Genomic DNA, 67802 nt, shown 5'->3' on the forward strand with positions numbered 1-67802 from the left:
GATATAATGACTATATCATCTTCTCTCTTTTCGCCAAACGTCTCGCACTGTTGCGGAAAGTTCATGGACTTTACAGCAATGAAATCAGTAAAAATAAAGTGGACGTGTCTTTCTGACTTTGCTTTAAGTTATAAGGGTAATGCAGACACATTCTGGCGAGTGGGCTCAAGAGAGAAAAGTTAAAGAGACTATTTCTTTCAAACGATACTTCCACATCTTTGGTAGCTAGCAGAATTTTCAGCGTCCGATATCGTATACTTGAATTAATTGCCCACAACTTTCTTGATGAAATACAGATGTGGTGATAGTACGTCTGATTCATATACCATTTTTCCTTACATGGTTGCCTTCCGGTATTATTTCTCCGCCCTTCAATATTATTAGCATTTGCATATTTATGATTCAGGGTCAACATGGTCCCATCCATGTGATAATCGCATTCTGAATGGGGTTAGAAGCCGAATTCATCCTGAATTTAATCTGATAAAAGTGAGTTAGCAGCGAAGCGGGTATTTCTTCTGTATAGTGCCAATGTGGTCAAATATTGTCACTCTGCTTCTCTCTTTAGGAGCTATTAGGGGTGCAATGTAAACCCTGCCCCTTCGCGGCAGGTGCATTGATTGTTTTCGGTGAGTGTGTGCCAAGTGTGTTTGACAACTCCATATTACTGTCTTGACTTTCGAATGAGTCGATAGACGCTGGCTTCAGGCGCTAATTGAGTTCACAATTGCCGTTCAAAAATATCTTCCTGGAGTAAAAACAGTACAATATCAATGATATGACGAAAAGTAATACAAATCTAGCTAGGAAAGTGGGAAGCTCAGACACATTTAAAACCAAAGCTTTCAGAAGAGCGATAACAGTAATCATGTTTAAAGTGTCTGCGAAAGAGAGACTAGTTAATCCGAACGTTCTCCGCCTTCAATTTAAAAAATTTACACCTTTACTCAAGACGTTATTGTTCTCTCCTTAACCGCTAGGTCTTCTACGAAACGGTCTCTATTTGAAGAAGACGTGATTATGGACATGACCATGGCTTTAATTCCCTATTTTTCGTGTGTATCCCAACGACTATAATGGGAACAAAACATGACAATGCACTTTCTCTTTCAACACAACAGATTCTAGAGGTTTGTTGCTCGGCTTAGCCTGATCACGGTGCGTTTTCTTTCAAGAACAAGCCAGCTTCGTGTAGAAAGTTTACGCGAAGCTAGAAAACATAATTTTATTTTCGATTGTGGTGTACGGGTCCTCGTGCAGGGAAGTTAGCACTCACTTCAGGAACTCAATTGTCCCACGGAGTGTTTGACAACAAGAGAAAATTTGCAATTCTTGTTAACAGCAACCCGTAAGCCGCTTTGCATGACGATATCCACGCTCAAAAGTCTTGAGCGTGGATATTCTATTTACTTCTGAGAATGGCATACCGACCCGTTTACTGCATGCATGGTAGTTCTGTGTATCGAACGTGTTCCGTATGTGTCTGTCTGTCGGTCTGTCTGTATGTATGTATATGTATGTATGTATGTATGTATGTATGTATGTATGTATGTATGTATGTATGTATGTATGTGTGTGTCCCTGTGCATGTGTGTGTGCCCTGTTGTGTGTTTGGAATGAGAAAGTTTGAATCTTTAGGGAAGAGTTGTCTGCGTGTGCACGTAATATTTATTACGTGTATTTGTACGTCTGCATGGATTTGTGCGAATTTGTATAATTTAGGTATTTTACGTTTTATTTTGTCCATGTATTGTGTCTGTCTGTGTGTGGGTGTGTGTGTGTTTGTTTATGTGCTACACAGCTGTATAACAATTTTTTTTTTCTCTCTACAATAGTTTCCTGTTTTCACATCCGCAAGCCTGGTAGGCCATCTACTTATATCCTCATTCCATTTATGTATAATGGTCTTTCACTCGTATACGTTCAACTCATTGTTATGTGGTAGCGCATAATCACAAAGCATACGCAGAGACTCCAACTCTCCCGCCGAAAACTCATTTTTGCAAAATCTCCCGTTCTCCCGCTTGAGATTTAATTTCTCCCGCCCTGGCTCTGTGTCTCCCGTCGGAAAGGATTCCTTACTTATTGCTATTGTATGTTGAAAAATAAACCTTAGATAGCACCAGAGAGCATCTGGAACCCTAGGAACTTGGCGCTTCGCACACATCAACTTGGAGTCTCCCGTTTGCTATAGGGGTTTCAGGCGGGAGAATCTCCAGATCAGAAGGTGCTTTGGGTTGGAGTCTCTGCATACGAAACATGACGATGATTAAAATGGACTGTATGTATAAATCATACATGTATGTATACCTTAAATTGCACCTTTGGTAATTCAAATATAGGCATTTACAAATCGAATATACTGCTCTCTATTAATGCGTGCAGTTTGATTGCGTCATAACGAAAATTTTGAATGAGATTTATACAGTGGTATAATAAAAGCAAGTCGAGCTCTGAAATTCCCCACAAAAACAAACATAATAAGAAGCAAACAAACCACAGAGCAATGACAGAATAAAATGACCGAAGTCTTTATTGACTAGAACTTTTGTTGTGGTGAACAAGGAAGTCTGAATGTAAGCCGAGAGTGAAAACATGTGAAAGTTGTATACTGACTGCACGTGTGGTTATCCACAGAGCCAACTACATCAATATTGATAAGCCGTAAGAAACGCTTTCAAGACTTGGATGAGCAAAGGCATACAGGAGAGCCCAGTTCGCATGTTAAAATAAAACGTCCAACCAGCCGCATGTCAACGAAATGATAGAAACCTACAATCCGATGTTCTCCGGCAGAAGCTTAATCTTCCATTGTTTTTATGAGAATGTTAGATACTTCATTTGAAAAAAAAAAATGATTACAATTAGAGATATCACAGAGGTTTGCATAATTATCTACATGTATACGGCGCACAATTCAGCCTTTGGGCTGTTGTGGATACCATTAATGTCTGACCACAATAAACCAATGTATATCTATCTTTCGCGTTTTATCTATCTTTTTATAGTCTACATGCCTCTCGGCTATTGGTCTAAAAACTCGCAGAGTGCGAAGGGCATTGTGTCAAGGTACATTTCCTCGAATTCGGATTTAATCATCACCTCGGATATTTTGAGTGTTCCATCGTGCTGATGTGGAACAAGAGTTAGGAGACGTAACCATCTTACAATGGCCATTCAATCGGTGAAAATAAAGCGTGACGTTGAAAAATGAAATAATACCACACCACGAATATTTTCGCCGAGTGACAAGCTCGAGTTTGAACTTTTAAGCGAAGTAAAATGTAAGTTAGATTTTAAATCTGAATCGCCTCCTCCCCCTTCTTCTTCAACCCCCCCCCCCCCTCCCTCTCTCTTCTTTTTCGTACTCGTCGCATCTACGGATCATCATAATAATGACCCTTCAATTAAAAGTCAAAAGTTAAAGGGATATTCTTTTCTTCCCGAAGTGGTCTTGCTCTCCCGTCTGTGTCAACACTGAACACCTGAGCTACCGAACGCGGCTGAAAAGGAGGAAGACTAATAGCCAAACCACCGTACAGGTGAAAAGCAAATTAAACGCTTGAAAAGGAAGGGAGTCAAAACGCAGCAGAGAACAAAGGCGCGACACATTCCAGACAGGACCCCCTCCTCCCCAAGTCCTTGTCAGAAAAATAAAAGGATGAACAACGAAAAGGTAGAAGAAGAAGAAGAAGAAGAAACTCAGGGGGACCTGGATTTATTCTCCTCCTTCTATACGTTGACTTAACAGAGGCTTAAGTCACTGCTCTTTTCTTGATACCATGTTTGCCCGGGTCAAACAGACCCTTCGCCAAAAACTTCCGCTCCCGATTTGCAGAATGATATGCGGAGTGATTGGGTCTACTACATAGCTCTGCAAGACTTTTTAAAACTTCAAAGATGGTTGACCGTTCGATCCGATTGTTTTGACCATTGCATGACAGATTGATTGCAATATTTAAAATGTTACTCATACATAGGCCAACTCTTTTTTTTTTCTCCTGTTTAAGGATTCAACCGGATGACAAATTGCCCACGCTTGCACAACAACAGTAAATGTGCGGTATCACCAAACATTTTCAGTTCATTGATTTTTTTAGCCCAATCTCGACAGCCTCACTTACGACCACATTTCAGATTCATGCAATAGCAGTCAACGGTGATAGGGAGGGTTTTGAATTTCTGATCGATCATGATTATGATGATTATAATTATTATAATCATTATTATCAATAATAATAATAATAATACATACAATTTCTATAGCGCCTATGATTATGATTATTATGATTATTATGATTATGATTATTATTATTATTATTATTATTATTATTATTATTATTATTATTATTATTATGATTATTATCATTATCATTTTCATTATTATTATTAACAATGATGGAAAAAAATCTCTTGAGGCCAGACAATGTGTGGAAAATTCTGTTTGTTTAAGGAATGAAACAACACGAAATACACGTATATTAGAATTTGAAACTGCAAAGTCAGCCAGCATGTCCTAAAAGGCATCTCATTGGGACTAACAGGAGATGATTATGCTAAACGATATCTTGATTTTGAAACGCCCCTCCCCAACAACAGCAACAGCAACAACAACAACAACAACAGCAACAACAACAACAACAACAACAACAACAACAACAACAACAACAACAACTAAGAGCAAGCAACATTTACTTCGTCTGGGAATTTGTATTATTGTCCTAATTTGACCGTCTAGGATCTATAATATGGGATCAAAGTATGGACAGTTAGTTGGCGCGCGACGACCGCCGCGCCGTGCTATACCAAAGCTCTCTAACGGCGACGCCACTGAATGACGGTATTAAAAACATGAATAGCATTCGCGAATGAATACGCGCACTAATCACCGGGCTTTACCTACAATAGGTGTGTGCGTGCAAGTGTGTGTCCTTGTATGCATAATCTGTCCATCACACACCTGCTGCGCCTTTTGATATGTTTTCTTGTTTATACGGACAGACGTCAATCTCGGATTTATCTTATCTGTATACGCATTTACACGTTACACTGTTCAAGTTCTTGATGCTTGAGGGGATGTAAATGTATGCACGTTTGCAAACCTTTAGTTATGAACGAGCGCATTCCTTTTATCAAAAAGGAATGAAATATCACCCATACATCGTTGAAATGATGCACGTTTATGGTAAGACATTTTCAATTAGAAATCTGTCCGCCAAATTTTCACTGTACGTTAATGAAACTCATTGTTCGCATTGGCTTTTCATCAAAGCGTTAGAGGCATTATTTAACATTATTTTACAGATAAAACAAAACCCACCTTTAGTGCTTCAAAATAGTTCTTCAATTAGAGTTAGGGATAGAAATAACCAATGTAAAAATGTTTATTATTATAATCAATTTGAAGTATTGTTAGATATACAAAATGTGAACAATAGCTGTAATAAGATTGTTTCTAGACTAAGCCGTATACAGTTATGGTTTAGTGTGAAAAATAGTGATTCTCCTTATATTTAAGGCTTTATTGCAAATTTTTTATATGGTAGGAGGTTTTGTGACACAACTGACCTGCACATACATATCATTATGCATCAAATGTGAAATCTCGAACGTTTTTTAAATCACTGCTCCCGATTGTAAACAGCACCGTTAATCAAAAACTAAATATAGCTCCGTTAGAAATTGAAATGAACGTGACATACAAAATAAGGTAAACTCACACGCACACGCACGTATATGAATATGTACGTATATATATATATATATATATATATATATATATATATATATATATATATATATATAGATAGATAGATATAGAAACGAAGAATCAAGAAATAAACTGGTAATGCATTTTTTTTTTTGCCAATAAAGAATGAGTTTATTCGGTGGCCTCCACCTTCTTCAGGAGTCTCGACAATGACGGGACGAAAATTCGAGTCGAATAAACTCATTCTTTATTGGCAAAAAAAAATGCATTACCAGTTTATTTCTTGATTCTTCGTTTCATAAACTGGTCGGTGATAGGTCAGAATGAAATCAAGTAACTAATGCAAAGAGGATCGAACTCGCTATATTGCAAGCAGTGACGCCACTCCAACTGATATAACTACCAACGGGGCTTAAATGAATTGATGTATACTTTGTAGACCATGACAACAGATATTGCCGTGTCTTCGGGACTTGTCTATCGCTGAAATATAGCACTTAACAGTGCCATAGAAGTTATATCTCTCCCTTGACACAATATTTTCTCTTAGCCCTGCGCGCTTCCTGAAAATGTAAATCCGTGGAGGGAGTTAATGTAACTCCCACGGAAATGTCAAGTGGTGTTAAATCATACCTCATTTATTTCATCATGTTATTTTAGATTCTTGGATACACACATTATATTAGAATAATGCTCATGTGGCATCTGCCTTTGTGATTTTACCTGAAGATTAATCTATTGCAATCTATCATGTTTGGAACGTATTTTTTATATGGTATGTGTGGTTGTCTGTTGTTTGCCAGTTTCTTCTCTGTTGTGAAGTTTGAACATGTATATATATATATGTATATATATAATGGTATTATTATCCGCGTGTTGGAATAAGAGCATGAAGACGATGAAGACAAACAAGTTGACATAATGCATTAGAATCCAACTTCATTTATTTGTAAACCAAATTTTCGACCCTTGCACGGATCTTCCTAGCTCAAACTCTAAGCTGACAACCAGGCGCGTTTCTTTGTTACTATTATTATTTATCTGTGCTGAGCTTCAAATACAAATATCACTGTTACCCTGAGGAACATCCGTGCAAGGGTCGAAAATTTGGTTTACAAATAAATGAAGTTGGATTCTAATGCATTATGTCAACTTGTTTGTCTTCATCGTCTTTATGTATATATATATATATATATATATCCAATTCATATATATTTTCAATATATATTTGCGCTATATAATATGGTATATAAAGTATGCCATATTATATATTATATATTATATAAAATATGTATAAAATTATATATTTTAATGTATATGAATTGGATATATATATATATATCCAATTCATATATATTTTCAATATAATACAAGATATTAGACTTGAAATTAGACTCTTGATCTTGTTCTCCCTTTAAATCGAGCTTTCGGCCTGTCATCAGGCCTTCATCAGGATCTACCAACAGAACACACATTACAATATTTGTCTAAATGGCATAATCATGTGCCATATCATATAGCGCAATGTCGTGTAATATAATAATGATCTTCTGAAGTATTACCTTTATATACACCAATCAATCATTTTCTTCAACACACTAAACATGTAAATAATCTCATCAACAGAAACATATCACGTATAAAAAAAATGAATAAATGAAAAAATGAAAACATAAATTCAATTCTTGTATCAAACTTCTGAAATGCTAAAATCATACTTTGCCTTCTTAGGCATAGTGCTTACATACAAAATGATTATATGTGTGTATACATACAATTATGTGTATCGAGTTATATTATTATATGTAATATTTCATATAACATTATGTCTATATGTCTCTCGCACTATATATACATATATATATATATATATATATATATATATATATATATATATCTTTATTTATGTATCTAGTAGATATATGAGATATATTCTATACTTACGTGTTCAAAAAAGCAATGTACCCAGAACTAACAAGGAAATAAAAAGTTTTTTTTTTTTTTTTTCGAGGAACAAAGTTCACTCGCAAGTTTTTAATGACATTTTCTACACGCGCTGCCGGGCAATTCAGACTCTCTCTCTTCAAATCGCCTAATTACGATTCCAACCCTTGTCCACCCTCATTGGCATATGTAAACTGAGGGAGTTAAACATTCAAAATGAGGCTTTTTGTTGACGTACATGGACGTGGAAGGTAAAACCTGCCATTCCAAAGAGAGCGTCGATTCGAGAGGAGAAAAGGTAAAAAGAGGAAGGGGTGGGGGAGAAGAAACAACATCTTTTGTGCGTGAGCGTCCGGGACGAACTAAATTTTCAGGAAATAAGTAAACGAAGTGCATGTGGAGTAAAGAAAAACGAAAAAATACCACCCACAAGTCGCCTTCCTATACTCCGCCATTCCCTACTAGTCTCTTTTGTGTCTTTAAAAAAAGATTTGACCCCCTCTGAATATTTTTTTTTCAAAGTGAGAATGGTTATTCTGTCTACTTGTGAGGTAAAATACAGAGCGCGAGGCCAATGAAGCAATTGAGAGCGTGGTGGAGTGAATGGGGTAAGAGTCGAAAGCCATTCTTCACTTTAATTGATGTTTTCACGATAAGCTTCGGTAGTTAGCGTCACAAAAGGATCACTTTAACTGTGATTGCCCCCCATGTAACAACTTTCCCCATTCAGCCTTTTCAAGTCCACTCCACTTATGCCTTTGCCGGTCCAGTAGACACTACAGCCCGCGGAGGTTTTTATTCCCCTCTTGTGTCCGAAGTGTGAACACCTTTAAACTCAAGCACGATTATGTATTAATTGCGATTATTAACAAGTCTGCCAAGGAGGTTTTGCTACAAATTTCAATATTTGTAAGAAATAGGCCATACACACAGAGACACGCACACACACACTCACACACACACACACACACACACACACACATACACAAAGAATCCTTGCAATGTAAATCATTCAGAGAGGATTATGCAGAACTAACAAATGGTGCTAGAGGTAAGGAAAAAAAGAGTCGTGTGGTGGTCAGAAATGAGCGTGTATTGGTTTCATTTCTGTCACGATCGCATTCATTTTAGGACGCCAAACAAGTTTCAGGTGGTTTAGTTGATAAACAAGTTGTCCTTTCTTTTCAGCAGAGGTGTTGATGCATTCATTATGACCTTTCGTGTCTCCTCCTCCCCCACCCCCTTCATTTTCCCCCCACCTCCACCATCCGACCCAATGAATTACCCCCTTTTTTGTCAGATAAAGGAAAGAGCTAAACAATTTCACATGTTTTGGTGTTAGTCTCTCACCTGGTCAACCTGGAAATTACCACCTCCCTGATCCCGTAACTCCAAAACATCTAATGTCTTTTGAATTGGTCGTCACGTGTCACCCAGTATGAAATAAGCCAGCTCACAGTTTGAAATTGTCTGTAATGACCCCTGAACTACAGACGTTTCAAAACAGGGATTTTATTATTATCATTATTATAAGTATTAGTATTAGTACTAGTATTAGTATTAATATTATCACCATCATTGTTGTATTATATTATATTACATTATATAATATAATACTATACTATATTATATTATATTATATTATATTATATTATATTATATTATATTATATTATATTGTATTATACTATATTATATTATATTATGTTATATTATATTGCTTTATATTATATTATATTATATATCTTAGATTATATCATAAATCTAATTATCAGTATTATTAGAGCAGTTAAAAAACAGTCAGGCAGAAATTGGAAATCTTCAAGCAAGTGCTACATAATTTGCTTTTGTTAATCTAATAAAAAAAATGATACACATGCCCCTGTAAATTTCGTTATTCACCTAGAAAAAACATGAATGTGATGATTAATAACATAGTTTTCATGAAAACTATCCAATTTTTCATATACCTCACTCACGAATTAATTGAAAAAGAAGGTCTACGAAGATCGATATCTGTACATACCTTACGCATATGCTCCTATTATCAATGAGTGAAATATACATACATCTTTGTCTTTTAAATAAGTAGGTAAAAAAAATACAATTCATCATTATTCTACCGGCTACTGTACACCAATCTTGAATCTTAAAGGGTTATGATTTTTAACCTGCAATCTCCATTCTCTTCACGTTATGCATCAGTACATTATGCATCAGTACACTTGTCAAAATGTCTCTGCTTTTGAGGAAATTATCAGTAATGATTTGACTTCTTGTACATTTGTATAATAGATTACAATGGTATATATAGTGAGAGTGCGTTATCTGCAAAGGTACAGGAAATGACGAAGGGATGAAGATCCCCCTTATCCCCCCCCCCCTCCCCCCCCCCCCCCTTTCGGCCACCGATGTCAGTAGGTCACCAAGCAGACAACGTCTTCAGATGATGCAGGGTTACGTATCGAATTCCAGTGCCCTTTTCTTTCTTTCATTGATTCCAACTTCGATTGTTACAACTCGCTATATACAAGTTAAAGGAAACGACTCTTCCCACACAATTGTATCGATAAAACTTTGAAGGCAAAAAAAAAAAAGAAGAAGAAGAAGAAGAAGAAGAAAGCAGAAAAAAGAAGGAATTGAAAGAAAAGAAGAGGAAAGACTAGGCAGTAAAAACGAGAGCGACTTATTAGTGCAGTGTTTAGCTAGAGTCAACATATACCAGCGTGAGATCGTGTGAAACACTGAGTAATTACGCAAAAGGGAAGGCGTTTCGGGTAAGTCAAAGCGTGGGACAATAATAAAAAAAAAAGAAGGTAAAAGGAGTGGACGCAGGTTGCTTATTGTAAAAGTGTTACAAAGTTTGAGTTAGTCATCGTGCAAATAGGTTGCAGGTGAGATGGTCAAATACAGAAAGAAAGAACAGGAGGCAGTGAAGAAGAAAAGAAGAGATGACCTCCCAGGAAGTAACTTGAAAGAAGAACGCCAGGCATCCAATGGATGATTAATTCTCGAATGAGTCGGTTTTGGTAAATAGATCACATGATAATGACTTATTTCAGATTCCAGGAGGTACGTGAAAAAAGAGAATTGAATTCAGTACTTATTGTCCTGACTCTCCTGATATTTTTGATGTGATATCTTTATGTTAAAGAAAAAATGACGTGGTTATTAAAGTACTACATTGTACTTTATGAATAAATGTGTAAGGAACGCATCGAAACACATCGATGTTAATTTGTGTCAGAGGTGTTTTCTTTTCTTTCTTTCTTTTTTCTTTTTCTTTTGCAGCATTGACCGGTTGGTTCTCTCTACCCCATGTATGTTAGTACAGAAATATAAATAGATGAAATTGTTAATATGTAAAGATGATTGCCGTAACTGTCTTTAAACAATACATGCATGCACACATACACGCATCAACACCTATATTTATAAGTTAATTATACTATAATGATATGCACACATACTCACATACAATGATGTCACGCAATGATGTATTTTGTGTTTGAGTCTATTTGTTATGTGGGTCTATCAATCATATTAATGAAAATAATATGATAATGATAATAGTAATAACAATAATAGTAATAATAATAATACTGATAATAATAACAATAATAATAAAAATACTCAGCATTATTATCATTATTATTATTATTATTATTATTATTATTATTATTGTTATTATTATTATTATCATTATTGTTATTATTATTATTATTATTATTATTATTATTATTATTATTATCATTATTATTATTGTTATTATTATTATTATCATTATTGTTATTATTATTATTATTATTATTATTATTATTATTATTATTATCATTATTGTTATTATTATTATTATTATTATTATTATTATTATTATTATTATTATCATTATTATTATTGTTATTATTATTATTATCATTATTGTTATTATTATTATTATTATTATTATTATTATTATTATTATCACCATCATTGACATTATATTGTGAAACTTATACCCCTCAAGGACGCATGAGAGTAAGACAAGACTCGACTATAACGACTCTGGTTAAGTTTCTGGTTCACATGAGTTCTCACATCATGAATGCATGCCGTCATGCAGGTGTGTGCATGCGTCATAATAGCCATAGAAAGTGCCACATTGTGCGTCACCGCTATATAGTGGCGGAGGAATAAGAGAAGTACATAATATGCGTCGATGCATTTAGGCTTATATGAACATTATCACTGTGCATCTTTAACTAACTGTCAAAGTTACATGATCACACACTGTAAATCATCGGTGTTAGATTTAACACCATGGGTGTTAAATCTAACACCGATCAAGTGTCAGTAAAGGACCACACCGACAGGTGTTGAAAGTGTTTTGTGATGGTGTTGAAAAGTGTTCACCTGGCACTTTGTGGTGTTAATTTGACACTAGCTGGTGATATATTCTGACACTGCGTTGGTGTTAATTCAATATTGACACCACATGGTGTTGAGTTGATATTACTGGTGTTAATTTCAATGGTATAACACCCGCCCAGATTCAATAAGGGACCACACCAACTGGTGTTACTGTGATGTAAATGTTTTCACACCTTTTTTTTCCCAAAATCAAGTACTTTATCGGAAAGTTCTTGATCGTTTTGTTAAAGTTCAAAATCAACAAGAAAAACAGTAACCAAGTAACCAGTCAAAAAGACATTTTCATACATTGAAGTGACACCAGGAGGTGTTAATTTAACACCAAAACTGAGCACCGAAAATTTAACACCAGCTCGGTGTTTCGTATTTAACACCGGACTTTTTGCAGTGCAGTAAGTTATACAGCAGTGTATCTTTGAAACATCAATATTAAATCAATGAATGTTGTTTTTAGACAAAGAAATAAAGAGATATGCAAATTATTCGGAGGCATTGGTATTATTTATCAGGATATTGTTTTCTTTATTTTGATCAACTTCATGCATGCATCACTGCGATTCTAATTTGCGATTCGTTCCTGTCTCTTTCACAAATATATTTAGACTCTATATACACAGAAGAACAAAATATATATACATTCGAATTGGTTTGGCTAAGATAAATACAATATTTATACAGAATAAACAATATGCCCTCATGAATAGCAAACGGAAAAGCTTTGAATTATCAACAATACCACCTAGTCGGCATTTTAAGGAAACGGAAAACAAAAAACTGGCACAGTATCTGTTCTTCATCCACAGCGCAATTACGATTGCATCTCCTTGCATTCCTATTGTTTACATTGGGTATAGGTATATCCACCTCATATAGGGTTCGGAGTGCTACACGTGGTATATAGTACGTAGTTCCTCAAAAAATACTCGCACTGTCTCACTTGTACACCGGATAATGAACCAAGTGGTTTGATTCAAAGATGTATAGAATAATGTCAACTTTTTAAGAGCAGACTGAAAAACGTGAATATCTATCTATCATGTGTGTGTCTGTGTGTGTGTCTGTGTGTGTCTACGCGCGGGCGTGCGTGTGTTTTCATGAATCGGCAGACGACTGACTTTATACCCGAGAAATGTATTCAACACTATTCGAAACAAATTCTTGCGGAGGAGAAAGAAAACACACGTTTTTCTTCGAGATGCAATATGTGTTACGAATGCGTTGATGATGCTTTATCACTTATATGCCGGTTCAATTCGGTTCCCCAAACTGCAAGGAGAGAATTGATTGTATCGTGTTACATCTGACACCTGCCAAACGTTTGTCATTAATGTTTGTTTGCTTGTTTGCTTTAAGTTGGCCTGTCCGTTACATGCCCTCAGTTTCACATGCCAATATCAAATGCTGTGGGGGAATCTTTGTCGGTTGCCCGTAATTTGTATAGCAGCCAGGAATCGGCATGCAGGGGCAGTTGTCCCTGAGTGTAGCAGAGAAAGTCTTGTGTATGAGATGAATCAGTTTTAGAAAATTGAGTAGATACTAGAGAGGTAACAAGGGGTTACCTCAAATGATCGCATAATAGCTTTGTATTGAAATATGAAATTGCAGAAATTTATGACACCAACGGTATTGGGAGTACAATATTGTCCACCTGCCCCCGAGAAACTTTCCCGTGAACAATCTTGTCAACCGTGCGAAAAATGAAGGCTGCTGCTGGTTGGACTTACAATATCGTCACTCTTCGGAGTGTACATTCGCACACACAAAACTCAACAAAAGAACGCAGAGCACATTTTCCCTAACTTAAGTACTGTACAAAGAAAACATTTACAACTTAGACTCACACTCATGTTAGAGATGTGAGTAAATACTTACAAGAACGAACGTGTATGGGACTATGCTTTCTCTTTGAAATGTCAGTCATGGTTTCCCCATGCAAGTATATGCGTGATAGCCCGCTACCACATGTCTAAATTGTTCAAACTTCGGTTTATACAAATACTAGGCCTACGTATTAAAGTTTTAAAAATCTGAATGTCATTCAACGTCCGTAGAGTGTTAGCCCAGTTCTCAACCGGATCAAAAATCAAGCCTCTTTAAACCACATCAAACCTAGAAAATGGTAGTATGTTATATAAGGTATCATTAATTATCTGACACTTGCTACTTAGAAAGGATGCAGCAGGCTTTGAAAACGTAGGTAAGTCACTACAAAATCTTAATTCACCTCTAAAATTACAATTGCAACACATTCACTTTGGAACGTTTTATTTTTTTTTTTCTTTACAGCGAGTCTACAATTAAGTGTTATATCAAATCCCATCTATTGTTCCAAATTAATCTTTGTGCGTGAGTTCTGCACATTAAGTAGCTTTCGGTTTTCACGAAGAAATACATCCAAAGCGAATCAACGACAATATAAAATAATTAGATAAGAGATTAGATCATTGAACTCAAGTACATTAGCGACGTTTATAAGACAACATCAGAGCAGAATGCATGAATGTTTGAAGAAGCATGTCCATGAAAATAAGTCATTCAACAAGCATTGCTAAATGATAACGAATACAAATCCAACTATGTAAAAATTGTATAGTCAGCGCCAAACCAAGATTTCTATGTTATAGAGTCATTCAGTACGACACCGCTCACATTTTTCATGTAGTAATGTTGTTTCTCTTTACTGCTTCTTTCCCTGTTTTTCCTTCTACACAGATGGTGGCGTTAAAGGGTTCCACGCAGAAGCACTTTTGCCAATGAGTTGATGAGAGGAGTTTTGATGATGGTGAGGCGTATTACAGCCACCATAGCCCGCCACATCCAAACCGACAGAGCTGTTTGTAATGTCCGTGGGGAAAGTGTCATGGTAGCTGGCTTGATGGCATTGCGCCGCGCTGGGCGAGGCGGTCAAGTCGTGTGCGTTACCTGCGCTAATTGGCGCCGATATCGGCGCCATGGCGGGATGGCTATCAGCGTTGGACACGGAGGCGGTCGTTATCGCAGCAGACGACATGCACGTAGCAACCGGCACGGCGCCACTAGAAGACGTAGTGGGGTTGTGATGGTGAGCGGCCGCGTGAGCGTTGCGGAAGAGACCAGACGACAGGTGCGATTGCGACGAGCTTACATGCGAGAAACCGCTGGTCGCTGCGGAGCTGGGCCACATACCCCCGTACTGGCTGCCGGCGGGCGACATGCCGTTAGCACCCGAAGTTGCGTTGGCCAAGGTTGACCAACCATCGGCGGCTAGTAGCGACAAACTACTGGAGAGACCGGGCGAGACATCCGTGCCGTAGCCCGTACCTATGAGAACAAGCAGCAGAGATTTCATCATTAACTTTGGAACAAACAAAAAAGGTGACAAAAAGTGTGACCTTTTTACTGAAGATATCGCAAACATTTTAGTGTCAATTTCATAGAAAATAATAGAAAAATGGGTTAATGGAACTCTATGCTCCATTAATTTGGAACACTCACAAAAGAATGGAGAGTTATCATTCATACAGTCATGACAAGTATAGGAGGGAAAAAGATTTATGTCGAAAAGTTGCAAAAAAAAATTACATGGTGCAATCAGTACATACTTTTGTCACGGCAGTTGTTACACTGAAAGTTGGTTACCGTTACACAAATTGAAAACACAGCACACACAAAGTAACTGACGAATATTTTGGTGGATTTCTGTTTACACAGTAATTGTTATGAACACGATTAATGTTTTTTTCTGTATTTCACTGTAGCAAGTTTTGAAGTTGTACATCTTTTTTTTAAGGGTGAATCTTTAATGGCAAGACATAATGAATAATAACTTCTTCAGATTCAAATCTAATGTGCATTACCTAAGACGACTGATCAGTTTCTGTAACAACCTACAGCTCAAGAGTACTGTCAGAAGGACTGCGTTACGTTATTATCTACATTGTATGTTCCTATAATGATCTTAGATACCAAAGCGATATTCTAAACGGAAAGGGCTGGAATCAGGTCTCAGCTGATGAGGATGATGACGCTACAAGGAATTCACTGCCTATCAATGTGGTTTTTCGGTCAGCCCAGTTGCGGCCTACGCCTGAACAGTCACAAACTATATGCAGTGAGACACTCGCAGATGGTCTCATTCGCGTGGTGGAAGGCTGAATAATGTTTGCCTTCCCTTCCAATATAAAACGTTTATAAACGAAGAGAAAGACCCACGCATTCCCACAAATTTGGAACTTGAAAACATACAGCTCCAAAACTGTGTCGTAAATCCTTTTTATTTGGTCGTGACTCACTCCCATTTGATCTCCGTGGAAGAGATCCCCCTTATATATTTTGTCTTTTCTTTTTGCGCCCGCGCTTTTGATGTCGTGCCGACCTATTGTTTGGTTGACAATGATTTTCGTTTTAATTGACCGGTGTAAAATAAACTTGAAAAGACTACGTCGCGTAATCGGGATTGGATTTTTTTCCTTCTCGCTTTTATTTTCACCTATCTCTTATCAAGCGGAATAGGAGGATAAAATGTATAGGGAGAAGCGAAGGACTCGACGCCTTTTCACGCGGTGTGGTATATTGAGCGCTGCCTCGAACACCCAGACGACACACCGAACTTTTATTTTATTAATTACGGCGGGGAAATCGTGAGATCAAAGGCTGCGGAGTGCGGAACTGCCTTGTTTTGGTCAGGTAATAGTGTCAACATAGCATCCCTGAAATCTATCCCTATTCTGCCGGGCGGAAATCGGGTGTATAATAAATTGCGGGCTCCAGATGGTTTACCTGTCTCTGTTTTCTTATCTTTTTCCCCGAATATCTCAATATGTCAAAGCTTAAAACGATTTGATTGTCCGTGCAATGCTAGATGGGACATACTTCTCCTATCATGGATGTTAAATCAATCGATATGACCCAATGCCGATGATACAATCGTATTACGAATCCCCGGGTACGAATCAAAACACGGACTGGCTTAAAATGGTGTCACCTTTAATGTATCTATAAAATGTGTGGACCGAAAGTTGGACGTAATATGATTGTAGTCAACGCTTGGTTGCATACTTTTGCCATTAGCAACCCAACGAAATGTTACGAAAAGCTGCTTTAACAGACCCGTTTTAAAATCACTGACAACCTAATCGTTGCTGTATAACAGTTTGGTTGGCATGTTTAGGTGTGACAAGACTATAGTTTAAACATGAACGGCGGTACATTACAGGCTTCTGTTCACTATTCGTATTTTTCGCCGAAAAGAAATTCATTACACCTCTGGAATGGTAACAAAAACGGACGCCGCACATAGACACAATGGGAAAAAGGCGATGCCAGCGGAATGACAATAATAAGACACACCTCATTCTGTTATCTTTGAAAGACACTTTAGCCAGCTTTTACACCACAAACAATCAAAGAAGAAGCTACACCGCAAACCACATTCTTTGCCTCCAGCCCCATACATAGCATTTACAGGCGAGAGTTCATCTTCAGTGTATTCTGATTAATTCCTACTTCGATTGATTGATAATTGGTTTTCGCTTCAGTTTGCTTTCTTTTCAACTATATATCATTGCAAAAAATAAAATCATCAGACAGTTTTTGATGGCATGTAAATACATATAGAGATCAGAAGTATTTACTCTATCGGCTCGAGTTTATTTTACCATGTTATGATATAATCGTCTAGGTTTTTTTTTTTTTTTGGGGGGGGGGGGGGTAGGGAGCAGGATGAGTGTGTGTGTGTCAAAGAGTGTTAAAGCAATGTTTTAAAGCAATTCATTTATAATTGACTCCCCATTTCGCTAATGAGGTAGGTATTCATTCTTTTGTTCATCATAAATGTGTCAGCTTTGACTTTAGTTGTTGTTTTTTTTTAATGTTTCCCTATAATCATTCACGGGCAGAAATATTTATAGTCTCCCGACCTCCTTTGTTTCGTTCTCTTCCAGTAAAATGTTTAGTCTGTCAAAAAAAAAAAAAAATGCTTCGACTGCAGTTGCGTTGATCACATTATAAAACAGATAAGGCTGCATGGTACTCATATGTCCTAACTTACTAGTAAGTGGTGCAGAATTACGAGCAATTAAGCGCAAAATTGTATATGACAATGGCACCGTAGCTAGGACGAATACTTAAATTCATTTGTGTTTTCTTGTAAAAAAGAAATTGTCGTGAAGTCTTCCCTATCACTTGAAAAATGGCTTTCTGACTAAATATATTTACCAAAAAATTCATCGAGGTTGCCTGATCTTTTTATGATCCCGCGTTTGCATTCGCTTTGACGTCACTTGTTTACCACCGACACCACCTAAAGATTTTGTATTTCCGCTTCTACCAAATTTTACGGCGTTAGGTTTACGATACCCTGACATTGTTGTTTAGCCAAAGTGGTTATGCTGTTACTAAAAAAGACAGAAAAAAGTGCAGGCCCCCCGTGCGAGATATTCCCCTAGTCCCACCCGCGAATGCCCATGTAATTCACCAGGCTTGTAAGTGTCGATCTTTTAATGTTTCCACTCGGGGTATAGAAAGCGGACGGGATCACTCGCTCAGATTCCATTCATGACTAGAGCGAAGCACAATCGTTTGAGTTTTATCCCCCTCTTAATCGTACTCATAGACTCAGATGAAGAATTGACCAACGTAATAATAGTGTAGTGTATGCGCTCGTCATTCAAACCCTTTTACACAATTTTGATGACAGCCGCGTTTTGGGTCTGGCAGCTCGCAGCTGCGGAGTGCTGTGTACATCATCAACGAGTGGTATAATGAATACAGGGGGGCGTTTCATCAACGAGTTCGTCGGAGGTTTTCACCGACGAATTTGCTATCAGCCAATCAGACGCAAGGATTTACACTGACAACTGTTAAAAGCTAATGAAATCCTTGGTCTGATTGGCTGATAGCAAATTTGTCGGTGAAATCTCCGACGAACTCGTTGATGAAACGCCCCCACAATAATGTCTACGCTCTGTCGTCCGAGCATTGTAGATTTTGATAACTTTATTTGGTAACATTTGGAAGATGAAATTACAATTATTAATGTCGTAAATAACAGTGACTTAATAACACATTTGCAAGTGAAATTACAGACACAAACAGCTGTAAAACAGGAAAGTTAACAGATGACAGTCAGAGATAGTTACTGAGACACACAGAACCAAACAAACGATTAATTCAAGTCAGTCATGGACTCTTTAATATCATTGTTATTCAAAAGTTGTTTCACGCGATGAAGAAACCACACTCAGCACAATAAAGTTATAGAAACTATTTGACAGCAAAGCAGAAGGCAAAAAAAAAAAAAAATCCAAAACGATAACCATGATACATGCATACTGAATATAACGACACCAAACAACAAAGACAAAACCGAAAATGGCGACAAAAACATTTTCAATAAAACCAGTGCGTTGGTAAAGAAGAATGTGTGTACCAGTATATTAAGATCTTGTTGAACGTACCAGGTGTGGAGTACTTCTGGTGGTAAGGTGGTGGAGGGTATGGGGAGGCGCGGTGGCTCCGTAGCCCGCCGTACCGCTCGCAGCCCGCGTGCGACGGAAGACCGAGGGAGGGGGCGAACTGGTGCGGAGTCGGGCCGAACGCTCCCGAGCTAGGCAGGAACCAACCGCCCACTGAGTTGTATGTATCAAGAGCAAGAATTTCGGGAGTAAAAAAGAATTGAGCAAATATCTGCATTGACTTCTAGAATAAACGGCATAAAAAGCAGCCTGTCAAACAATATCTTGTAAGAATTGATTAGAAAAGGGTCCGAAGAGACCTTCGTGTCCAATCTAAGAATTCGATAAGACGAACGTGTTTACAGAAGGCAATAACCCTCAGTCTTATACAGACGAAACTACGAAAGAGTCGAGGATGAAAACGTGCTAGTCATTTTGCTTTACATGATTTTACATTTCAGTTATTGATGAAATAAGAGAAAGGAAGCTCCTTCTTTATACATTTCTTATATTACGCTTCCTTATAGCTCGTTTGTTTTTCTTTCCAACCAAATATTTTACCTCTATAAAATCAAACGAGACATTCAACACCTCAAAAGGAGGATTAAATCCCATGAAGAGTAGAATTACTATCTATAACAGAAAACAGATGCTTGTATAATGGGGATTTTTTTTTAGTTGTGTAGATTGGGGTCGATAAAATAACACATTTTTAGATATGTATCATAACTTCTCATCACTAGTAGGCCTATAATAGTTCGAAAAACAACAGGGTAAAGACAAACTAATAAACATTTCATTAAACCTTTTCAGCCAGTGTCTATGACAGATGTTAATCGAAGAAATTGGATCCGAATACAAGTAAACCCCGAAAACTATTACTAACGACAAAATGCAGACTAGCATTTACATATTTATAGCTTGGCTTATGCTTTACATCCTCTTAGAATTACCACATACAATAAATCATCAATTATCAACTAGCGACAGACGATGTAAGTCAATAGTACTGCGATTTGACAGCTATCTTATCATACTCACACTGTGGGTATCGCGATCCCTGAAGATCGTGGCTATCGTCAAACAGCTCGTGTCCCTCGTTTCTGTGGAAGGATAAAGATCGAATCGATTGTTGACATCGAGCGATATATGGCTTTTGACTTCGAGCGATATCTAGGCTTTTGTTTCAACTATATTGCTGTTGTTGCACCATTAATATTATAGTGTGAGACTACATTTTGTCGAACTACGATACAGGTAATTAAATTTCCATGACGGCTGTCTATATCGTACAATCCGGTCGTACAATGCCTGCATTAGCTGTCTTTTCTAGATAATCATACGAATACTTATTTTGCAATATCATCAAGATTGCACCTACGAAAGGAAATGTGTAAACCGAATATCACATCGAGTGGAACAGAATTTATCTACGGGATGGTCGTGGTGACTTCGTGTAGGAAAACATGTGTCTTTGAATGTACACCACACAAGCTCAAGATATCGGTCCGTCATGGTAAAATAACAAGTTACCGGAGTACGTCTTTTAGCAGGTGACTATAAAAGGACATACATGACGAATGTGTATAAGTTTGAATTCAGTTTTCATCAAATATCGGCAAACCACCGGCTTCTTTAGCAACTGCGTATACCAAGTGAATCAACTGCGAGGTGTTATTTGTTAAAGACAGTCACCAGTCAAAAATATAACAAACAAAATCTTACATTTGGAAGCATCTTGATAAAATACTCACTTGTCTTTTATGTCGAGGAAAGCCTTGGCGAAAGGATTGTATTTGATTTTCAGCTGAGTGATCTGAAAAGAGAATGAAAGAAGATATGATAATGATATGATATGATATATTATGATATATCATAATGTATAATAAGCACGAGAGAAGCCATAATGTAATCCAAAGCACGGACTGGCATTTCTTTTTGCTTTTGTTGGGATATTATAGGTACAATGTATAATGTGTTCGTATTTCGATGGACATATTACACAATTACACCGGAAATTTCTCTCTTTTTTGGTTCATATCCAGATATAAGAAGAAAATTCGTCAAATGTAAAGTGACAGATTTGTACCGTACATATACAGACAGAAGCACATACACTACATATTTTTTTTTCTCTCTCTTTCTACGTCCCTCTATATTATCTTCCCTGTGATAAAGGAAATATTCAATCCCATTAATGTGGTTTTCATGAATATCTTTAACTGTCGAAATGATGAATGATTCACACATCCCTTCGAAAATCATAATTATCCACATTTTTTCTTTTTTTTTCCTTATTGGTGTGAACTTTATGAAAAGCCTTTTCTGCTCCATCGTTAATTGAACTGTATTAACTGTATTATTCATATTGATTTCCCTCCTATTATTAGCTCTGTCAACTTGTTGTTGTTGTTGTTGTTGTTGTTGTTGGATTTCCAAAGGCTTTATTCAGTGTATATGATTTCATATTCTTCTCTTATCCCGGACTTTTCATCTTGCATCATTATGTCCTCTCATTTTCTTCTTTTTTTTTTCTTTTTTTTTTTTGACAGGCAATGGTTACATTGTTATTTTTGTTTATGAGGGGATCCATTGGTTTAGTTTTTGGAAAGTCGGGTCAATCAAATCGTCAACGGCACTCCATCGCTTTCGCGTTTGTGCTTGGCTTGGACCGTGTATAACCAACTTCGTTGACATCCTAAACCCTCATTCCCTCCTTTTTCCAACCCTCCTCCCCCTCCCCCTTCTCTATCCTCTTTCCCTCTCCCGACCCAACCACGTATTGACATCCCAATAAAGAGCTTTCCTTGAATGCGCGATTGTCGCCCAAATTCGTCGCATTGTCCACCGATAAATCCACACCAGACATCTAAATGTCCGCCCAATAGGGATGAACCTTTACGCGATTTTAAAGCCTGCCAGAGATTGAGCGGCACTTTAATTCCGCGTGCTCTGTACAAAGGGGCTGAAAATGGAAAAAGGGAAGGATGCCAACGAAAGCTGCCATAATCATGCTCCTTAAGGGTATAGGGGCGTTTTATTGTTATTGCACTTCTGTTGTTGTCTATCATAGGAATCGCTGTGCAACGCTTCCTTTGGCGGGGTTAAAAAGAGATCAAAAGAAGTCTCTTCTTCTTTTTTATAGGACAGAGAGAGAGACGATGTTACGAATTGCCTATTTTCGTTATTTAACATAATCTGGACATAAAAAATAAAAGAACAGAAACTGAGAAGCGTCGAAATCAAACTAGCATTCTACTTGCATCGCCTTGGGTGTAACATAAGGGGAAACAGAGCGTCAAATGAGAGGTGTATTTCCTAGGACACGTTGTTTATCACGCAGACATTACACATTGATGTATGTGTAGTAAAAGCGTATTAGCTTGCAAAAGCTAACACGAAAACCGAAAATCGATATCCGAGGGCAATGACATTCCCGTATAATAGTGGGTGGGTTGTTACAATGCAGTGATCGCTAATTACATTCTCCTCTCGTAGTATTGATAGAACGGCTCTGGCATAACTCCTTTCCCTACGATTTTTTTTTTTTTTTTTGTGTGTGTGTGTGTTAAAAGTAGTCGCAGCGTAAACGTATTCGCGTATTTCATGTTCAATCTATTAGGATCCCTTTCACACAGAATATGCACGAACAACATTCTCTGTATTTACACGCCACACTGAATACACAAAGCGAAATGATTTTAATGCGTTATTATAACAGTCTGAGAATTAATTGATCAGAAATTGTCTCTGAGTGAAATGATGAAAGATGACCAGAATGAACATGCAAAGCCAAATATCACATTTCATGAATCGAATGCTGATTAATCATTTCAGTCAAGTGGAACAAACCATAAGAGAACTGATAGCGTGTGATTGCTATCCGGCAAAGACAACCTCTTATTTTCAAGATAATGTTATATTATCTAACGAAGAATCTTTGTCTTAATCTCTCAATTCATTACAGAGGGAATCATATTCGCGAGCAAAAAAAAAAAAAAAATCCAAAACAAAACAAAACAAAACAAAACAAACAAAACACCAAAATGTTGATGAAATTATAGGCGAACATATTTGATGTCAATTCAGAACATTTTGAAGGATCGAATTGCTGTTGAAAATACTTCTATTTTAAAATACTTATCCTTCCTATAGAAGCGTTTTCCCCTCCGAATAAGCATTATGCATTAAAATTATTATATGTTTTGTCAGCATTCAAAAAGACAATTTATCGCTGTCTTTGATGAAATTAATGCGCATGAATATAATGTTCTCAAAGAAGATGATCGCTGAAGATCATTTTGGATTTCAGAGAGCAAGTCTATCTGAAGCCTTGCTCAATAAGTGGATTGCGGTGTTTCCACTGTTTGTTCGGTTACCATGGAAACGGTGTGTATGTGTGTGTGTGTGTGTGTGTGTGTGTGTGTGTGTGTGTGTGTGTGTGTGTGTGTGTTGAAGAGTTATCTACTTTATGTCATTGATTCATTGATAGTAAGCTCGTTCGTAGTTGGGCGATGACGGCATAAAGTAGCTCCTACCGACAGATCGAACTTGGGAGTTGACGTTAGTCGGCATGACTGGTATAAAGCGGGATTGTAACAAGAATCTATTCGGATTATAGAATTGTTTATTCAACATTAGCTACCGTTGATCTCCACTTAAACAAATGCGTATTTTAGAGCTATAGTTTTTCTTTCTCCTTCTAACTAATCTGTCTATTTCTGCAAGGGTTTTTTAAAATCCGTTTTCATGTGTGGCATGTTCCGTGAAGTTACACTGTCACCATGGTCACGCCGATTCTATCTCATATGTTCTAAAATATAAGTTTAAGTTGATTTGGTGAAATCAAGTATTCGCCTTCTTTAACAAAAAAAAAAAAAAAATCTCCTTGATAACTTCGATCAATGGTCATTATTGCTTGAGCTGTACTAAACTTCACGTACGAACAGCGTACTTCAACTTCAATATTTCTCATAAATGTGTTGTAATTAATGCGAAGGCCGTGACAAAAACACGATCAAGTACATCCGTTGATAATGACTTTGAGGACAACGATTTGCTATCAAGCAAACACATAATCAACAGCACACATCCGTTATGACTAACGGAACGCATCAATGAAACTGGCAACACACACTTCGTGAAAATAAAAATAGACTGGTGATACTCACATCTTCGTTTTGATACGCTGTGACGGCAATGAAGCGTGTTTCCTGAAATGAGTAGCTGCCAACCAGTCTCTGTTTCTCCCTTCCCCCAACTCTGATGATGTGAATTCTGGGCTCGTATTTGTGAAGGGAATTCAGCATCACCTATGACGTCACAAAAATTAAAGGAAAAATTTATCATTTTGATAAATTATACTTGTAATCAGTTGTATAAATTCCATGTAGCTCGCAAAAAGAAAGAAGATTAAATAAAATAATGTACCACCATGCATTTATACCTAATGTCAACAATTTTGAAAAAAAATGTATATGTATTTATTGGGGGTAAATCGATATAAAGCAAATAAAAAGACGAAAATGATTTAGTTGCGGATGCCATGCGAAGTTGCATGTTGATACAGTTGTTTACTTTACTGAATAATTGGAAAATCTTGAACTATCTTATCCGATTTCTTAACTGAGAAAACAAAAACCAGTAAACTTTCTGTCAAATTTTTAAAGCACAAATAGGGTATACCAACTAGATCATTGGTTGTAAAAACAAAACAAAAAAAAATTAAAACAAAAACAAACACAACAACAACAGCAATTCATGCAATAACTTCGTGGCATACTGATATGACGTAGAGTTGGAACACTCAAACAAGTCATTGATAATACTTTGTAAGAGTTATGCAGCTTTTCAGGTTTTCACGCATATTTTTTTTTTCTTTTTGTAAGTTGAATATTGCAAGTGGTAATGTGCCTCCGAGGTAAACACGACGTATACAATGAACTTATCGTGAATGAATCGGTGTATACATAATTATATAGTATGAATTCTTTTTTGACGCACCTGTCCACTGCCGTTCAGTTTGTTGGAGAGCTTTACTTTGCTGAAGTTGACCGCTTGCTTCATCCAGTGCGCGCCAAAGTTGGGCGAGTCCGGGTGGATGTAGGCGGTGGTCGGAGGGGAGGCGTCGGGCTTGCCCCCGGGCACCCAGTCGCCGTTCACGTACTTCCAGCGGTGGTCGTCGGCCGCCGAGAAGTCCAGCAGCACCGAGTACATGGCGTTCGGGTCGAGGCCGGCGATGCTGATAGAGAGGACGGGGAACATTCGCCTGGGGGAGGTCGCAGGAAGAAGGAGGAGGACGAGGAGGGGGACGAGGAGGAGAAGGAGGAGGAGGGGATAGGGTAGAAAGAAGGTGAAGGGGACATGAAAATAATTCTCAATCAAAGAGCACATTACACAAAATGATATCCTAAAAGTTGACATCAAAGTTAAGTCAGAAAATCAAACTTAAGTCTCTGGCCTACCTGACTTACGTTTGATTTTCTGACTATTATATTTGATTGCATCTTTCTATAGGGTCAATTTTAATGATATCACTGAGTGTTACAGAAATAGTGTATAAAGGTGATGAGGATGATTTCAAAACGCACCAATGCCTGGCAGCATGACTGGTGGACACATAGCATGCTGGCATGGAAGCATCGGGGTTTTTTTTTTCTCCCTTGTGCTTACGGCATTTATTTCTATAACATACCTAAACTTTTTAAATATCACTATTTATATCTAAAAAATAGGCCTATTCCAATTACCATATTACGCCTGATAACTACGAACAGAATACATTTTTTTTTTCTGCTTCCTTAATCTGTAGGCCTATCGACGTACTCAGTGAACATGTCACGAAAAATGAAATGTTGAAATTATTGCCATGTAAACAAAGTCATTTGTATCAATCATCCCCAAACTGTTTCTAAAATCTAATATATTTTACACAGGGACAGTCTGCGAGTTGAGAAACACTAAGATTGCCGCTGTATTTCTCATTATGTCTGTTATTATCTCCGTGCAGAGAGGCAAACGTTGATTTCAATATCTTTGGTCAAAATATACGAATGTGATTCACGATGCATCCATCATTTTTTTTCTATTTCACAATGTTGCAAAGTTTGCAGTTGGATCATAATGTTTGGAATCTCTTGGGGATTGGAGTGGGTAGTTTAACCCTCCAGTTTTGAAAATAGTGGAAACAATGATGTCGGGGAAAAGGATAACATACTTAGTTGAAGTTTAAATGAGGATATTTAACAGGGTATGAAGTAGACTGGGAATATAAGAGGACAGTTTCCGCTTTAAGTTTATCGTGACAAAATTACTAAGAATAAACAAGTGTTTTAAATCATCTTCAATCTCTATTCTTACAGTACTGCCCCGACGACTTCTTGGAATCAAAGATGAATTCATATACGTCATAATATAAAACACGTCAATGATTTTGAATCATAGATTGCAGCGATATGTTTGGTTATTGTGTTCATACTGTCAATGAGAGCTATAGATGAAGTTCATTCGATTGCTTGTTATTTTCTTTCCAAAAAAAAAAAAAATCCTGTAGCTGTACAATGAGTCAGATGCAATGAAATTATATCAATTATTGACCACAACCATAACGCTGCCACATAAAAGTGGATAACCCGACTGGAAGTATACGTACAATGTAAGACATTGTCATGGAATGGAGTACAATTTTTCTCTTCTTTTGTAACGATTTTTTGTTTGTTTGTTTGTTTGTTTGTTTGTTTGTTTGTTTGTTTGTTTAAATGGATGGTGTCTGTGCGGGAGGGGGACCAGAATCTTGTAATCTACTTCAGATCAATCCTCACCTAAGCTGATGTTGAAGTTATTCTTTTTTCAAAGTCTATCAGGTAAGTCGACTGATAATCTACTGTTCATCAAACTTCGTAAATTTCAGAGACATATGGTTGATATGCATTTTGCTTCTGACAAATGTTTAATTAATTTTATTCAATTCGTATTTCGTACTTTTTAAAAGAATGACGCAATTCTTAAAAAAAAAAAACAAAGTTAACTCATAGTGGCGATGATGACAAAACAAAAAGAATGAAGAGATGCTTAAATTAAAGCATAAACAAACGTAAATTTCAGGTAATCAATAGTTTTAATGAAAACTACCGAATATTCCCCTACTGAAGCACACCATGGGTGCTGAAGGAAAACACTCAGATTATTTAAATTCATGAATTTCTTCCGTCGAGATGTTTTCATTGCAACTGATTGACAAATTGCCCTACATCGACGTAAATAAGCACTGAATTGATCAGTGTTTTTTAGTAGTAGCCATGATAAAAAAATCATGGGCGTACATACTCGAGCAGGATTCGAACCTACGACCTCCTGATAACCGTAGGTTCGAATCCTGCTCGAGTATGTACGCCCATGATTTTTTTATCATGGCTACTACTAAAAAACACTGATCAATTCAGTGCTTATTTACGTCGATGTAGGGCAATTTGTCAATCAGTTGCAACACTCAGATTGATTTAATACCATCCTTTCTATAGTTTAATAAGTCTTTCTTTTCAAACTTTGAACAGAATTGAACCGTGTGCAAACAGTGCTAAGTTAAAAGTATCACACGTGCTAATTTGTCTGCTCTCATTTCGCGCTCGTCTAGAAGGAAAGTTACAGGGAGATCCTTGTATATTGTGTGTGCAGACGTACTCCTCGCCCATTCGCTTGCCTTTGGGAGCTCGTAGGTTGCCCGCGGGTGTCAGTTTTCACAACGATGTGTGTAAGTTTTCTTTTTGATGTTTAATCAGTTGCAAGTGGCGGAAACAGGTTGATTTGGATTTGGTGTTGATCTACGGGAAGACACTGTGCATGCAGCGATAACCCCCATCGCGGGGGATGAACATTAAGTTTGATCAACGAAGGCAGTGATCGAATACGTGCTCGACAAACAATGTGTAAAGGGGGAATAGATTGATATTCAGACTTGCTTCAGAATGGTCGAACATTAAGACGAAGCATAAATGCTCTACGGTAGCGAGTGTGAAGCGCTTTTCACTTATATTCTTGAAGATCTTGAGCAGATTAGTTTAATTCGCTATGTTTGAATTAAGTCGTCCAATCTAATCGCGACAGTTATTGCTTTATTGCAAAGTCAATTTGGAAATGAGTAAAAAAAAAACGCAAGATCTAAAAAGAACTGTTTTGACATGTTTTGTACAACCATTTCCAAGTGGGCATGAATTTCTTAGGAAGTATATCAGTATAAGATCAATGAAATTAGGAGAACGACAGTCGAGTCTCACGTGATATAATAAAATCATTGATATGAAGGGGTCGGTGCAATATAGTGCTAACCCACACAATGGTCATTTTGAGATAATCGCCGTTGAGTGTTTGGAAAGTCTATACATTGTACATGAATAAAACATGAATGCATGCATTTTTTTGCCATCTTATTGGTTGAATTCATTTATGATATTTTCAGGGAGGTTAGAGTGAAGGATAAGGATCATGAAAATGCATGTAACTCAATTTTGACAAAAGTGTGGGTTAGCACTTTATTGCACCGACCCCTTCATATATTGATTTCGATGCACTGAAATCTCAAATAATTCCCTGGCAGTATTCCATATAACATTAATCGAATATATATATATATATATATATATATATATATATATATGTGTGTGTGTGTGTGTGTGTGTAAAGAGAAGCAAACTATAATAGCGTACTAATCGGAATATTACAAGGTACTTAATAAAATTGTACCTACTATCGTGACTATATTGTCCACCTTTATAACGCAAGACTAATTCTCATGTCGTTCAATTCTACAAGAGTGATGTGAAAGAGTTGCACGACAATGGTGGAATGTAATGAATCATTGATAAGATATAAAATGCCGTTCATAACAAATGAATTAAGTATAGAGTATTGATGCCATGATTCAATCCCAGTGTTTTCCGACGTTTCTTTTAGCTCTGAAGAGATGAAAGTTTCATATTTCCTACGTAGTAGAACATTTACACTTAAAGCAATAGCTGACAGACTCATGAACAAAAATTTTAACATCATATTCGGATTTCTGCGCGAATTACTCAGAGAAACATGGAAGTTTGAATATCTATTCTTATATCTATTCGTATATCTATCTGACAAAAAAAAGAGAGAAAAAAATATAGGGAGACAAATATTGCCAGTCATTGCAACAGGCGAGGAGATTTACTCTTTGTGCGACAAGCCTATGTAAAAGCTTGTTACGTAAAGACCAATCATTCTGCTGTTGGAAAAAATGGAAACCAAGACTGAATGAAACAAACTCAACACCCACAAACACACACACAAATATATTATAAATGATACCCCGTCCAATGGTATTGCAAAAATAAAGACTATTTAGAGTTTATCTCCATCGTCAGCAACAGGTCTGTCATACATTAATTTTGTCTGTCCATCCAATTTAAACAAAATTTCAAAACTAATTTGATATAAGACGTTCGTCCCAATGCATTGACTATTACTTGACCATCATGGTGCCTCAAATCGACCCTTTTGAAGGTTCATTGAACAATTTTAAAAATGAATTGAGTATAAAAGTGAGTAAAATATAGGAGAGTAAAATCATACCTTCCACTCTTTGTGACTATCATCTCATTGGTTAGCTTGTGGAATTTCTTCCAAAGTTCGGTCTCCTCCAGGCGAACTTTCAGCCCCTTCTCGCTGGGGTCCCCTTTCTCGCTCCCTCGGTTCATCTCGGACTGTACGGCGTTTAGCAGGTGCGTGATGTTGTAGTTTGGGGCGCGGAGAGCTTCGGCGCTCATTGCTGGCATAGTGGCGGTGTTGGGTGCGAGTCTCTAGCGGCGATCGCTGCGAAGCTTTGCATGCGAAGCGCGCAACGATGGAAATGTGGTTGATCCTGGAATATCTTCAACTGCTCTCAGATGTTCCTGACAAGATCCTTGCTTACAGTTCGAGGAATGTGGCAGAAAAAGTAGTAAAGAAAATCAATTTTGTCTGGTGGTGCATTTGACAACATTCGATGAGTCCAAAATTAGCCAATTCAATTGAGAGAGAGAGGAGCAAAATATACCCTTGAACGTCTAAGTGCTCGCTCGAAGTAAATCGAAAAGTCAAGTATCGTTTAGAAATTGAGGTATTGATCCATAAAGCTCCACCAATGTCATCAAACGAAGTCGAAACGCAATTAAATTGCCGTTGTCGCTGGAGTATGAGCAGGCGACCTAATATAAGTGGTTAAGTTTCAGTGGTGCCGCCAAGTTTTTATAGGAGGTGCACCGGCGCAGTTCGGCCTATAGCTTGCGAGGGGTCCATAAACTTCAAGTCGGTGAACACGCTTTCAAAGGGCGCGGGTGAGTCAGAGCCCTTTTATCGTCAACTTCAACAGAACTACCCACTGAACTTTTCCTCGACTTTGCACCTCACTGCCGGGGCTCTGAAGTTCTACGTCAGCCGCAGTTCAAATACGAAAAGTAACTTTCTGACCGACAGTCATCGGAGATGGGTGGTGCTTTCTTGAAACTTTTCCTCGCGCTGCGACACACTCCGGATTCCTTTTTCGTGGCGCGGATCGAATGTTTACTCATTGATTTCACAGTGAAAGAGCTAACCCTCACTCTCTTTGGGGGCCCTTTATTGACAGATCGCCGACCACCCTGGACGCCTTAGAGCATTTTTCTGAAACCGGTATCCATTAAAAGTGACAAAAAGGGGCGTGGTTTTCTGCCGTGATTGGCGGGTGGGCCCGTGCGTTTCGAGAAGCTCTTTGCGGCGAGATCAAACACATTGGTTTGCGGTACATGCGGAAACTTTTTTTTTGTTCTGTTCGTGTCTTTTTTTTTAACGCCTGTTGCAGGCCATGCACATTATACACCTTGGATTTCACGAATTTTCATTAACGATTTAATGCAAAGGTATTCGAAGAATATTGCCTCTTTAAATTCTTAAATTTGTAATGAACGTTCAGGTAAAGGTAAACTAAACGAAAGGCGGCAAATCACAGCCATTACTTGTGGTCGATCGGTTGGTACGGATAAAACAGACATAGTAAGTGGAGTTGACCACAACTTGAATTCAGGTGTGTGACCTGTGTGTCTAACCTATAATTCTCTATTTCCATTGGAACTCTGCAAAACCATTTGCGGAACCAGCAACATGTCGGAGGCAGAATTTGCCTGAATTACTACAGATGATGAAGAGCTTCATTAATTCTAAAGCCTTCCTTTAACAAGATTAGAGAAGAAAAAAAAAAACAACCGGAAGTAAATGTAACACTATAGTTGTTAGTTGTATATATTACAGTTACAATACCAGGTCTGCCAACATTCCCACATCCAAATCAGGGAGATTCCACACAGCAATCGCGGAGATATCTGTGTGTCACATGCATTTCAGTGGGCGAAAATAATTCCCAAATCAGGGAGATTTTAATATTCTCCTATTTAGACATGAACAGATTTTAACATTTTCAGGGAGACTCCTGCAGAATCAGGGAGACTTAAAGGACAAGTTCACCTTCATAGACATGTGGGTTAAGTGAATGCAGCAATATTAAGAGAACACATCAGTGAGAGTTTGAGCAAAATTGGACAATCCATTCAAAAGTTATGAATTTTTATAGTTTCTGCTCAGTCACGGCTGGATGAAAAGACTACTATAGCTTGTGATGTCACATGAGTACAACGATATAAAGAAAGAATAAAGAAAATTCAACATATTTCCATTTTCTCGCATAACAAAAGAACACTCGACTTCTCTCTTTCAGAAGGCAGGGGGAATAATATTACCCTTAACATGCGTCAGTAGCAAGTCGAAGAAATGTGCACTTTATTCAAAAAGTCAAGTTTTGTGAAATTCTCTTTTTATTTTCCTTAAATAGTTGTACGCATGTGACATCATACATTGTAGTAGTCTTCTCTTCCAGCAGTGACTGCGCAGATACTTAAAATATTCGTAACTTTTGAACGGTTTGTCCAATTTTCCTCAAACTTTCACTGATGTGTTCTACTAATATTGCTGCATTCTCTCAATCCTTATGTATATGAAGGTGGACTTGTCCTTTAATCGGCAGCTCTGCAATACAAACTGGAGTTCTCTGCAGAATCGCGGTGCTTCGACAAAATGGAAAGCAGATAGACAATCAAGACTTATTATTACGTTTGTATTCTTCATTCACATGAAGTTGGATAAGAAAGGGGCAGATAAAGAAAGGGCAGACTGGGGTGCTCGTGTGTGTCTTGAGTTTAAAAAGACTTCAATATTCTAGATACATGTAAATGGGAGAGACCAATTTTTGAATATTGACTGTAGGGAAAAGGGTAGATAGATAGATAGATAGATAGATAGATAGATAGATAGATAGATAGATAGATAGATAGATAGATAGATAGATAGATAGATAGAGATAGAAAGAAAGAAAGAAACAGAGAGAGAGAGAGAGATGACTGTTTATCCCTCTGTCTATTCTTAACTTTCTCATAATTTCCCTTTCTCTCAACTGGTTTAATACCTTCACTTATCAAATGTATGTTTTGGATTCCTTCCCTGCATTCCTTTGTATAATTGCATTATATTTTACGAGCTTTCACAATCATTCATATCTTTGCAGGTTTTAGCCTATAAATCAACAGCCCTTTTCTCATGTGCTAGATAACAATCAGACTTTTCTTCATGTGTAAATCTGCTGGAATACAACACACTGCATACATGCGCTGTTGCTGCGTTGGGCAAGCCTTTGACAATATTTGAAGTTGTCAAGGGTTGTGATGTATATATGTATGGAATTTGAATGCATACGCAAGTGGTATATATTTAGTGAATCTCTGCGTTTCCAGTCTACTACGGTAACTATAATCATGTACATAATGTAAGCACTCCCGCAGTGGAGTGTTCAATTACACTGCTCTACAGGCGAACTTCGTTATAGTGATACAATATTTTGTTAGTACATTGTGCGAGGGGATTTTACTTGTAAAATTGCCATTATCTCCCTTATTTTGTCCATTCTAACATTTTTGTTGAAAGGGAATTATTCTCACGGTCATGGCTATCTCATTATGATAGGGTTCGCCGGTAATACCAAATAAGACTATGGAGGTGTTGCAAGGAAGGTGAGTTGCAATCGATTGCAAATATCTGTTGCAAATTTTGCAATAGATTGTAAATTTGTGCATTAATTGCAGGATCTGCAATAGATTTTGGGGAGTTGCAATTGATTGCAACTTTCTTGCAACACCCTCTAAACTACCTACAATGTACACATTTTATCACTCATGATTTCCAGTACTTGTTTTACTGGTGGTGGAATAATTGACACATTCTGTCATTTCAGTGTTTACACATCAATAATGTACATGTAAATAAACAAAATTCTAGAACAGAATGAAGGAGACACTAGACACACTGATATCGTCAATAAAATATTTTTTTAATTTGAATTTCTTCAAGCATTTCATGCAGGTCATAATAATGAGAGAGTAGAATGAGAAACATACATTGCAAGTGATAATAACCTAAAGAACAGTGAATAGGAAGCAGAGACTTTACACTGCTGTATATTTTGCTTTCATTATTAACTCCCATGACAAAATGGCCACTCATCATTAAATATTCTCTACGGGATGAGATTTATGCTATCCATAGACCTCTGAAATTGTTTCAGCTCTTACACAAGAACCTCCTTTCTGCTGTCAGAAAAAAAAAAAAAGAATGATAGAAACAGCAGATGGTAACCTTAACAGAACAAATGAAGACGGAATGTTTGTCCTTGTAAGGAAGATTCTATCTAACCACAACATAACTATACACAGCCTAGTCGCTGTAAAACGCATTTTTACAGCGACTGGGCTGTGTATAGTTAACCACAACAGGACTTATCTTGCCTTGACGACGACACTACATGTATAAAGGCCAATATAACACCAAGAATGAAATACATATGTGTAGCATTCCATCCTGCTACTTCTACAACAGAATATGATTACAATCCCTACTTTAATACCAGAATTAAAGTACATGAACAAATAAAGTGTTTGTATGCAAAAACAGTTATTTGTCATTTTCAAAGTTTATGTTTCTGTTTTGATTTTTAAAGAAAGGTCATCATTAAAGAGAGAAAATTAAATCTCTTTGATGATACTGCGCTTGCTACATAAGAAGAATTACTGTTGAAAATGTTAGTTGAATTACTAATATATTTCAATCATTTTCTTTGTTTTTTGGCAGCTTTAATCTCATATTTCTAATGTCGAAGAAATTTATTTATTATTTTTTTTCAATTTAACTCTTTAAATGAAATTAACATACAGTTATTCGAAGGCCATTAAAGAAACGAAAGGAAGCATTATGATACAGTAAACTGTATTCACCTCACAGCTCCTGATGATTCTAACATGCCAAAGTAAACATAACAAGGTTCTGTTCTAATCTGCATTGAGCATTTGCTCACAAAGATGCCATGGTTGGTTTACGAAATTTGCAAAGGACACATGCAGAAAGACAAAAGCGACAACTCATAACAACAGCACAAACATACACTCTTACTGGACAAACATGGCGATGCAGAGTCGGGTGCTACGTATTTCCTTCTTCTGATTTCATTTTCCATCACATCCCATAAACTTGCAATCAAAACTTGCAGCAGGAATGTCAAATTGTTGCATATAGTATAATTCAAATGTTTACCATCATTTCAATGTTGTCATTTCGTCGACGAAATGACTGATTTCGTAACGAAATAGGCCATGTGACACTTGGCGTTCCATACAAATTGTCCATGGTTTAAACCATGGTTTCAATTGTACCACCTTTGTGAATTCATGGCGTAGAGTTTATTTTACTTGTCTGCTGCTTCCATTTGGCTAAGAATAAATTTGGTAAATACTGTATACACGTTGAATAAACCTATGAAATTTCATTCATTACGACATAAAATGCAAGATATTCAAAACACACAGTTTCCCATCCCAACCTCTCCCCCACCGCCTTTACCGCAGGCGAGTGCTACAATCTTTAACCCATGGAATCCTGGAGACTGTTCATGTACAGGATATAGTCCCCTTTACCGCAGGCGAGTGTTAAAATCTTTAAGCCATGGAATCCTGGAGACTGCGCATTTACAGGATATAGTTGTGTTTTTGCGACAAGGTCAGGGTTAATATCATGGTCAACATGTGGAGGAATTGTACATCTCCCATTCAGTTCATTTTTGGAATTCTCTATCGTTAACTCTGTCCATACCATGAGCAATCAGCATATTACACAACACTGCACACTGACACAGGTCCGACGGTCCCTCACCAGTAAAAATCACTGTCGGACCAGTAACTTTTACAGGAATGGACCAGTGAAACATGTAAAAATTGGGTACCTTCTGGTCCGACAGACAGGTTGGACCAGTAGAAAAAACGGGTTAGTGTGCAGCCCTGTATTACAAGATGCAAATTGTATTGTAATGTAGCAATTCCAAGAGGGTTACGAATTATCCCAATTGCAATTCCTAACACAGCATGGATGATATTTCACAAATGTAATGTTCACACTTTAACACCTCACCATCATTCTCACATCTAACAAATAATACACATCAATAAAGACGGAATTAATCTATAATGAGTTGAACTGTGGTCATCCGCCAGAAGTACACATATTTGTGTTTGCAGTGACCGCGTAGAATTAAAGTTAGCATGCCAACATAACATACTGAAAGATATGGCCTTCACTGTAAACAAATTTAATTCCCTTTGCACCAATAATCTACTGGCTATGACACAAAATCACAAAAAAAAAAAATGCAAAAAAAAAAAGCCATTCCAATTAAGAAACTAATAATGTCTTTTTTCCTCTAAATTACAAGTTGTATAAAGCTCATTCAACAGAATAAGAAAAATAAATACCCCAGCAGATGTTTCAATCAGCAAAATTCATTTTGCCATAGGATCATGACAGTCATAACAGGAATTTTGAAATGGCAAGGTAATATCGATTAAAGGGATTAATTTTTGAAATTCAAGCAAATCAACCAACAAATTCATCAAAACAACAGAAATGATTCGTGCATGATCACTGCTCAGACCATAACAACTAAAGTGGAAAAGGAAAAGTGACAGGAAGTAATGTTGCATTTCTCTCTCTGCAAGAGTGTTTTTTTTATCTTTAGTATTGCACATCTGAGACTGCAGTCAAATGTCCAGTCAACAGTACAGAAGAAATTTTAAGAAAATATTTGAGAATATAACAGCAGGGCTGCCAACATTCACTCATCAAAATCAGGAAAGTTCCAAAGATTTACAAGGGAGGTACTTGTGTGTAACATTCACATCTCAGAGGGCGATGATTACTACAAAAAAAAATTAGGATTTTTCATTCTCTTGTCAGAACGTGAAGAAATAATCATTATCATTCTTTCTTTTTTTTTAAATTCAGGGGGCCTCCTGCAGGATATGGAAGGCTTGGCAAGTCCACTACAGCCAGGGTCACCAATGGCCAGAGAGATGACCGCTCATTCAATGCCTGGGCTAGTTTAGTCCTCGCTAGCAGCTGCCGCCGCAGACCCCTTCTTGACGAGGGCGATATCCTTGACCTTGTTCAGTAGCTCCTCCAGCTGTTTCTTCAAGGAGGCGACGTCGCCGTGGTCACCGTCACTGGATGGGGTGTTGCCTTCCTCTTCCCCTTCCCCTTTGGCCCCTGCCTCCGCTCCAGCCCCAGCCCCGGCCCCACTGCTGCCTCTCTGCCGGTCCTGTTCCCGGCTGGCTGCCATGAGGCGCTGGACCAGTTCCTGGTACTGCACCAGGAGGGCATGCTGGTCCGGACCGAGGTGCTGCTCTAGATGGCTGATGAGCTGAGGCACACACCTGTGACATAAAAGCAGTGATCATGAAATAACAATTGTGAGTTGCATGATTACATTTTACATCCTGTCACTGATGCTATGTACTTTCCTTTTGATGAAATAAACCAATATCTATCTATCGATCTATCTATCTATCTATCTATCTATCTATCTCTACCAATAACAACGATAACAAAGGAATTGATGCAAATGCTGCTTTCAAGTTATGCAATAAATATGCTTTGGATTTGCTTTAGGATTAATATTGTACACATATGTTTATATACGCACAATCACACAAATGAAATTGTACATATCAACATATGTGACCCGCTACAACAAAAAGGTCCTAAAGTCGCGCACGGTCGAAGCCGTGAAAATCGAGTTTGAAGTCAGAGCATCATAATTGGTCAAAACTTACGATTTTCTGATTTTGACATATTATTGGAGTCTGACATGTCTTCTATCATCTATCGAAATTTAGAAGCAAAATGATGAAAGGAAAGACCAAAAAATAACGTTTTTCTGGGCCATGTTTTTTGGCGTTTCAATGAAGCAGAAACTGGTTCGAAAATTTGGATTGAGCGCCACAGATAGGCTCCGCCCCTAACAACGACCGGAGAGATCCCATTGGTCAGTTTGCTGCTTGCCGCTAACCGAAGCGTGAAGCTCGCACACTGCCAAGTCGACTGGAGCGTGCGGGCGGGTTGCGCTATGCCCAGCCGCTTCTCCTGGCATCCTGGTCACTGATTGGTCGGTGAGGAGACGGCCGGAGACGGGGGTTGCTAGGGTTTACCTTCTATTGTCCGTAAGGTGAAAACTAACTTGCATGTCCCTTGATCGCGATTGCGTCGCAAGGAAAACTTTCAGGGCGCTTTTTTCGAAACAGTGATTTCCCAGACGTCTCGACATGCTCTCTTTTAAACATCGATATCTCCGCAGCCAATTATTTTCATAACATGAGTTATATATCAATTTAAAGCAGAAAGATTAGGGAATTTTGTCATGCAATTTTCAAATAATCGACCTCGCCCGACTTTAGGATCATTTTGTTGTAGCGGGTCACATATGTACTGTAAAAAAATTTTGTGAGAAAAAAAAAAACCCTTACGTGGTCAAAACACTCAAATTTTCATTATGTGAATAGATCAGAGTCTAAAACATCTATTTACATCTATGTATACGTGGTACGAAAATATAAATCAACAAAAAAGTGAACAAACAAGAGAAAGCAAACGGTACTGGAGGACCGAGACAGGTGGAACATAGCATAATTACTCAATACGTCATATATTTAGCAATTCTAAATTTTCGCAAATCAGAACTTCCCGACGATTTCACGAGTAGTTAAATCTGCGATCATGGAGTACTTTACTGAATGGAGAAATGTATACATGTGCCTCACATTCATATCGGGATCGCAGTCATTATTTTTGCATGTCTTCACGAATTTCACAAATTCACTCGCGAAACTCACGAAAATGAAAACCTCGCGAAATATTTGGCGTATACAGTAGATGTGACATGGGTAACTGGGGGGGGGGGGGGAAGGGGGATGGAGGTTTGAGCTGGGGTATCGAGAGGGAAAGCCAGCTCTCACCTTCCTGGGGCATGCAGCATACACTGGCTGCTGTTCTGGAAGGCGACGGTGACCGTGAGGTGGAGGGCCATGGCTGGGTCACTCTCGTTTCTCAGCTGCTCGCACAGGGCCTGCCGGTGGTGGAACACGGCTTGCCTGACATGGCAATAAAAAACAACAATAGATATTGCAATTACAAGTGCACAATGCATGGATTTGAATTTTTCTCCCTTATCTCTCAAACTCTCGGTGTGAAATTCTTTACGTGTCTCTCAATTGACTGTGTGGTCAGTTTATATTATTCACCAAAGTGCAGGCTGGTGCGATATGAACATCTGACTCTCGATTACAGACAATAGAGAACTATGAGTTGCCTTTGTCATGTCTTTGGGCTCTTCCAGAAACACTTATCTACAGTACGTACAGAATGGCACTGCAGGCAAATTACGGTCATCTTCATCAAAGCCATGCTCCATGACAGTTTTGTAGCGCAAATCTGAATTGGCTGTGCTTGTGCACAAATGGTACAATGGCTAATGGCATTCAGTGCAAATAATGATAAATAGATACAATCTTTAAAATGATGATCAACAAGAAAGTGTACTCATTCACCATCATGCCAACAATCTTAGTTCATTTTCAATAGTTGTCTGGAATTACAGCTCAAACTCCTGTAAAGACCATGTTATCACAAATATCTTCAAGTAACCTCGCAAAGTAACCCACTTTAAAATACTATGAAACCGATACACATAATACAATTCAACTTTTAATGGATCTTTGGGCTACATTTTCCTGGTACATTTCTGTGCTACATCACAAAAGAAAACAAGTTATTGATGATTGTTCTTGTGGCTGTGGTCCATGAAAGTCAAAAATACAGTTTACGTGTCAGAACTGTGTGGTGACAATGATGCCGATTTCAGAAAATATTACCTGTCTTTCTTTTTGTCTGCTTTCTTGAGCATGACGTCACATATGGAAGGATCGCAGCAGTGCTCTAGTTGCGTGGCAAACTCATCCAGATCCTGGGTGTGAAATAAATTGAGTGGATACAAAAGTTTGAGCATTCAGATCTTGCTATGCATGCCTCTCCTTTCCCTACACACATAAATATCAGCCATTCAGGGACAACAAGGAAATCTTTTACTTGCACATTAATCTCTAGTAAACTGCTGCTAGTCCTAATTTTTTTCTTGGTCCCTCTGCTCTTCCATCCTCTTCCTCCCCTCCTCCTCTTTCACCTTTTCACCTTTCACATTTTTTTCCCCATCTTGTTCCTGTTCTTGTTGTTTTTCTTCTTCTTCTCTTCTTTAAACCACTTGAGGGCTTCATGCTCTTTCAAAAGTGGAAATCAAATGTACCTGAATGTATATCATACCATATTTTCCATCTAACATTCTACAAGTCACTAACCTAGCCCAACTAATTACTGTTCCAACACTTCCAGACAACATTGTATCGATGACAATATGCGACAAAATCTTGCAGCATATATAAACTAATTAGTTTTCTAACAATTGCTATAATTATAAGAACACCTTCAATGCAATATTGGGAGTTAACATCCCATCTCTGAATAGCAACTATCTACGTGCAGTCTAGAAACTAATCTTGCTGTTGTCATCGTTAGCCTCACCTTGCCAGAGAGGGAGCTGTTCAGTTTGGTCATGGCAGACTTGATCTTGTCGGGGAGTTTGCTGATGATGCTGGCTCTCTCCTGTACGAGGTATCCAACAAGAAATTGAGAATGTGAGAATGTTTATGGGACATCTCTTGGACTGCTAGCTTGATGCATGTGACACACAGCGCACTTTACACCTGCCAGTGCTTGCATTATAAATTGCATACAGAATTCTACAAGTTACAAAGTTTTGTTCTCCTCCTCCTATATAGACATTTTCAATCATCACGCATACTTCCTTCTCAAGTTTCAAGGCAAAAACTTACTTGCAACATGACTTACTACTCTGGTAACAAGAGCATCCCTTCTTAGAATAAGTATTGGAAAATTTTGTCATTGCACATTGGGTGCAATCGATATCATGGGTTTATGAGTACCGGATCTTATGTACAGTGTAGAGGAGTAGAATAGTGTGGATGGCAATGTTGATGCATGACAGGAGCAAGAACAGTCACTTCGCTGCAGTTAAAAACAAACAGCCTCTGGGATGTGCACTGCTACTGCTTAAAGCTGCCATCTTTTTATTAAAAGTAATGTGGCAATGTCCCATGACAAGGACCTCTCATGTCTTCTCACCTCTGGGCTAAAGTTTGTGGTATCGGCTCCCATGACTGGTTCCGCCACCGCAGTGCACAGCAGGTTGGTGACATCGGAGCAGAGCGAGCGAAGCAGGTACCGTGATAACTGGCCCTCTAAATCCTCATCTTCAAAGGGACAGAGGGAGGGAAAAAGATGCAGATATCTATAAAAGTGGAAGCTTTCGCATATTTCATGTGGCCAAAAGCTAGCACGAAAATAAAGCACACAAATATGTTTGCTTGTTATATGTAAAAATATCTAATGTTTTTAATTTGTGAAATTAAAAACATGTGAATTACATCTTACCCTGCTGAGTGTGAAAAAAATACCTGCATGAATACTTCCACTTTCACAGTAACACAAAGGATATGAGAATGGAGCAGCTGAAGAAAACAGCTCTGTGAATGAACTACAGATTAATAGAAATTAAATAGTCTGTGAATTAAACAGTAAAACAAAGGCTCCTCTAATGAAAGTGATAACCAATACGGCTTTTGAGAATGGAGCCTTGGTTAAAACAAAGAAAAAAAAAGGGCTCTAAGAATTGAATTTTAGGATTTAAGAACTGAAAAAAGTTCTGCAAAGTCTCTTAGGCATTGATGGCAAAAAAAAAAAAAAAAAAATAGATAAAATTAAGCGTGAGATGAATCAAATGATTCAGAAGAGTTTAAAACTCTGTAAAAATCAGTCATTTAAAAATGAATGTTTTTTACATGACTGACCACTTTCTTACCATCAGAGCACTGCTTGACTCCCTTCATAAACTGTCGAATATTACTCCATATCAAATTGATCTTCTCCTGCGTGTCATCCCTGGTTTTTCTCCTGCTGGCCGCACTACCACCGGTCAGTGTCAGGAATGCTTCTTTGACCACATCCTGGTATGCACGTGTTAGAGGTCTGTGTGCCAAAAACAAAACAAAGCAAAGAAGGACATAACAAGTAATGCAAACAGATAATTCTCCAGTCTGGAATTTTTGGTAAATCATCTCTTTTTTTCTTTTCTTTTTTTAAATTTAGAACAACTTAAGATGAATAGGAGAATATGGAAATGCAAATACTTTGCTGATGACATTTTGTTCAAAGGAATTTTTATGATTGTTAGTGATGTATCCTCTAGTCAGCAAGATACTGAAGACATAACATTCATCTTGCTTGAGAGAAAACTTCTTCTCTGTTTGGATGAGGATGATAAATGAGTACATGTACTTTATGACATTTATAAAGACTCAAATGAACAATCATTGTTTTGTAGAGTTTTCATCAGTTGAGGTCTCCTTACACTAGGTTAGCATTCCATGGATACCTCTTAAGAAACCAAATCACTCACCATCCTCAATACAATCAATGACACACCACGAGAAGGAAAGATATGTGGAAATGTCACAAGATATTCATGCCTCAAGACCCTCTTGACATACAGGGTAATCTTAATCTGCATGGGGTAAATGCAAGACCTTCCTTGTCTTGATCAATCAAACACATTAAATGATGCCTCAGCAATGTAGTCTCTTAAATTGCTGCAAATGGGTGGGAGTTTCGTCAAAAACCAGAACAGCCATTTTCTTTACCCTATTTTACACAATTGGTGGTCCACGTAGCCCAAAGGCTTCAGAATCAGGGAGATTCCAAAGAGCAATGGGGGAGATCCTTGCATGTTACATGCGTCCCAATGGGAGATAGGCAAAACTACTGGCACTTTCCGAAATCAGGGATATCTTTGCATTCTTTTGTTAGGACATTCAGAGATATTTGAGGTTTTTCAGGAAGCATCCCACAGAATCAGAGAGACTTGGAAACTCTGCTGCAAGATAAAGAAATTTCCCGTTGAACATCGAGGATACAGTTTCATTATAACTGTGTTCGCTATTCAAAATGGGAGTGGACTATACACCATTTTCCTCGACATTTATGAAAATACCTGAACAGTTCTTGGGCTAATTCTGCTTGTAGCTCTTCGGGGCAATCGCCTAGTCTCTCGCTAAGGACTTCCTCTATCTTCTCCAAGGTCAGGAATGGGAACTCAGTCGCTGATACTCTTGATCCTGGGTATCAAATATTGAGCGAAGTCATAATGGAGTACAATCAGTATCAACTACAGCTCTTTGCACAGTTAGAATAACTGCTTACATGGGTTTAGAGGTTCGACCACAAATATTAACAATGAAGAGACAATCCTGAAACCCTCTCTTTGAAGAATAGCAGACTTTCAATGTTCTTTACAGAATCAAAACATGTTTATCATTGTGTGATGGCATAGTGTATATTTCTGATGTTTCACATCATTAGGATACCTTGAATGTCCACTGCCTTCACATACTTGAGTTTGTAATCATTTTTCTTTTTTAAATAAAACATATCTCTGAAACTTGGAGAATTTCATGGCATGTCCTCATGCAGCATCAATCAAACAATGTCAATGTAACGTAGGGCCTACTGGTAATAATTACATTTAATTATCTTAAAGTTCAAATTTGAATATCTGATTTGCACAAAGACATCTGCCAATCAAACTGATTAAGATTAAGGAGCCTCTGATCAAGATGATCTTTTACGGTTGAAGATGTTCAGTTTGATTATAAGGCACAGGCAAGCTGGCAAAAAGGTTACATCTGCTTCAGTGACACCCTGTTGTCAACTACAGTCCAACCTCAGTTATCTGACCACGCTGGGACCAGCTGGCATTCGGATATTAAAGTGATTTGGCTCAATGACAGGGATATGCTCAAATACGGCACTTTTTAGCATGACTGTTTTACTGGTATACACATGTTATCATCAATTTTAATACAAATTTTGCACATCATAAGAAGTTGTATTTGTTTTGAGGGATGTTTGGAAATGAAAAGGCATAATAACCGTATCAGGGCAATTACCCCCCCCCCCCCCCCCAGCTAAATAAGTTGTACTAGTTAGCCATAAGGTTAGAGTAAAAATTAGAGTTAGGGTTAGGCTTATAGGGTCAGAGTCTGGTTTGGGTTAGGATTAGGGTCAGGGGAAGGGTCTGGGGTAATTGTCAAGGGGGTAATTGCCCTAGACCCATAAAGACATGTAGAAAATTGTAAACCAGCCCACATCCAGACAATACAGAGATCTGTAAAAGTGACGGCCGGATAACTCTGGTGGGACTGTACAGTACAGTGGATAATTCATAGCCTTGGTTAATAAGGATAGGGACCAGGAAATCCTCACCTCTCGAGGTATCCTCCTCCTCCTCGTCCTCCACCTCCTTCCCTCGATTCTTCTTCACCTTCTTTGTCTTGATCTCGCGTGCTTGGCCTCCGCCGCCTCCCCTGGCACTACCACTACCTCCTGGGGAAGATGACAGTGATGATGACAGTGATGATGGTTATCATGCGGATGATGACATCACTACTATTTCAATCACTACTATTACTACTACTACCAATGCTAATACTAACTATCCTAATGAGAATAGTAGCAGCAATATCAGGTATTCCTGATAATGATCTAGAATAGTACTAGAATAATAACAAGAACAGTACCAGAATGATAACAATTATAATGATTATCATCATTACAACAATAAAAACAACAACAATGATAATACAATACAATTATTTCTGAATCTGCTTTTCTAAAATTGCAAGATTTCTGCTAGGCAGTAATACTCATTCCATCACCCTGAGACAACTCTCTATTTTAGTAAGGATTTTCAACCTCAATCATGGACATCATGTTTTTGTCAGCGTCTGTCTGTTTATCTGCTTGTCGTTAGCAATATTACTCACGAAATCATGTACAGATATTGATGAGATTTTCATGCAGGTAAAAGAAATTATCAGCTTTTGGTGATGACCCGGATCATGGTGCGGATGAAGGATTATCTTAAGCATCATTTGCTATTGTGAAATAAGGGTATTTTAGGATGTTTACCTACACAGTTCCATGATGTTTGTGACCCTAGGGTCTTAATGGAGGTTTGTGCTCGTCCAAGTAGACTAGTTTTGTTGCTGTCATTTGTTATCCTTTTTGTTGCGTGATTGTTTTAGCTCTCCTGGCTGGTACCCAACCTGCCTAGGTACGTTATACAGACAAGGATCAGGCAAGAATGAATGTGCGGGAATGAGATGATTTGATTTGAAAACTTTAAACAGATGTGTTTAACACACAAAATTTTCATTGACCCCTGCTTATGTAACCCTAAACTCTAGGAATGCCAAGTGTTGAATATGGGTATGCCAAGCCGCACAGGGACACCTTGACTAATTTTCTTCTTTAACCCTCTGTGTGCTTTGAGTGCTGATTGGCACATAAAAAACCCACAGCACTGCACATACTATCCAAAGTCTCTGGCACAGAAAAAGGTTAATAGCCAGAAAGTGGGCACATCCACTGCACCTGCGGCCTTCTTTCTCCTCTCCTCCTTGCGATCTTTCTTGGCATCCGATCCTGAAGATAATGCCTTCCTGTCGGCAGCAAGTAACATCTCCGGGGCTCTTTTAGCATCCTGTGACAGTAAGCAAAACAAGAGAAGATGTGAAATAAGGTCAATTTTCCAAACTAAAACAGCACTATCTCCAAAGACCATCTAAAGAGCTCTCAAATTCTACAGACTACTTTGGGGATATTTTTAAAGACATGTGATGCAGAGTTGAAAAAAAAAGTCATACTCTGAACTAAAAACACAACAAAAGCAGATATCGATTCAAATATGGGGGAAATTTTGATTCAGTTGAAGAAAAAAAAAAAGCTTCATCTCAAAACAATTTTTTTAAAGAAAAATCAACTACGTGTAGATAGTAGCTCTTCTCTGGCATACATGGTTGTATACATTTTTGCAACCTGATTTAGATTTTCAATGAGAGTAAAATTTACCATCCATACACCAGTAAATTCAGAGCACATTGATTGATACAGCTCACTTGCTCTCTCAAAACAGCACTAAATGTTCAACGTTATTCAATGCAAAAGCTACCATTGACACCAAACAGTCATGTGAGCAACAAGTGTGTACTCAGTATTTAATTTATCAATTGCAATGATAGTTCCTTATATTTGAATATCATTTTAGAGAGCACTTTCACTCATTTTCATGAGCCTTGGTAATACTTGTAAGCTCTTCTTGGGACTTACATGTAGCTTGACAGCTTTGGTATGGAACATGACATGGAAAGATGCAAATAAGAAACAATCTTTGTGTCTCCAAACATTCAGCATACTACTCTTTCTCCTCTGTTTGTTTTCCCTCTGCCCCCCCCCCCACCACTCTCCTTTCCCAAACAATCTATCTCACCTCCTGTGCCTTGTCCCTCATCATGGGGTCAAAGATGGCCCGGCAGTCGGCCAGGAACCGTTGGCTGCAGACGATGGTGTCGCAGAAGACCTTCCCCTCCAGCTGACTGTTCCCTTTAAGGCACTGGTGCAGGATCTGACCGCTGTCCGACGATGAGAAGGAAGTCGGGAGGAGAGGCTGGTATGGAAGAGAGTATAAACTAAACATTACAGCATAGTCTCCACATGATCAGGTAATGTGGTGCAGAGCATTTTTTACCCCAATTTAGTGGCGTTCAACATTAAAGGGGCATTCCAGACGATTTTCATAATTTCACATCACGTAATACATAACTCAACAGTTCCATGTATAGATTTGTGGAATTTATTGTGGTCTTTGAGCAGAGAAGTCAATAATTTGAAAATCTTAAACAAATTACACTGAAGTGTTGATGACATAGGAGCCTCACATTATTTCAGAAATGTATCAGTGTAATTCCATTTCAATACTGCTTGATTGACAAGTTCACCTGTGTAGAATGTATGCATACCTTCTTCTTTTGTTCTATTTCCTTGAGCCCCAACTCATGCATTCTTATGGTGAAGCTGCCATGTCATCATCTCTTTTTTTTTTTTTTTCATTGCAACTGTTAAGAATTTTGAATACATTGTTAGTCCTCATCCCAATCACTATAAATTCTGAAACTCTGTACTCAGTATAAGTAATTTACTGTTGTTCAAATGTAAAAATCTGAAAATCATCCGGAGGTCTCCTTTAACCCGACAGCATCACTGTGTCATTTACATCGCAGATACCACACACTAATGATGCACCTGTCTGTATCACACACACGACATGGTACATCACTACATAGTCACAGCTCATCTCTCTGACTATTGGATTAATGACACATGACTACCTTTATAGAAACCCTAATTTCCTACATGTAAGAGTTAAGCCCGCCGCACGCTATATGACTCACGACTGTACGACCTTAAGACCATAAGACTCAGTCGTACGACCTGCCAATGCACACTATACGACCTGAGCTTAGGAGTAGGCTTACGACTGTAATGTCTTCAGTACATTTACCAATGAGTATTAAAGTGCATGCAGTGTGCACTGCGTGCGCTTGCATTTTATTGTATCGTGACTGGCTGAAAGCCCACGAGCGGTCATGGAAATTCAACATGTCAAATCTCTACGGCTGGCGCTAAGACCCAGTTGTACGACTGGAAACTGACAAGACTGGTGACGTCACACTTCCGGTCTTAAGGTTGTATGACCAGTCGTATTGTATAGTGTGCGGCGGGCTTTAGTTTCTGCAGGGTAATGTTGTAAACACTATGTACGTATCCCCATCATCGCATAAGCCAGACCCTCATCAGGCCCAATGCTCACTACCAAACATGTGCTATGAGCATATAGACTCCTATACTTGGTAAGCAACCACAAAACCTAGTATTTTATGGTTCACGCAAACTAGTACTCTACAACATGGAATGAAATAGAAATAAAACTAACAAACACAAAAAGACAACAGTAAACACACACTAAAAAAAAAAGTACACACAACAGCCATAATACCCAACACTGTTAACCTATTGAGGACGAGTTGATTTTGCTAAACATGTATTTCCCATTGGCATCTGCATGAGTCTACTGGGGAACAGTCTTCAACAGGTTAAACAGCAAAACGAAACATAACAAAAACAAATACATTAAACAAACAAAAAACAGTTTCTTAATAAACATTATAAAAACAGACGCAAAAATATAACAAAAAAACAAAGAAGAAAGAGAGCAAGTTCCTTACCAAGACGTCAATCCATGTTCCCGTTGACAAGGCTTCTTCCACACTCGCCTCCACTCGGTCCCGGAGCACCTTCCCAACGCAGCAAGACTGGAGGAAGAGGAGGTTCTCCGACTTGAAGCGCCGCTTGGCGTAAGATTTGGGATCCGCGATGCCCAGCCGTGACAGGGTGTCATATTCTGTGTGGCGGATGTGTTATACACAGTGGTGTAAGGCCATTGATGCAAGAGACACTCCAACAGAGTTCAGAAGTGTAATGTCATAGCCATCATTTGCCATGGAAATTGGTTCTACACAACCTAACATACGCTGTAGCCCCATTATCCATGAACAAAGCGGTTGCTAATAATGCTTGTACCTGGTTCCAACCTACTACCTGACGCCTTGTACAAGCATAACTTGTTTGGAACCAGCACTATTTTAACATCATCACTTTGGTACTCAATAGCTTTCCACAACTGAATTCTTTTTTTGTCCCCTTAATAACCGGTTACTCATCACTGCACCATTCCGTCTTTGAAAGCATGAAATAGAAAACTGCTACATGCTCATATCATGGTCTTCACAAGTTGGATACAAGAAAAAAAATAATATGTGATGTGGTGAACTTTGATATCATACACAACAATGTCGCACAAGATGATGCAGCTATTTAAATGTAGTATCAAGATATGTTCCCACTGTAGGAACTACCAGTATTGGTTCCATTGTCTATACATGTGACCTGGACAATGGGATGACACAACATTTGCTCCTGCGACTATGGCTCTGGTTTTATTTTCTCTGAGGACTTAGGGTTAGGGTAAGTGTTGTGATAGGGTTTTAGGTTTAGTTTGATGTGAGGATTAGTATTAGGGTTAGGGTTATGTTTGTGGGTAGAAATAGTGTTTGGTTTAGCGCGCGGATATTTCATGAGAGCAATTGTCGCAGGAACAAATGTCATGGAACTGTACAAGGGTGAAACCATCTTGTCTTGAGCACAAACTCACTCGCTGCCTAAGACCCACCCACAGAAGTCACTCTGCTTACCCAGGTAGCCGTTCTGCCTGTAGAACGAATCCACCCACTCATTCTGCGTGCGGGAGAAAATGTCTGGCACATACAGCGCCTTGTCCTGCCGGCCCGAGAGGGAGCCCTTCAGACGATTCTCCTTCTGCAGGTCGTCCACGATGGCTGCAGGGGGAAAGGTCATAGTTCATAGTTAACACTGACAGGAACTCCACCCTGGAATTTTACATTGAAATCTAACATTCAAATTTCAGGTTGATTTATGACTTGAATACAATATGCACAAATTTGACTTGGAACTTCTCACCACAAGTTTACCCACTATACCCCACACACGATGAAAACAGCAAGATGAACAACATGTTTAATCAGCTGATGAAGGTCTACACGTGATATCATAGTCCCTCCTGTAAATCAATTTTTCTCACAAAGAAATTTGACATGAGAATCATAATTCCCTATTAGAGTGCAGGGCTTCAAGGATATTTATGCTAGCAACGTGGAAGAGTTAACTAGAAATGTCGCTTTGGCGACTGGTATGCCTCCGCCATAATGCATGATTTTCCCAATAGGTCTAGATAGTACATGTGGACACTGTGTGATTACATTTTCACAAAATTGGCAAAATATTGGAATGACAAGTTTGTCACAAATGTTTTGAATGTTCACCTTCCTTGACGTAGGTTTAATTGGATGAATAGGAGAGCATGTATCTAGGGATTTAAGGACTTTAACTCGACTTTGAACCATTCATACATTTAGGCAGTGAGTAATTTTCAAGGTACAGGTGTGGAGAAAAAGTGCAATTTCTGAATTGAATAGTAAATTGTTACCATTTTCATCTGGCCATTGACCCTAAAATTCATGAGATAATTACTTTCAGGTAGAACATGCATAATACATGTATGTACTAAGTTTCAAGGTAACTTGTGCCACTTCCGAGATATGGAGGAAAAAGTTAGTTCAGCACTTTCAATTGATCTTTGACCTTTTGACCTTTGAGGCAAAAAGAGAGAAATAAAAAAAACTTTCCAGAGAATTTCTATTAGTTTACACAGGGCTGCACACTGGCGCCGGTCCGACGGTCAAGACCGGCAAAAGTCACTGTCGGACCGGTAACTTTTCAGGAAATCCACAAGTTACCGGTCCGACATGACCAGTAAAAAAAAAAAGCATTGGCGGGGTCAGTAGAAAGAAAAAGATCAGCCCCGATCAGGGAGAAACAGAATGCAAGATATCGCATTGTTCAACACGTTTTACGCAAGTTTTCGAATATGTCTACCGGTGCAATTTGTAAAGTAAACATACAATTGTATATTAGTTTTGAGCACTAGCAGTCGACCAGTTATTCGCACTCGCTTGCGCATTGGCGCTGCTCACGCACTGCCATGCTATGCGATACATGCGAAGGATGTACGGTACAATGTAACTGTTGAAATGCATGGATTGTTTCCCCGATCCCGTTTTGTTTGTTCGTTTGCTTGCGATCGGCGGTCATGCCAGACAAGAAGCATTGATAGAAGCGCACGCATTTCTGGGTCATTTTACTCATGATTTTTTTTTTTTTTTTTAACGCAAGATCGATCCGATCCCGGCTTCGCAGCTGCGTGGCAGTTGACATGTTAGAACTATTTTACTTGTGCTGATTTTTAGAAAAAGTAAAAACATATTCTATATTCAGCGATACAGTAAATGAATATTTTCATTCGTTCAGAATGGTCTCATAATGAAGATAGGCGCGAAAAGGATCACGAAATCGGCCCTTAAAAAAATGTAAAGAGATAATACAAGGGAGAAAAAAAAATCATGAAATCATCGCAGTCCCGCTTATATATTTCAGGTAGAAATCGTTCCAAAAAGGATCATGAATTCGGTCGCGTCGTACACCTTTCAAAAGCTCATACAAGTACGAAATGCGAAGAGATTATAGAGGAGAAAAAAAAAATAAGGACATATTAATTTGGTGCGTGCATCATAAAAGATTACAGCCGAATAACAAATCATGAAATCAACGCAAACCCGTTGAAATTTGAGGAAATAAATAGGCGCAAAAAAGATCTTGAATCCAGTCCTGCATGCCGTGTCGGTTATCAAAAACGCATGCACAAATGCAACGAGATTATCGGGAGAAAAATAAAGGACACATTTTTACCCTTCTGGTGCGTGCATTACAAAAGATTACATCCGAAGTAATTCATGAATTCGCCACAATCCCGCTGATATTTGAGGTAGAAATAGACGCAAAAAGGATCGTGAATTCGGCCGTGTCGTATACCTTTTAACAACGCATGTACTAAATGGTAGGAGATTAGCGGGATAAAAATAATGTACACATTTTCAACCCCTTTTGGCGCTTGCATCATATAGATTACAGCCAAAGAGTAATTCATGAAATTATCGCAATCCCGTTGAAATTTTAGTAAACAATAATAGGCGCAAAAGAATCTCGAATTCGGCCCTGCGTGCAGCGTATAATTTTGAAAACGCATTCACAAATGTGAAGAGATTATCGGGAGAAAAATAAAGAACTTATTTTCAACCCTTCTGTCGCGTGTATCACAAAAGATTACAGCCGAAATAATTAATGAAATATCGCAATCCCGCTGATATTTGATGTAGAAATAGGCGCTAAAAGGACCGTGAATTCGGCCGTGTCGTATAGGCCTACCTTTTAAGAACGCATGTATACGATATGTGAAGAGATTATTGGGAGAAAAATACAGGACACATTTTCAACCCGTTTTGGCGCTTGCATCATAAAGATTATAGCCGAATAATAATTCATAAAATCATCGCAATCCCGTTGAAGTTTGAGGAGACAATAGGCGCAAAAAGAATTATGATTTTTGGTCGTGGCGTATATCTTTTAAGAACGCATTTACGAAATGCGAAGAGAAAAAAATAAAGGACACATTTTCAACCCATATTGGCGCGTTCATCATAAAAGATTACAGCCGAAGTAATTCATGAAATCATCGCAATCCCGCTGATATCTGAGGTAGAAATAGACGCAAAAAGGATCGTGAATTCGGCCGTGTCGTATACCTTTATGTATACGAAACGCGAAGAGATTATGGGGAGAAAAATAAAGAACGCATTTTCAACCATTCTAGCTGGTGCGTGGATCACAAAAGATTACACCCGAAGTAATTCATGAAATCGTCACAATTCCGCTGATATTTGAGGTAGAAATAGGCGCAAAAAGTATCGTGAATTCGGCGGTGTGGAACATCTTTTAAGAACGCACTTACGAATTCGAAGAGTTTATCGGGAGAAGATAAAAGGACACATTTTCAACCCCTTTTGGCGCGTTCATCATGAAAGAATACAGCCGAAGTTATTCATGAAATCATCGCAATCCCGCTGATATTTGAGGTAGAAATAGGCGCAAAAAGGATCGTGAATTCGGCCGTGTCGTATATCTTTATGTACGGAATGCGAAGAGATTGTGGGGAGAAAAATAAAGAACGCATTTTCAACCATTTTAGCTGGTGCGTGCATGAGATCACAAAAAGTTACACCCGAAGTAATTCATGAAATTGCCACAATTCCGCTGATAATTTGTTTGAGGTAGAAATAGGCGCAAAAAGTATCATGAATTCGGCGGTGTGGAACATCTTTTAAGAACGCACTTACGAAATTCGAAGAGTTTATCGGGAAAAAATAAAAGGACACATTTTCAACCCCTTTTGGCGCGTGAATCATAAAAGATTACAGCCGAAGTAATTCATGAAATCGTCACAATCCCGCTGATATTTGAGGTAGAAATATAGGCGCAAAAAGTATCATGAATTCGGCGGTGTGGAACATCTTTTAAGAACGCACTTACGAAATTCGAAGAGTTTATCGGGAAAAAATAAAAGGACACATTTTCAACCCCTTTTGGCGCGTGAATCATAAAAGATTACAGCCGAAGTAATTCATGAAATCGTCACAATCCCGCTGATACTTGAGGTAGAAATATAGGCGCAAAAAGTATCATGAATTCGGCGGTGTGGAACATCTTTTAAGAACGCACTTACGAAATTCGAAGAGTTTATCGGGAAAAAATAAAGGACACATTTTCAACCCCTTTTGGCGCATGAATCATAAAAGATTACAGCCGAAGTAATTCATAAAATCGTCACAATCCCGCTGATATTTGAGGTAAAAATAGGCGCAAAAAGTATCATGAATTCGGCCGTGTGGTACATCTTTTAAGAACGCACTTACGAAATTCGAAGAGTTTATATCGGCAAAAAAATAAAGGACACATTTTCACCCCTTTTGGCGCGTGCATCATAAAATGTTACAGCCGAAGTAATTCATGAAATCGTCACAATCCCGCTGATATTTGAGGTAGAAATGGGCGCAAAGAGGATTGCGAATTCGGCCCTGCATGTCGTGTACCTTTCGGAACGCATGCACAAATGCGAAGAGAGTGTCGAAAGAAAAATAAAGAACCCCTTGTAGCTCGTGCATCAGAAAATATCACAGCTAAAATAATTCATTAAATCACGGTTATGCAGCAAGTTCGTGCGCCGATGTTTAGAAAAAGTCACAAACGCATGATACAATCTGATTTTTTTTTTCATTATCATTTTACACTGTAATTCACGAACAAACATTCTATTTTTTTTCTCATTTTTTTTTTTATTTCTTGTGCAATAAATAATTCAAGTTTAAAAAGACATTAATCAGTAAAATGTACATGGGGGGGGGGGGGGTACGTCCATAAAAACAAGAAAATAAGTTTGCAAGTAATTTAATGTTTTGTTTTGTTTTTTAGGTTGCCGTTGTTGACCGGTAAGTTTTCTGTTCGGACCGGTAAAAAATGGTAAAATGGGGCATCTACCGGTCCGACAGAGACATGTCGGACCGGCAGAAAAAATGGGTTAGTGTGCAGCCCTGGTTTACACACGCATACACCAAGTGTAAAAAAATAACCCTGCTGGCATTGCATAAATATGAGGGTAATAGTAAAATTTTGAAGTCTTGCACTTGACCTTTGACCCCTGACCTTTGACCCCATGAACCCTACATTCTCTAGATAATCACTTCCAGTCAGTACATGTATATACTATGTTCCATGAAGATACCTTGAACAATTTTCCAAGGTACAGAGAAAAAAAAGAAGTTTTAATATTTCTACTTGAACTTTTGACCTTTGACCTTTGACCTCATGACCCAAACTTTCACCAGAGAATCTTAATTGGGTAATACATGTATACACTAAGTTCCAAGAAAATATCTTCAGGCATTCAATAGATATGGTAGAAATAGTGAAATTTTATGTATTTGACCCTGACCTTTTGACCTTTGACCTTTGACCTCATGACCCAAACTTTCACCAGAGAATCTTAATTGGGTAATACATGTATACACTAAGTTTTAAGAAAATATCTTAAGGCATTCAATAGATATGGTGGAAATAGTGAAATTTTATGTATTTGACCTTGACCTTTTGACCTTTGACCTTGAGCATGTGCACCCAAAAGTTGATAGGCACAACTTCACCCCCTAATACACATACATGCCAAGTTTCATTAGAATACCTCAACAGGTTTCGATAGTTACCTTGTCCACAAAATTCATTACGGACGGACGGAAGGACGGACGGACGGACGGACGGACGGACGGAAGGACGGACGGACGGACGGACGGACGGACGGAAGGACGGACGGACGGACGGACGGACGGACGGACGGACAACCCGAAAACATAATGCCTCCGGCACCACTTCGTGGCGGAGGCATAAAAACAGACAATAGCTAAAACCTACAAATGGTCTTAGCATAGATTTCCCAATGGTTAATATATATTGCCTCACAACCAGCATAAGAAAACTCCTGTTGAAGGAAATACATGTAATGCTACAAGGAGAAAAGGTTGGCAGTGGGCAGGAATGTGTTAGAAGAAGTCATATTCATCAAACAATCAAGCTACCTACTGTGTCTTGGCAACATTCTGCAATAATATATTCCTTAGACTCATAGAAAGACAGTGTATAAAGTGTGATGATGATTACATACTGCACACAATGAATTAATTCTGAAATAGGGTACTCACTGTGAAAGAGCTTGTCAGGAATGTGGTACTGATTCAGTATGTTGGAGATTGAAGTGGGTCTGTGCATCACACGGAAAAACAAATCAGTAAACAAAAAAGTAGTAAACATTAGGTTTATAAATGCAGCTCAGAAACAGGAAGAGTCTACCTGCATATTGCTTTTCTTAACATCAGCCACTCATGACATGGTCTTTGTTAACTCACTTGAAATCGCCACTTACACTCATTGAGGACGGACTGATTTTGCTTCAACACACATTTCCCATAGACACTTCCCCAAGTATACTCGGGACTCATCCTCGACAGGTTGATGGTTGTCGTGACATCAATGAAGCAGTTAATACTGTTATACCATGTCAAGGTGATGAAATGATATTTCATGATTTTATGTCAGAATGACTTGAATGCACTGTTTTTTATTTCACTGGCAATATTGTATATGGTACATGGCTTTTAACAAGACATGACATTTCTTAAAATTTGGGATAAGTCTTAAGTACACATTAATTTCTTTGGATGCCAAGACTTCCTCTTGGTTTAACCCCAGACGATTTTGAGAAGCATAAGATCTCAGCTGGACAACAAAGCGGCGTCTGGACTGTAGACACATCTCCAGTACCCTAAGTGGCACTCACTTTGTGATGGCACTGAGGGCGCCCCGTATCCTGGATCTGTGCCGGTCCACAAAGGCCTGAGTGAAGATGACTCCGCGGTCCATTGGGTCCATCTGACCCTCGATGATAGTACCCAGTCTTTGTTCAACAGCCTAAGTGCATGGAACAGAAACATTTTTCTCTGGTCAACTTGCTATCTTTTGAAACTTAATCGTGACCCGTCAGCAGACAGGTGACAGTTTAGCCCATGGTGATGGATGCTAGATGTGATACTTATCAGTTCTAAAAATTAATTGTGTCTTCAAATGTACTCTAAACAATAATTGATATTTGCTGTGACAGCATAATGATATCATACAGTCATAATCTCGTCAATGCTTGTCTGACTTCATTCAAACTTTCACTGATCAGATGCCCTTAACCTCCCTGTGTTAACATATCATGAATTTCTTCCAAATCCCTCAAGACAAGATCTCTCCTAATGGTCCATATGGTCATTTGAGATAATGAAACAATTTATGAATATGTTAGAGGTCAAGATTGCAAAACCTTTAGTGGACTGTGGGAATGCTAGTACAGCCTAAGAGAAGAAATTTGGTGCAATCAAAGATTGATTTATGGTCCTCAATTGCCTCATCTGCTACTTGAGTTTTCTATCACCCATACCATACAAGTTGCTATCAATTAACACAACTAAAAAGAATGCAACTCTGCAATATGCATGAGTTTTCAACACTAATAAAGAATGAGAAATGTAAAGCAAAGAGTAGCCCAGACTTCTATCCATTGTATGAAGTGAGGATAGATCTAAAAAAAAACCCAAACAGCCAGTCTAAAACTTGTGATAGTCTGAGTGCATAAAAGTCTCAGCTACTATTTGGTCAACAATTACTGCAAAAGCTTGTCGGTGTAGTAAAAATCAGAATCATTCAACCTTTGTGCCTTAAATACAGAAAGAACATAAGGGCAGCCAAATTATTCTCCAACAGTTGTTCAACCTTTGCTTACCTCTGTGAGAAATTCAGCTGGGACATCATTAGCCTTGGTCAGATCTGCAATGGTCAGCTGACCGGTATCCTGGAGTTGGTCATTGATCTCCTCGGCCAAGTGGTCAAGGTAATCACTAAACATTAAACAAACATCAGCAAGCAATGGATGAATAAAGAGAGACAATAATATAGATTCATCTCTACTTCAAGAAAAGCTGAATGGAAGATGGCACATGCTTATCAACTACATGACTGAATCAAAATAACTCTATGGCATGTTTAAATGTAAAGTAAAAGATAATGTGAAGATATTCAATATCTTAGGCTGATCCAATTGAAACCTGAGGCACGTTAGTGACACAAACAGCCGCCTTTTTCATCAAGCAAGCTAGCATGATTTCACCCTTTCTGTGCCAGAAACTTTGGAGTGTGTGCACAATGCTATGGGGTTTTCTGTGCCAATCAACAATCAAAGCATACAAAGGGTTAAGCATCCAATCCTGTATGAATTCATAACAGACTAGGCAACCTTGTGGCATTTTGTTTTGACCTCCAGATAAAGAGTGCAGAGCTATGTTGTTATAAGAACAAAAGTGAGTTTGATATACCATCTGTACACAGAATGGGTTGTTTCTTTGAAGACGTGACCACCAGAACATCAAACTTGAGCTACATACTGCTACTTACTTGTCAATGAGTTGGCCGAGAACAAGGAAGACATTGCGGTCGTGTTTTACCACTTCGTTAGCTTTGGCCTCGATGAAAGTGAAGTCGATGTTCAGAATCTGGGTTTTGAAATGCAAAGCAGAATGTAAATTGCTCTGTTCAAAATCTCATTGCTCCACAAATTGTATTGATATGTGTCATACAGAAATCCCATCTCAAATAATAATTGTAATTTTTTTCCACTTATCCGTTCATGTTATGAAGATTCACAGTCTTTCCTGCACTAATGATTTACTTTCCTGATTAGTCATGGCTCTGGACATGAATGGGACTAGGCAGTAAAGAGTACCCTGGACACCCCAAAGAGAGCTACATGTAAAAGCTTTTGCAAAGGAGCAGAGTTCACATCTTTCAACTTATTCGGATGCTGCTATATTATCTGGCTTTCCTTTTATGTACTTTATCTACACAAAACTGCACAATGAGAAATTCTATCATGGTTCCCACTTTATATTTCTCTCTGGATTTCTTGAAGGTATGGTTTTTGTAAACAGAGACAACACACATGTTTGAAAAAGGTGAGGTGTAGAAACTGTGTTTTATTCAAAAAAAAAAAAAAAAAAAAATAGCCAGCTAGAGAAATCCCTTGGCCCCTGCAAGGTTTCTCTACCTATGAGAGATAAACATCTTAGAAGAGTTTGCAGCCTCACCCTCCACTGTGACACAGGACAGTGAATTAGACATGACACCACAAAAGGGGGAATACACAGCCTGGATACTCAGCTAGTGTTATGCAATATGAACTATTGGCCAAAGGTACTTCGGTCATCTCAGTGACAGCACTAATACTGATATTATGAAATAGCAGTGGACATTACCAATCAGGCAGCATTTACATGAAAACAAAATTTTGAATGGATAATACAATTGGGATTTACTGCGCGCTCCCCCAGCCAGCATGTTACAGCTGAACCAAACTGTACTGCTATCTACATTTCTCATAAAGTATTCTTACCTGCTGTAGATCAACCAAGTTGATTCTGCCTATGAAACAAAAGAACAAACACAAAAGACAGAACATAATGATACCACTTATTGGCAGCATCCTTCATATTGCATCACAAAAACCACCCTGAACTTAATTTTGGATGCTTGCATGAATCTATGATATATATATATATATTTTTTTTTTATTCTGATTACACCACCTACTCCAGCCACACTCTCAAGTGCATGTGGTTAGAGTTTCATACACCTGAATTACCCTTTATTGGTTTAAGATAATTTACAAAACATCCTTCATGTTTATAAGTTGTATAAATTTTATATATACCTTAACATACATGTACATTAACATGAGAATATTTAAAATCAGTAAATATTTTGTTATATTTTGTCATTTGAACTTTACCTATAAAAACCATAAAAATAAGATTTTAATTAATAGCAACTACATTGTAGTACAAGACATCATTTAATTTTCATTCTAGACATCATCAGCAATAAACCATAGTATAGTCCATTTATTCATTACATCACATTTCATAGTTTTGAAAAGTGAAAGAAATGATGAAAAATATCTTCACATCTGACCTCAAACTGTCTTCTGCATAAAGGCTGCATGTTGTAATTGCAAGGATTACTTTGTATAACAGTCATGCACATGTGTTGGTGCAGGTGTTTTACTGGGAAAACGTGTAAGAAGTATTAAAGACTGTAAGACGCTACACATGTATCATGTGTACATTTATAAAGAGTCTAGTCTCAAAGGATCTGCATGCCACTCACCTCCATGAATGATGAGTTCATCACGAATCTCCTTGGTAACCTGTGCTGGGGTCAAATACTCCTTGCCATCGAGTGTGTAGATGACCTCGATGCTCTTCGCCTCAATCAATTTGTTAACGATTTCAATGCAGTTCCTCTCAGACAGCCTGCAGTCACAAAGAAGACAGAGACAAAGTTAGAATGTGCAGATACTGTAAGCTAATAGTTTTTATCTCTGATAAATGAGTATCAAATTCACTTTAGCAGGTACCAGTACCACCTTGTAAATTTTCAAAGAATTGATGAATGAATGGTTGAATATGCCAGCAAAATTTTAATTAAAAGAAATGAAGTGAAAAGGTTAATTATCCTACTCTTAATAATAGATCTTAATTGTAATTTGATCACCAAATCTAATAGAAACTTCTAGTCCTTGGGTTAATACGATTAGGGGAATGGTTAGACAGAAAAAAATTTCTGTCTCTCTCCGCACTCCGGAGGAGTTTTTTTTTTTTATCTTTTTTTTTTTTGTTGACATTTATGGCTCTTTTTCAGTAGCTGTTTCCAAAAGGAATTCTGTCTCTTTCTTGCCTGGTAGTTAACACTGGTACGGTGAAATAAATTTAGTTTATAGAGTCAAGAGAAGTCAAGTCTACCTTAGTATGGCCTTAAAGGCTTTATTTTTATGGACTAGATCTTCTATACCTCACTCAGAACGCACGCACGTCACTGCACAGTCATGCCACTCAAGAAGAACATAGATTTCACACACATAAATGAGCATGTGGGACTGAACAAAAACGATTCTCTAACTTGTTCGACACAACATATGGACGCAATACAACGTCAATGCATAGTAGTCATTGCATTCTTCAGGAAAAGCTACTCATGTTTACAATTAATTCTTCCATTTAGCATAGCAACAAGTCTCCCGCCTTTACTACAAAACTCACTTTTGAGATGCACTCGATAGCTGTGCGCGCTGAAAATCCTTCGCCAACCTTCGGACTTCCTCCCACTCGGCACTCGCCATATTCGCGATGGATGAAAATGTGGCACACAGTGATAGTCCATGAGCCAAGGCCTGAAAATTGCATTTTCGTAGCACCCCCAGGGGGCCCAAGATATCTTGGTACCGTTGGATAGGTACAAGTCTCTACTTTTCGGAAATGATGATCTTAAGTTCCAACTCTTGATCGTTACCATGGCAACGCAGTTGATATATCACAACCTCTTAAAACATGTGCCGATTCAATGTCATTTCTAGAGAATGAGACAATATATTAAAGGTAAAATTTTTCTGTTAATAATCGAATTAGTAGGATATCTTGTCTTGGAATAGAGGCATAAGTAACGTACTAAAGATTTTTGCAATAAATATGAACATGGCTCATTCTTCGAGGATATGAAGGTCACTTCAAGGTCAAATTATTGAATAGCACAAAATTGATACAAATTCAGCACCAATTTTTGTGATAAAGTTTTTGTCAAATCCTTCAAGGAACTGTACATACTACTATGAGTTTGCTACACAAACTAGGAAGCAAGCTGACTATAACTCTACCACATGACCTCAGTCTGCTAAGTTGTTGCCATGGAAACGGAAGTTGAATCTCTTGTGCAAAGAAGAGCTTTTGGCTCTGTAACAGGCCCACGTAATAGAAATTTGTTTTTAAAATGTGTAACAATGTAAAATAATGATCATTCAACTAATTATTTCTCATTAGTTATCGTGATTAAGCATTTTAAGTATTCTCAATAGAGGGTATCTGGTTAGTTTGCCCTCTAAATCCTTCTCAAGGTCATTCTCAAGGTCATTCTCAAGGGCATTCTCAAGGTCAAAGTGTTTAATTTATATAATAAATGTCAGTTCCTTTGCGAGAATCCCTAATGATCAAATCATTAAAGTTCACAATCTACAGAGTGTGTTTTTTTTTTCTAAACAAATGAAAAGATTGCTCCTTTTTGTTACCATGGCAACAACAGTATTTAGTGCAAATGATTCATTATTAGCTTTCCAGCCCTATAGTAGGCTACATATATATGAGAGTAAAGTGCTTTATGTGCAAAAATGATCTATAACTAAAACTGAATAAAACAGTGTCACACATTTCATACTCACTTTCAATGAAGGATAACCATGTACACTAGGTCATTCTCAAGGTCATTTTCAAGGTCATGGCGTTTATAACATTTTATCTTGTAATTTTGTATGTGAAAACTTAAAGTTTTCCACTGCCTCCTCTAAGGCTGTACAAGTACATGGGTGTATAATAACATCATTTTAATTCATCATAGATCTGCAACATTTGCCCTTTCACCAAACTGACAACAACACATAGAACTGAATAGAATAATGTGGAATAGCATATACTTTTATTAACAAATGTTCCTTGGATTCTTCTTCTTGGATAGTTTACATACATGTCTAATTCAATATGGATAATCCATTCAATCCATTCAATGTATTCAATGAGGATGAAATGCACGATGTTTCTTTACCGTAAGGTGAAAGTCTGTTTCTAAATTATCTCAGTACCTGAAAATGGAGATGAAGGGGCACAAAATATATTATGTATTATCATTCTTGATTTTTATATACATGAACTTGAGAGAATAAATAATTTAATATACTTTGTTTGTTTCCTTGCCCTGATGATGGATATGGTTTGTTCTGCAAAATTATAAAAAGTACTTACAACCATGACTCCAATTAAAGACATAACATACCTTTTGAATGAATTTTTTTTTTGAAAATAGATGAGAACACGAGATGAGTATTGCTCTTTGCTATCAATGTCCGATTGTTCAAATCAAGCAATAATCACACTATCAAGTCCAATGGAGGCTGCAAAAGGAAAAGGATATATCAAGTAATAAAAATAATTATGCCGCCCAAGTCTTTCGGAGCAAAAAAACGTGAATACCAGAAAGACTGAATAACAAAAGAACTGAGCAACAAGTAAAAGAGTCAACTGAAGTCCAACGCGCAAAAAGTTAACCAACAAATAGCATCCATCTAACGAGATGAAAGAACAATGACAAGTCTGATCAGTAATAGAGATGAGCCAGTGGAGCCTTCCGTCGTGTAGAGCGCCGGAGCGTGGGAGGGGAGGGGTCAGCGTCTGGTGCTGCAGGGAGAGGCTCCTCCTTACGTCCCGGGGCATTGAATGGAAGGAGAACACGGACGGAGCAGGGCAGACGGCAGCGTGGTTCCAGGCCCACAGGCGACTGCGAGGTAGGGGCGTGGTCCGGTGAGCCGCAGGAGACGGGCTGATCACTTGGGCTGTCCCGCAGTGGGGAATCGTGGGACGGCTCGGCAGTGCCAGGGGGGAGTGTGCCCTCTGTGGTGGGGAAGGGTGGCTTATCATGGCCTGTCATGGTGGGGTGATGGCACGAGGTGGAGGCGAGACCGTGGAGGGGCCTGGGTATGTGATGAGGGTCGCCCGAGGGATAATCGGCTGGTACTTGCTGAGGAACTTCCTGTTACGGAGTGTGACACGTCCTGAGCCGTCCACCCTGATGACATACTGGTCGAACTGGCGCACTTCGACCACTATTCCAGTCTAATTGTCCCACTTTGTCAGGTGGGGGCCTGTTTGGTTCTGGATGCGGACGCAGTCACCAACGGAAAGTGGGGGGAGTACCCGTGTGTGGGCGGAGAGACGTTCGGCAGCGCGCATGTGCCTATTCCGCAGGGCCTCCTCCTGCGATGAAAGAGTATCCCGCCATGTCGAGTGGGGACGATACTTGCCCGGGTGGATGGGAATGAAATCCCGGATAGGCAGACCAAAGACACACTGAGCAGGGGATAGGCAAGTGTCACTGTCGGGAGTGTTCCGATACTGCAGGATGGCACGCTGGAATTCATCAGTGTCGAGGGAGCCATCAGCAGTGGTGTTCCCGGCGATGAGACATTTGACCGTCTTGACCCCGACCTCTGCACGGCAATTACTGTGTGGAAACGCGACAGAGGAGATGCGATGGTGGACCCTCCAAGCCCGGAGAAATGTCCTGGTCTTGTTGTATGTGAACTCAGGCCCACCGTCAGAGGTGAGCTCGTCGCTAATGCCGTAGGTGATGAATATGCGTTTAAGGGCTGCAATCAGCCCGGCGGCCCCGATGGCAGCCTCCTCCATGATCGGCCAACTGCTGTATCTGTCCACCACAACGAGGAAGGACTGACCATAATAGTGGAAGCAGTCGGCCACGAGGCACTGGAATGGATATGCTGGGCTGACGGGTGGGGGGCGCATGGCTGAGAGGGAGCCATGCAGTTGCATGTTGAACATCGTGCCTGCAGGTCCGTTACTGGTCAGATGACATCCCAGGCCAAAAGAAGGATTCAGCCCTGGATTCAGCCCTGGAACACATTTGAGAGACTCCTTGGTTGGCCGAGTGGAGGGCTCGAGGGACCTTCTCTTGCAGAGTGGGGGGAATCACGATAGGACCGACCATGACAGTGGAAGTAGCCGGCCACAAGGCACTGGAATGGATATGCTGGGCTGACGGGTGGGGGGGCGCACGGCTGAGAGGGAGCCATGCGGTTGCATGTTGAACATCGTGCCTGCAGGTCCGTTATATCAGATGACATCCCAGGCCAGAAGAAGGAGGATTCAGCCCTGGAACACATTTGAGAGACCCCTCGGTTGGCCGAGTGGAGGGCTCGAAGGACCTTCTCTCGCAGAGTGGAGGGAATCACGATACGGTCGTTGTAGAGCACCATCCCATTAAAACTGGATAGACCATCGCGAAATTGGTGATACCAGCAAAGATCAACAGGTAAGTCATCACGACAGTCTGGGAAGCAATTCTCCATCAAGTCGAGTAAGAGGGGGAAGGGGGGTCACTGGAGGTGGCTAAGAGGATGTCATCCCAAGTGAGCGACTCAACGATGGCATTGTCATCGGGGGTACCCTGGGCGCAAACCTGTGGAGTGTCCGCCATGCCCTCCACACAACACCGGATGGCAGCTAGGATGGCACGTGGGAGTTCGACGTGGCCAGACTCACTAGTGGGTCCCTTGAGCTTGGCGATGTCATCCGGGAGGTGTAGCGGCTGGGACTCATTAACTGGATGGCATGAGAGAGCATCAGCCGCAGTGTGATGAGGGCCCGGGATGTGCACCACATGGAACCAATATCGCAGGGTCCTCTCCTTGAGGTTGCGAAGACGGGGGTTGGGGCTGGTGTCAAGAGAGCGATCACCAAATATCTTCAACAGAGGCTTGTGATCCACAGCGACAGTCAAGTCAGAGCACCCAAGGACAAAATGACGCGCCTTATCGAGGGCATCCACAACGAGGGCTTCCCCTTCAATTGGGGCATAGCGAGATTCCGACCCAGATTTGAACCGGCTGCCGACGAGGGTGACCTGCCAACCAGACTTGCAGCAGAAGGGCTTGGTGCTCCGGCACGGGCAGTGCATTCTGTAGCAGCCAAAAACTGATCCCGTCCTTCGACCAATCCGTGGCCAGGCAGGTTGGTCTTCCCTTGTCGAAGATAGTGACACCTTTCTGGATCTCCCAGATGATCAGGGACTTCGCTTCATCAAAGAGCTCTTGCAGGATGTCTGTCCATTGAAAATGGCTGCCTGGCTTGAGGAGTCTTCTGAAGGGAAGCATTTGGTCTGCAGAGGCAAAGGCGTAGGACACCTGGTTCACCAGGCTGAACCAACTGCAGACATGGCTGACGTTCTCAGGTGCGGGGAATTCGCGGATGGCCTGGAGGAAGCGCAGGCAGGGGCGGACAGTTGCTGGGGTTATCTCAAATCTGGCAAACTCGACAGTCTGCTGTGCAAAGACGAACTTGGATGGGTTCAAGGTGATGCCATTGTGGCCACATATGTCAAGCCGCCTGGAAGAAGGCATCCTGAATACTATCTAACCACATGACTGTGTAGTCCACACACTTCCTCTTTGCTGGGAAGTCTGCCACGATGTCATCAAACCGGCGGCTATAGTAGTCCCCCGAGGCGATGTACCCCTGTGGGGCCATGAGGTACCAATAGCGACCCCACAGGGTGATAAAGGTGGTGAGATGGCGGTCCCGCACATCAAGGGGAATGCTGTGATATCCATTCCATGCATCAAACAGAGTTTTGTACATGTTAGATGGAACCACACAGGCCTGGTGGAACGGGGACTGCGTATGGTGGGTCTCGCAGATAGCATGGCGATTGAGTGCCTGGAAGTCAACCGTACGCCTGGGCTTACCCGATTTCTTCGCACAGATGACCATGCGGTGGCACCGTGTGACGGGGGTGCCTACTGGGACAGGTTCGAGAACACCGAGTCGGACGTCCTGATCAAGGCCCTTCTTCACATCATCCTGCCAACGGATGGGGATGGGTATGGGGGTATGGTGAGCCACTGGTTTGGCGTCCGGTTCCACGAGTAGGCGCATAGGGGAACCAGACATCATCGGATCGGTAGGGGCTGGTGATCACACACATTGAAAGTGCTGGACCGGTAGTACGCAAGTAGCAAGTCTCCAAGTCTCGCACAGTTCTCCTCGGTTGCCGGGAAGGGGAGGGAAGTGGGAAGTGGGAAGGGGCCTCACGTCGTGGGCATGGGAAATCAGGTATGGGGGTACTGTCCGGTTGCGACGTGATAGGGGATGAATCCTCGATTCATCAATGCGGCCACGCACACCCCCTACTTTCTCAACAAGGTGTAAACAGTAGACATCTCCGTCGGGCTGGCATCGATTGATGGGCAATAGCTGATAGTGCTAATGACTTGGTACGGTACGCTCTCCTGAATAAGCCTGTTAAAAGCAGTCCAGCTGGGGACATTCTGATGTTTGTCATCACATTCTTGGAACATCACTACCTTAGGCGCCAACCTAGTCAAGAACCAAGTAAAGTCATTTTTCCTTCCTACAGCATTTTCAGAAGACGATGCTGTCAGAAGATCTTGATCAACTACTAGTTTCTGTAGCTGGTCCTTTCCTTGGAACTGATTGGAACGGCATCACTGCAATTGGCTGGGGCTTAATGGAACACCTGCGATTGTTGATGGGGACATCAGATTTTGTGTTTTGAGCATTGGCGGAAGACTGTGACAGCCCTGTTTCTTGACGTCTAGTTTGTAGTACTATGCCACTAGTGCAGTGTGTAGTTCCACGTCCAGAGAGCATCTCTTCTTGAAGGTCACTGTTATCCCAACAAAATGTCTCAAATACACCATTTTGTCAGTTGCTTGGCAAATTGGAGTAAGTCTTTGAGACATTTTCTTCAAGCGAAGTTTCCATCTCTTCTACCTGTGTGTGAGACAAACCATGACCCATTCTGTTGAAGACAGTTATCATTTCTGAAGATCCACCTAGGGTTCTGACAAGGAAAGGAAGTGCCACATGCTTTGGAGTTTTTTCTCGTCCCCGACTCACGGCATGTATGAGATCTTGACTGATGGAGAGGACTTGACGATGGATAGTAGCTGGTACAGAAACCCATTGATCTACATGAAACTTGCATTATCCGTGAATAATGCAGGCCAGCAGGTTATACACAGAATTCGGAATGTGAACATTGTTCTCATCTATATCTTCAGGCCTAATGGGTTGGGAGACCGCTGAATTCACCTGAAGTAGAGCCTGCTGTACGATAACACATGTTGCAAGCTTTTTTCCTCACTTTCATCATATGAGATGATGTCGCTGCTCGATGCATCTTCTTCCACAGAAGTAGATGCAGACTGCACACCTGCCTCAGCAATTTGACCCTTTGGTACCTCTTCAAGGAATACCATCTCAGACTCGGAAAGATTCTTCAGATGCCAAAAAGACAACTGATTTCAATAGTGGCTCACTATTCTTCTTTTAAGTTTTTCTGATCGATAGTCAGATTCAGTGCCAGCATCAAAGAGGAGCTCTTTGAACTTCCTAAGAAGATCAGCCATCTGCATTACCTTCATATCCTTAATTATTTCAGTATCGATGTATTCCTTTAAGGCATCAAATGTAGCATCATATGGGCTTGTAATGTGAGCATCATTCTTCTGAGCCAAGCGTTCCAAGGATTTGCGCTTCGTGAAGCGTTTGTGACAACTCTTATGGTATCTGATGTGCGTGACTGTGAGATCTCTGATGGCTAGTAGTTCTTCATCTTCTCTGACTTCTGCGGCTCTTTGGATGTTTTCGGCAACCTCCTGAGATTGGCAAGTTATAAGAGTCTCTGCCACCCTACTACCTGAGTGTGACTTAACATAGGTCATTGCTTGGCGAAAGATACATTTCCTGAGATCTCTTGGAGCGATGCTAGCTCTAGTTGTTTGCTTTTCAGGTAGTGGTCCATCATGAATAGATGGAGAAGTACTCTCACTCACAACTGACCGCTTGACCGGCTGGTGGGATACATTAAGTGAAAAGGCATTCATATCTGAAAAAAGAGTTCATACACAAACAAGTTTATAATATAAATTAAGCGTCTACTGGTGATATAAAATGTGACATAAAGTGCAAATAAAAAAAAAAACTTTAAATGAAGTATTCCCTGAGGTTTTATGAA

General features: G+C 39.2%; 2 protein-coding genes and 1 long non-coding RNA gene across 3 annotated transcripts; all 3 read right to left on the reverse strand.

The window, feature by feature from the left end:
* Positions 1–14554: 14554 nt before the first annotated feature.
* On the reverse strand, positions 14555–30295 carry LOC140242717 (T-box transcription factor T homolog). Its single transcript, XM_072322477.1, has 7 exons — positions 30093–30295; positions 25500–25764; positions 24668–24808; positions 21251–21312; positions 20538–20599; positions 19500–19670; positions 14555–15363 (listed from the first exon to the last, which is right to left on the reverse strand). The coding sequence occupies exons 1-7, from the start codon at positions 30293–30295 to the stop codon at positions 14768–14770; spliced, it is 1500 nt and encodes a 499-aa protein (XP_072178578.1). The 3' UTR covers positions 14555–14767.
* A 3595-nt stretch (positions 30296–33890) lies between these two features.
* LOC140242716 (uncharacterized) lies at positions 33891–36341 on the reverse strand. Its single transcript, XR_011902147.1, has 2 exons — positions 34350–36341; positions 33891–34292 (listed from the first exon to the last, which is right to left on the reverse strand). It is a non-coding gene; the product is annotated as an uncharacterized lncRNA (long non-coding RNA).
* Positions 36342–36996: 655 nt separating this feature from the next.
* On the reverse strand, positions 36997–60327 carry LOC140242972 (E3 UFM1-protein ligase 1-like). The gene is made up of 20 exons (XM_072322714.1): positions 60296–60327; positions 59316–59488; positions 58543–58571; positions 57549–57646; positions 56881–56995; positions 55894–56024; positions 55259–55317; positions 49232–49375; positions 48206–48381; positions 46411–46587; positions 45516–45624; positions 44346–44465; positions 43075–43198; positions 41887–42053; positions 41151–41278; positions 40530–40610; positions 39827–39918; positions 38912–39046; positions 37200–37333; positions 36997–37157 (listed from the first exon to the last, which is right to left on the reverse strand). Exons 1-20 carry the CDS (start codon positions 60325–60327, stop codon positions 37003–37005), a joined length of 2379 nt encoding a protein of 792 aa, XP_072178815.1. The 3' UTR covers positions 36997–37002.
* Positions 60328–67802: the final 7475 nt, after the last annotated feature.

This window comes from Diadema setosum, chromosome 19, assembly GCF_964275005.1.
Source record: "Diadema setosum chromosome 19, eeDiaSeto1, whole genome shotgun sequence".
In the NCBI taxonomy this organism is placed as follows: Eukaryota; Metazoa; Echinodermata; class Echinoidea; order Diadematoida; family Diadematidae; genus Diadema; species Diadema setosum.

What these genes read in the sequence shown, in the direction of transcription:
- LOC140242717 (XM_072322477.1), bottom strand. Translation starts at nt 30,295, where the DNA reads ATGCCAGCAATGAGCGCCGAAGCTCTCCGCGCCCCAAACTACAACATC. An exon ending in ATAGTCACAAAGAGTGGAAG is followed by an intron (nt 25,765 to 30,092) that starts GTATGATTTTAC and finishes GACCTCCCCCAG; the next exon opens with GCGAATGTTCCCCGTCCTCT. An exon ending in AACTGAACGGCAGTGGACAG is followed by an intron (nt 24,809 to 25,499) that starts GTGCGTCAAAAA and finishes GTGACGTCATAG; the next exon opens with GTGATGCTGAATTCCCTTCA.
- LOC140242972 (XM_072322714.1), bottom strand. Translation starts at nt 60,327, where the DNA reads ATGGCGAGTGCCGAGTGGGAGGAAGTCCGAAG. An exon ending in CAGCTGAATTTCTCACAGAG is followed by an intron (nt 56,025 to 56,880) that starts GTAAGCAAAGGT and finishes CCATGCACTTAG; the next exon opens with GCTGTTGAACAAAGACTGGG. An exon ending in GAGGAGAAAGAAGGCCGCAG is followed by an intron (nt 44,466 to 45,515) that starts GTGCAGTGGATG and finishes CATCTTCCCCAG; the next exon opens with GAGGTAGTGGTAGTGCCAGG.